At 29.4% G+C, this 72,089-nt stretch overlaps 3 protein-coding genes and 2 long non-coding RNA genes across 12 annotated transcripts in view; all 5 read right to left on the bottom strand.

Annotated features, from left to right (window-relative positions):
* Positions 1-5,831, bottom strand: part of LOC111690707 (protein SCAI) — a 13,848-nt gene extending 8,017 nt beyond the window's left edge. For both annotated transcript variants that reach the window (XM_023453245.2, XM_046951839.1), the window contains exon 1: positions 5,377-5,831. The gene's annotated coding sequence lies outside the window, so the exon portion shown is untranslated. The remainder of the gene's footprint in view (positions 1-5,376) is intronic.
* A 1,401-nt stretch (positions 5,832-7,232) lies between these two features.
* On the bottom strand, positions 7,233-16,141 carry LOC111690698 (myb-like protein Q). The gene is made up of 3 exons (XM_023453236.2): positions 14,819-16,141; positions 11,204-11,566; positions 7,233-11,147 (listed from the first exon to the last, which is right to left on the bottom strand). Exons 1-3 carry the CDS (start codon positions 15,041-15,043, stop codon positions 9,078-9,080), a joined length of 2,658 nt encoding a protein of 885 aa, XP_023309004.2. The 5' UTR covers positions 15,044-16,141; the 3' UTR covers positions 7,233-9,077.
* A 3,435-nt stretch (positions 16,142-19,576) lies between these two features.
* LOC111690704 (CAR1 transcription factor) lies at positions 19,577-57,125 on the bottom strand. 6 transcript variants are annotated; one of them, XM_046951838.1, is made up of 7 exons: positions 56,936-57,125; positions 50,961-53,591; positions 26,599-26,770; positions 25,137-25,261; positions 24,858-24,978; positions 24,633-24,694; positions 19,577-21,099 (listed from the first exon to the last, which is right to left on the bottom strand). In XM_046951838.1, exons 2-7 carry the CDS (start codon positions 52,834-52,836, stop codon positions 21,053-21,055), a joined length of 2,403 nt encoding a protein of 800 aa, XP_046807794.1. In that variant the 5' UTR covers positions 52,837-53,591; positions 56,936-57,125; the 3' UTR covers positions 19,577-21,052. The 6 variants fall into 6 exon arrangements, with proteins under 6 accessions (XP_046807794.1, XP_046807789.1, XP_046807791.1 ...); XM_046951833.1 differs by lacking the exon at positions 19,577-21,099 and having other exon boundaries at positions 21,884-24,694; positions 56,162-57,125; XM_046951835.1 differs by lacking the exon at positions 19,577-21,099 and having other exon boundaries at positions 21,884-24,694; positions 56,693-57,125.
* Positions 57,126-67,091: 9,966 nt separating this feature from the next.
* LOC124419916 lies at positions 67,092-68,205 on the bottom strand. The gene is made up of 3 exons (XR_006940912.1): positions 68,045-68,205; positions 67,619-67,780; positions 67,092-67,335 (listed from the first exon to the last, which is right to left on the bottom strand). It is a non-coding gene; the product is annotated as an uncharacterized LOC124419916 (long non-coding RNA).
* A 182-nt stretch (positions 68,206-68,387) lies between these two features.
* Positions 68,388-70,840, bottom strand: LOC124420356. Of its 2 annotated transcripts, none has more exons than XR_006941142.1 (3): positions 70,573-70,840; positions 70,095-70,471; positions 68,388-70,019 (listed from the first exon to the last, which is right to left on the bottom strand). It is a non-coding gene; the product is annotated as an uncharacterized LOC124420356 (long non-coding RNA). The 2 variants fall into 2 exon arrangements; XR_006941141.1 differs by having other exon boundaries at positions 70,095-70,496; positions 70,576-70,840.
* Positions 70,841-72,089: the final 1,249 nt, after the last annotated feature.

Here is a 72,089-nt window from a genome sequence, read left to right as displayed (position 1 = left end):
TAGTATCTTTATGCATTTTTTTTCTTTTTTACTTTGTTCACAATTTTTTATCCAATAATTAGTTGCTCTTATAAACTTTAGCCTTAAGTAATCGATATTACATACAATATTTCAATAAGTATGAATTTTATAAGAATTATATATTTATATATATATTTTTTTGGCATAAAAAGTGTAATCAAAAAGAAATAAGATGAAATACTAAAGTAAATATTTATGTCAGAGTTTAGTTTGGCAATAGGTTTACTATATACACATACATATTTGGAATACATATTAAAGTTTCGAAAATATGTCAGATATTCCCCTACGAGTGTAAAGAAATCTACTGAGATCCTTTGCAAATAGACGAATCATTCATGGTAATTATAATTGGCTAAAAACTTTAAATAACACAGTCCGACAAAATTTGAAAAACTCAAAGAAGACTGACGATTTTTCAAAAATTATGACATTATTTTAAAGTTAACTAAAGAGATTTTCAGTTTTTTTTATATAAAATGGTCTTGACGCTTTTATAAGGTCTCAGAAATCAGACTTGGAGGGTAATGATTACACAATATAATTACTACCACGTTTTAGTGAAGTAAAGGATACAATATCCCAGAATCACAGATTTGATGGAGAAATTCTGAGGCCAGATTCGGATTGGGAGCAGATCAATTTTTTAGAAAAGTAAAGAAAGATATCTGCGAAAAAATGTATATGTACTTACCTTAACATATACCAATCGACTTAGAATCATTTTCGATTTAGCTTTTTCCGTCCGTCTATGTAAAACTTGCAATCAAACTACAGGTCGCAGACTTGCTAGGGGCAGACTTGTCACATTAGCAATAAGGTAAAACTCCTTTCACATTTACATTTCGTAAGCTTAAAATAAGCTTTTAAAATAATTTTTAGATCTTTAGATACCAGCTTAATCTTTGTAGTGAGTTAAATAACAACTTACTTTTCATTGACTACTACATACCACCTGCATTAAAATAGACTTATTTGTCTGAAAAGTACTTGACGCCAATGACATATTCGTGTTAAAATAATGAGTTGTGGTGATGAAATAATTTTGTGGGGATAATGGAAAGAAAATTGCTAGTTTCTTAAAAAGTACTATGTTATTGTCCAAAAATTCGTTAACTTCAAAGCTTTTCAACTACACACAGTAGGTACTTATATATCAACCAACATGACAGAGATAAAAGTTTTTCTTCTTTTTTACTTTTAATGGCAAATTGATGAAGAATATATTTTAATAACATAAATCACATGGACTCGTTAAAGTGAAAAACTGTTGGCGCCTTTGTATAAAATAATTGTTGGTTTTTATATCAAACTATAAAACGATAGGTCTAGTATTTATAGTATTTTATATATGCGTATGTTGGCTTAAGTGTGTATGTGTGTGTATAAAGTTTGTATGTGCACGTGTAAAGTTCATAGTGGTGGACACATTGATTTTCATTCTATAGAGAAACTGGGTCACAATAAAACCCATCATTGTTATTAACATCAGATCCGAATTTAGCATCACGCAATAATAAAACTGTTTATAGTATTTGCATGAAACAAAAAAAAAAAGAAGGAAAAAATTAATAGAAAATAAACTAGCCGCTTGTTTTACTTTATTTTTACTTTTAACTTTACAAACATTTAAGGACAAACTCGGTGTAGCAGACATATTTACGCATACATATTCATACAATTTAATATATAAAATAAACATACTATGTAGATTAGTAACAGTATAGTATTGTGCGAAACCTAAGCAATTTGCTCAAAAGACCACAAGCAAGATGTAAAGTTGGTACTTTTGTTAAAATAAAAACAGAGAAGGATTTTTTATTTTAGAAAAATTTAACAAAAACTTTCTTTAGATTATGTCTAGATTTAGTAATCTGCTAATAAGTTCATGAGTTGCTTAAATTTTGAACAACACTGTAAGTTAGTATTGTCAAGCGTTTTATGCATATTTCTAGTAGAGCTTAAAGCAATTTCCTATTTTTAGAAGTTTGGATGAATGTTGTTTTAATTTTCTTTTTTTTTTAAACATATAGCAGATGGATTTAGTAATTGGCTTGTCAATCCTGTTGTAACACGTTCAAATATTTATATCTCCTTAAGAATTTCGAAACGTAAAGCTCATTAAAGAGGTTTAAATTTATCAACAAATTAAGGAGTCTACATATATTTAATGCATGTAAGCTTTTCATTACCAGCAGCTCAACACGATCACTAGTTAAATTATATAGTTGATCATCTGGCCTAAGTATGTGTGCTAATATTATCGCAGTTTGTGTAGTTGCTAGACTTTTTGACTCCTTTACATCTGGGCTGTATCTATCCCATCCACTCGTACTTATGATGTTGATTTCTAAATGAGCTCTTTCTTGGCTCTTGAAAAAAGATGAAATAGTTCCACACAAAATACCAAAATTCACGTGTGTGTGTGTGTGTGCGTGTATATGTGAAAGTGTGTGTTTGAATCTATGTTGGCAGACACATTCATCCATCCATCTTATTCGTTCGTAGTCGTACGTATAGTTTGTATATTTTTCTTGTTTCCTGTTCTGTTCTGGTTTTAGACGTTATTTTTTTCTTTTCATCTACACTACCGCCGTATGACAAGTAGTTAACTTTGGACGAGCTGTTGTTTTGTTGTTGTTGTTGGGGTGTTATTCAGTGGCATCTTAAATGTCAGACAGTTGGGAGTCTTGTTAAAATTGGGTCAAAATTTTGCTAACAACACACATGTTAAGAATCTTTGAAAATACACATTAAAAAACAAATTGGTACAACTTGAATAACGCGTCTAATGTAAGAAATACTTACTAGTTACGAATAATATAGGCTCGTAAAACAAAAGGGATTTAAGAAAAACTGACTGTTTGTAAAAACCAATTTCATATGATTTGGCTTTGTTTTCTTATTGTATATGTTTGATATTAGAATTCAATTTGCATGCAATATACAAAGAAAAAAAGCATTTGATGTTTTTATTTAATCATCATTGATTTGACCTATTTGTCGATTTGTTGAGATTGAGAAAAATTCAAGAATACTAATTCGTTTCATTGTTTAAGGATTTTTTTATATAAATGAATATATTTTCTAGTTAAAATTATGAAATTAAAATTTATAGGTTTTTAATTAATTAATAGGTTATATTACAAGCGTATAAAACAATATTGCGTGATATTTGATTTTAGTACTAACAGCTGTTAAGTCACTATAATTTGGTAAATGATATTATAAAACAATATGTATGTACGTAAGCAAAGCATATTTCTGCAGATACACGAATGTGGATCATATTATTGCGTGATCGTTATTTTTCTATATTTTATTATAGCAAAATTTCTACATAAAAAAATTGATAAAATTTTATTATTTTTATCACAGTGATAAGGACACAAAAAAGTTTATATTTTTTGGTATTTATAATTTTTGTTTCTTTTATAACATGACCTCATAAGGTCACGATGTACCGTCGTTCTATATAGTGTTAAAAATTAACATTCTACATATCGCAAATTTTGTGTCAACTTTTCAATACCTTCCAATTTATATGAAATTTGCGCCATACTATTGGATAGTCTCTCAACAACTGCCGGACTTAGATCAAAGTTGAACATTTTGGTCATACAACCAAAGGAGTTTAGATAGCAAAGGAGTTTAGATAGCAATTTTTTCACTGTATAGCTTTGAACCCCTCTAAGTTTCGCACTTCTTGAACCATAGAACTTAAAATTTGGTGCAAATTTCATCCGAATAGATTTTTTGAGTTGGGTTACTAGACCCGCAACTTCCCATACACAAAACTAAAGGATTTAATGGTTATAACTTCTGTTAAATTTCTTTCTGGATAATTACAAAGGTTAACAAAATTTTAAACCAGGGACTAAGTTATTCTTTTCTTAAGGATTGAGCTGAATCCTAATCTGATCTCAATTGTCTATAACATCTAGATTTCCAGGTTTCGTATCATTAAGTAAACTCATTTTTTTGCCATACTATATCTCCAAGAATAACAGTGGTAAATCTTTTTTTAGAAGTTGAGAAATTGGACTTCTAGAGTTATAAGTATATATCATCTCAAATTTGGCAAAAAAATAGAGTTTTTCTAAACGATATTGAAAAATTTGACGTCATGGTAAAAATTTTATGATAAGATTCTTATTCAGCTCTGCTCAAACATGATAAAATCGGATTCAGCTCAATCTATTAAACTATATTTTGGAGTTCAACTTTTTTTCCAAATTTTGTTGGCCCCTGTTATTATTTCTTTATCGAACTATACATAAACATGAACTGATCCCGTTGTTTTACTTAAATGCTGATCAAGACATATTTAGGGCAGGACTAAAGCATGCTGAGTCACGAAAAAATTATTTTTCATTGATATGAATTCCAAATAGATCTGTTAAGAACACAGTTCTAAAGGTGAAAAAACAACACAGAGATAATAAAGAGATCTTCCTGGGACTCATTGTAAGTTACTTCTACACTAGTCGTTATATAAATAATGCCAGTCCTTTGGTTAATGAGGGATATGACTCTCACATACGACCCTTCTAACTATTGTGACTATCATAAAGAGGCAAGTATTTAAATCGAGCAAGTGGTCAAAGATGAACATATGGTATGCGCAGACCTATCAAGTTGACGGTTAAAAAAATTAGTAGAATCTTGTTTGATATATATTTCATTACATTAACAATAAACAAGTACATTCATATAATTCAAAATGTACTGAGAATCAAATATTGATAAATAATACCAGGCAAACAGAAAAATATTATTTTATGTGTGTATAGGAAAATACTCATGTTAGTGTGTCCGTGTGTATAACTGTTCCAAATACATATTAAGTATGTATGTATTTGCTATAAAAATGATAGTAGTAAATGATAAAGAACATAAAACAGAACCGAATTATTGACTATATATTGCTCTTTTTTTGTTTTTGTTGCTGCTGCTGCTGCCACTGTCTTTCCTATGTCGTTATACTGTTGAAGCGATTTTGGGGTGGGGAAAATGATCCACAAATACTAGTGTTGGTTGTACTATTATTTATATGTATGTATGTATGTATGTATGTATGTATGTATGTATGTATGTATGTATGTATGTATGTATGTACATTTATGCAACCAGTAATGCGCACTCTAACGTAAAATAACTAAATATAAAATGTAATAAAATGAAATAAAAACTGAATATTTTTGTAGAGCAGGAACAGGAGCAGGAGACATGCATTAACACTATAATAATAACAACAAAAGTTTATACACAAATTGTAACTACTACATAAAAGTTTTTCAAAGAAAGAAAAAAGAATTGAGAAAATATTTTGTATACTTTTTGAAAGGAAATTACCTGTGTGTACAGCAGTAACTCATGGTTTAATGTTTCTTAAAGTTTCTTTTTAACGAAACTTTGCAAATGATCTTGTGTGGGTGTTGTTGTTGATTTTCTTATTGTTGTGCTGTGGTGTTTCTTGTTGTTGTTATAATTAGCTGCTTAAGTTAATTTAAATTTATTTTTATTTTAAAAACACATTGTTAGAAAATCTCCATTCATATAAGATGTCAGTAAGAGAAGTCAACTTTAGGCAATTTGACTGACTGTTGGCTGGTTAGTTGGTTCGATTACTCCAACTTCTTTCTTTGTTCTTTGTGTAGATGTGATTGACAATATAGTTTGTAAGTGTGTGTATGTGTGCGTGGCTTTTTGTGTGTGTGTCTATGTGTGAGTGTATATTGAAGAAAAAACGGGCAGTTTTATTGAGTTGTTTTTCATTTTTATTTCATATAAAAATCACAAAATTTTTTTTTTATTGTTGTAAAATTTTCTTTCTGCACTACTATTTTGTTGATATATTTTAATTTAAAAACTTTTTTTAATACACGAAACCAATGCGTTTTCTTAATAATTTTTGTATTTTTTTACTCGTTGTTGGGATAGAATAAAACATAAAATGTGAAAAAATCGAATTTATTCACAAAAATTGAAAGAATATCAATTTTTATTAGGGGCAACACTTTACTTTATTTTCTAACGCACTGCTCTGCACTTTACTCCAAACACCACTTTAATTTATTATTAATATTTATTTTTTTTTCTTATTAAATAAATAATATTTTTTTTCATTTCAACATAAACTTCTTCCCCTTTATGTGGCAACTAACTAAAGAATAACATGCAGCATATATACAATATTGTATATTCAACGGTCGTATGTGTATTTTTTTTTTGCCTTTTTCAACTTTTTCCTTCCTCGTTTTTTTTCTTGCTTTGCCTTTTTCTTCTTGTTTAACAAACTCACTGAGGTTGAATGGTGAAAACTGAAGCAGAAATTGGCATATGCTTATTGGAAATTATTTTGCCGGTTTTAAATTTTCGATTTTATCTGCTTGTAGCATGGATTTTCATAAGATTTTTATAATAAAAATATAAAATGGCACTTAAATAACACTTTGAGGGGATTTTCAAGTATTCTACACTAATTTTTCTAAGTGATATTTAATTTTTTAATGAATTTTTACGTTCTTACGTCTACGTGCAGTCAAATATATTGAGTTTTCCCTTAACATTTTCTAACGAAGGGTGGTTTATTGATTTTTTTACTTTCATCTGACATTTGACTAAATAATAATACAGATGGCGTGGTGCAAATATAATATGGCAACTTTGTTTTTCTCTCTTACGCTCTTTTAAGCAATTGACAGTTAGTTAACCGACTGTCACTGACAGCATATAACGTTAATTTTTGTTTATTTATTATAAATTTTAAACGTTTTGTTAAATAATTAAAACACTTGTTAATATTATTTTCAACTAATGAACACATTTATGTATTTTATTATATTAAATATTTATTTTATGTTTTTTTATCTAAATTTTTAATCTGCACAGCTTCAAAATATTTGGTTTAATTGTTATTATTATTTTAGTTTTTAGAAATATAATTAATTTAAATTAAATATTACATATATATATATGTTAGTATTTCTACTCTAAACTACCAAATGTTTTACTAATGATACGTTACTTTTTCAAAATTTGCCAATTTATTTAAATAAAATTTCTTAAAGATTTTTATTTATGTTATTAAGCTTTTGTAAAATATTTCTAAAGGGTTAATATTTGTCTAAAATTTTATTTAATTTTAAGTTACAAAATACTCTACTTTTATATTTTTTAAACCCTTTTTATGTTTAATAATATTAATGTGCTTTTTATATCACAATTGATGTTGTTGTTGTTTTTTTCTATTATTAAATGAAAAATAATTTAAATTTTAATTCTAACACTATATTATTATTAGTTTTAAATATTCATTATTAAAAGACTTTATCTTAAAAACCCTTCAGTCTTAACTGTAAAATAAAATTGTAAATTTTCTTTTCATTTTCAGATTTTCTAGACCTATTAGACCTACAAATATTTCAGCATTTTAAATTTTTAAAAGACTTGGTATGTTTTTTTAATTTATTTATCGTTAATCTTAATTTATTTTTTTATATAATTAAATTATTAGTTTTTTAGAAAAAATAAACACAACAATTAATTTATTTTAAAAAAGTAGTTTTTATAAGTTTGGCATAGTTGACAAGACTTTAGCGTTGTTACCTTAATACATTGAATATATTTGTTTGTGTTTTTATTATTATATGGACCTACTTCTTAATGAATCGATGTATAAGTTTATGATTATAGACGGTTATATTTAATATTTTGGTTTTTATGTTGTTCAAAATTTAAAAAAATCCTTTTTTTTTCAAATATCAAAAAAAAAAACTACAAAAAAATTTTTTCAATTTTGAAAAACTTTTCTAGTTTTAAAAAATAAATTCACTTGTCCTTATTTATAACAATTCTTGAATAATTTTAATTTCAACTATATTCCAGCCAAATCGGAATTTCAAAGAATGGAAATAAATTCAAAACTTTCGTATTCAATATATTCTGAAATAGTCTGAAAAGACCAGAGCTCAGCCCGTTCCAATTCAGACTATAGATGGTTAAATGGAGAATATTTCTAACATAAAATCTAGACCTCTACCGGGCTTGTTGTACGATCTATTACCAGTGCCTCAGATGGGAATCGATAGCACGATAGCATGGTCCATTATCTAGACTATAAACTAACTTCAAATCTAGACTATGATGCGTGAGCAGACTTAGTTCTGACTATATATATACACAGACTATGGTAAAAAATATAATCCAGAGTATAACCCAGACCAAATTAAGTCTAACTAAAGATCAGACTCTTGATCAGATTAGGTGCAGAAACTTGTTCAGAATACGTTCAAACCCTTGACAGGTTTAGTCAGGGCCCTTGACTATATTTAGTTTTGATGAAATGGCAGACCGCAGATCAAACTTTAGATCAGACAATAGCAGACTATAGACTAGAAAACTTAATAGAAAATTGGCCAGATAATATATCATACACAATTCCAGACAATAAACCTCATCCTTAATCAGATAAATATCATACTATGGTGCAATCTTTGGTCCGGACTATAGCGTGTACTTTAGACAAGAGTGTAGTTAAGAATGAGGATCACACAATAGTCCAAAATGTATACCAGACTATAGATTAGTCTAAAGTCACGACTATAGAGTAGACTATTATTTGGACCTAATACCAGACTACAAAACAAAGTACATATTTAGTTAAGGAATCTAAATTTGTTTTAATGCCAAAATAATTTCTTCAAATATTCGTAAAGTTATGAACTTTAAGTTCATAAAAGTTCACATAACTTTTGTTATGAAGTATGTTAAGCATGCAAATTTTGGAATATAATTGAATTAAAAAAAAATATTTTTTTCTAAAAATTTAGTACTTTAGCTTTCTACATTATTATTATTCTTATTCAAAAAATTAATTTAAGCACAGACTCTCTTTTTTGAGAGTTTTGGTCATAAATTCTTTGGCTAATTTTTGTTATCGTAATAATATTTGAGATCATTGTTAATGTAAATGCACTGCTCATAAAGTTTCGTATTCATATATTGTATTGTCATTTAGACCAATGGCAGTTACTGGTCTAAACAAGCGTTACCTACAAACGTGTTACTTCGGTAACAGTTGCTACATTCGAGCCACCACTAGCATTAACAGTGGAACTAGTGCCAACGTTAGAATTTGCAGTGGACGAGACATTAGCCGCAACACTGCTGGCATTATTGGCGGCATTTGGTGCCGATGTTGAAGTGGTGGCATCCATTTTCGGTTGAGCCAGATGGGAGTAGTAGCCCATTTGACAGTTGTTGTGCTGGGAAACTTGTTGATTTTGACTGAGTTGTAGTTGAGCAAGTTTAATGGCCTGTTGATGTTGTTTGGGTGTCATGCAGTCACAGCCACTCTGAGAAGTAGCTATAAGTTCCTCCGTGGATTTGGCCGTTATAGTGGTGGTTGTAGTTGTGACTTGTTCGACGAATTCCGTTGGTGGTGGCGCATAGTTCTCAACATCGGTATAAGTTGAATAACGTCCATAGGGATTTTTGCGTGGTATGGAATGACGCTGTTGAGCTATTTGTAAATTTACCACCGGTTTCATGGCCACCGTATCCAAATAGCCATAACCATAGCCATAGGCTCCTATATTGGCTGCTGTGAGATTATCCCACGACTTTGGCTTGTGCACATAAGCAGAGTTGGGATAAATTTGAGCTGGTTGTACCTGGGTTGCGGTAATATGATAACGTTGCTGATACATGGCTTGTTGCATATATTGCTGTTGTTGGTGCTGCTGAGTTGGCTGCTGATGATGTTGATGCTGATGGTGAGAATGATGATAAGTTTGTTGTTGTTGCTGCTGCTGAGCCTGTTGTTGCTGTGTCTGCTGTTGTTGACAGGATTGCCTTGATTTGGTGGAATGTTGACGAGAAGTTGCTGGATTTTCACTATTCGGATCATAGAAAAGAGTATCAGTACTAATAGAAGTAGTATATGAAGCGGAATCTGCTGGTGCAAATTCGCTTGATGTACACGAATGCAAACTACAACGACTAGCTAATCCAGAGGCAATATCAAAGTAACGGGATCGTATACTACCAGTATGAGAATCGCAGTGCGATTTTTGATGGTGATGATGCTGTGATTGCTGTTGTTGTTGCTGCTGTTGCTGCTGCTGATGTTCATAGTAGTGATGTTGATGTTGACCACCATCTGCTGTAACATGATGGTGATGATGATGTCTTGTTGCTCCCGAAGTTACGTGACTCTGAGACTTTGGTCTTGGTGGTCTTTCTTTAGTGTCATGCTCTCGTTCTCGATCACGATCTCGATGTTTATGTTTGTGTGTATGCTCTTTGTGATGATGACGAGTACGTCGCCGTGATGGCACACAATGAGTATCGCAACATGGACTGGCTAGATCATAAGCATCCAAACTAACATTATCACCATTGCCAGTGGCGGCTGCAGCAGCAGCTGCTGCTGATTTTTCAGCTGATTTCCATCTAAAGTCTATACAAGGATTACACGAATGACCATGACAATGCTTACCGGTCTTGGATGATTTGTGCGTATTATTTAAATCCTGTTTTTGTGATTGGTGCTGTTGACTTTGCTGCTGCGGTTGTTGCTGTTGCTGTTTGTTTGGTGGTTTATGTTTTTCACAAGTTCTTGGTGGTGGAGCTGGTGGCTGCGAATTACTGGCACGTCTTTGACTCGTAAAGTGGGTTGAAGTGGCTGGAGCAGTTGTAGTGTCTCCCGATTCTGCCCTCGTCAAAGGTTCACCGATTGTTACAAAACAATCTCCGCTACTATTTGTCGAAGTGGAGGGTTTCATCACATACCGATAATGTGGATCGAAATAGTGATACGACAGCATAAACTGAGCTGGTGGTGGTATTATTGTCTGCTGTGTTTGACGTGCTATATTTGTTACGTCTTCGGTGGAGAGTGTTGAACGGTAATATGGTAAATTAAGTTCAGCATCTGTGGGAGAATTTCCTGTATCTGTACCATCTGTAGGCGAAGTGGTGGCCTTTTTACGTGCTGGCAAACTGTGTGTCTTCCACTTTCCTTCCAAAAGCTCTCTTTCTCTTATGCAAATCTTTTCCAATTCGTTCATTTTGTTCTGCAACATATTTTGCAATTGTATATAACGCATATGCAGTTCAACCTGTTAAGGAAATTGTTAAAAAAATCAAAAATTATAATTCATTTAATTGAAAATACCTTGCGTACACAGTCCTCAAAAAGCACAACCATTCTCATGCGTGTATCACAACTCTTAATATAGTCCACCAATGTTTTATGATCGGCTTTCTCCATATCTCGTCCATTAATTGAGAGTATAACATCACCTTCTCTCATGCCAGCCCTATAAGCTGGTCCATCATATTCCACATAATCCACATAGGTGATCATTTCCACTTCTTGATCTTTTTTATAGTGTATGCCATAACTCTGCAGTGTAAAGCCAAATGAATCATTTTTCTTTTCTACAATAATGGTACGGCGACGGCGATCTTCATCTACTTTAGATGCTAAAAAGCGTTCGGACTTGACTCGGCCCAAAATATGGGTCGATTGTGACAACTATTAAATTAAAGAGAAACGGAAAAAATGACATCATTAGTCACTTGTGTTTATGTGTTTAAATAAGTTTTGCATTTAAATTGTTCTTATTTATGTTGTTTTACAAAATTCCTTAAGGCTTCTTTTGTGTACAATCCTCCTCTCATCTTCCTTAGGTCATGTTGTACTATTTAATATAACTTTGTTTGTTTTCAGTGTGCAGCATTTGTACTGGTGGTCATTAAGTATTTACAACTCATTATAAGTTTGTTTTATGTGTGTCTTTGAAAGCTATAGAATCTTAAAACAAATAACTGGAGGCTCTTGGCATATTATCCTTAAATTGTGTGCACTAAATACAAGAATATTTGTCTTTTTTATCATTTGCTCGGTGTGCTGGTAATTGTGAATTGTTATGTTGAATAATATTTTCTACTTATACTTTCATTGACAATTTTGAAAAAGTTTGCCTCAACAATGTTGAGCAAAGATTTTTAATTTACTTTTGGACATGACCACGAGCAAGACAATGGCAACATTTTGAGAAAAAATAATTAAATACTTCTACAAGAAATTAAAATTTTACACATAGTGTTTTATATGAAGTTCTTGATGATTCACTCTTATATATGAATACTTTTCGTAATGTTCAAATTATTTTTGTTTCATTTAATCTGAATGAAAAATATAAATCTGAATGTATGTGTTAGTTAATTGTAGTAAATATTCATGTTCATTGTACATTGGGTTTCAACAATGACGTTCTATAATCGCGTAGTTTAAGGGCAAATAGTACACCACAGTCACGGTCAAATGCATTTTAAATAATGAAGAGTAAAAGCGAAAACAAAAAAAGATTAATTCATTTTACTCATGAACATTAGAATCTAAAGTTAAAATGCGTTTTAAAACAGACTTTTTGAATGCACGCAATATTTTATCACTGAATTTTTCATTATACTTATATTACAGTTCCAATAGCAAATTAAGACCCAGGGGAAATCATGTAGTAATACCTCGTTTTAAAACAAATATTAATTATATGTATAACAATTTGATAACATTTTTAAAATATAAAAAGAAAATTCTATAGATATCATGGCTTTTAAGTCAGTAAATAAAATAACATCCTGATGGCCAATATGTTAATTTCATGATATCGAAATTTCTATGCAAAAAAATATTTGATCGCGGGTTTTAGGATTTCATTATAGTAATTAGACAATAGGCCATTCCTTAGCCAAAAATTTAATAGAAAATAGGATTTTACAAAATTTCAGATTTTTTGTGAAAATTTAGAATTATAGTAAAAATCTTATGAAGATTTTAAATTTTAGTAAAAATTTAAAATTTTAGTGAAAATTTAAAATTTTAGTGAAATTTTAAAATTTTAGTAATAATTTAAAATTTTAGTAAAAATTTAAAATTTTAGTAGACATTTTAAATTTTAGTGAAAATTTTAAATTTTAGTGAAAAATTAAAATTTTAGTTAAAGTTTAAGTAAAAATTTAAAATTTTTTAGTGACTTTTACAAAATTTCCGATTTTTAGTGAAAATTTAGAATTGTAGTAAAAATTTTAATGAACATTTGTAATTTTAGTTAAAATTGCGTATTTTAATGAAAATTTAAAATTTTAGTAAAAATTTAAAATGTGAGTAAAAATTTGAATTTTAGTGAAAATTTAAGTAAAAATTTAAATAAAAAATTTAAAATTTTAGTGATTTTTACAAAATTTAAGTATTTTTGTGAAAATTTAGAATTATAGTAAAAATTTAATTTTGGTGCAAATTGCGAATTTTAATGAATTTTTTAATTTTTTAATTTTATTAAAAATTTTGAATTTTAGAGAAAATTTAAAATTTTAATGAAAATTTAAAATATTAGAGAAAATTCGGATTTTTTGCAATTTTATTAAATTATTAGATTTTAATAAAAATGTTGTCAAGGAATATTGATTTTGATTAAAATCGTTTCATGATTTATCATGTCATCGAACAGCATCTTGCGATAGATCCCACAAGAATTTAACCTTAATTTCAAACAATTATATCGTAAAATATATAAAGATATACGTCGTATTACCTTTATATATCTACAAGTTTTATGGGACCGGTCTATAATAATATAGGGGATTATATTTAAAATTTCAATTGATAATCTTAAAATTTCTTAGTTTGGCGGAATTAAGATAATGTTGTGTTTACCCATAAGTGAGCTAAGCTACATAGAGATGTAGGTTGCAAAACCTTATTCGATTCTAATTTATCTGTCCATCTGTTTTCTTTTGGTATAGTTAAATCGATCGTCAGATATGATTTTAACGTTCACAATTGGCTTTAAAAATGAGCTCAAATTTTATATAAATAACAGTTTTATACCAAATGTTGTAATGATCGGTCCACAATTTACACTATTCTCCATATAACCTTTCATACGGTATATCAACATATTGTTATTAAATAGTTAAAAAATTAAGAAGAATTTAGATAAAGTCCCTATAAAAGAACATCTTCTGAAATCAACTAAATGTTTATATTAATATCGATTGAGGGCAAGGCCTTGAGGACGGTTATGTAAGAATCGACATAATCAAGTATAGCACTCTTACCTCCAGTTATCATTTAACTGTTAGTGATTTTCCTATTTTACACAATTTTTGTATGAAAACTGTCAATATATATCTTAAAGTTAAAAAATAACTAGACATTGTGAAAAAGTTACTCTCTTCCAATTTAATGACAATTAAAATCTTTAATATAATGTTTTGCAAAAGTATTAGTAAGAATAATATCAACTAATTAACACAATTATTATGATTCAATAACATCACATCTAATATAATTAAGATTAACTATCAATGCCGCTGAGCAGCTAATTAGATTATAAAGAGTTTACTAATAAGCACACAGTCATCAGTAATGTCATCATAAGTTAAAGCACATGCCACTGCTCTATTAACATATGTTGTTCTAATACATATGTTAATACATATATGGATATACATATGTATATGTGTTAGCATGTAGTATGAGACTTCTAAACTCTTTCTGTTCTAAGTGAGTCAAAATTAACATAAAATCATTGTTCAATCAGGTGTGACACCTCATAAGCAGTAGCAATATAATAAAACATGGAACATATGAGGAATAGAGGGAGGGGAAAAACCACCCTCAGAGCAAATGTCGTTGCTCTGTACGAATACAAAAAAAAAAATACAATTATTGAAATGAGTCCATATTAATGTGTTTAGTTATTGTGTCTGTATGTCTTACCTGGGAATATTCCAACTCTTCATCACTGGCGTCTAGACTTTTGTGTTTGTTGTGATATTTTAAACGTCCCAGACTGCCGGTGCCCATGACATAATGGGTGGTATTTCCGTTACCATTGCCCGAACGTAAACTTCCGCCTGTAGCACTAGTTGCAACCGCAACATTACCCAAACTAACGGTGGCAATGCTTTGGCAACTACTACTTATAGGATTGGCAGTGGCCATAGTTGACTGACTGACTAAATGACTGACTGAATGAATGAATGAATGAATGAATGAATGAATGAGTGATATGAAGTGATTATTACAGCAGACAAACAGCCAAAGAGATAGAAGGCAGAACAACCCACCAGGTAGGGATGAGTTACTTAGTTGGTTTGGTTAGGTTTGGTTGTGCGAAATTGCGGATTGACTTTGCTTAGTAGTTGGTATAAAAATTAACACTGTTGATTTGACATTTGCTTTTGTATGTAAGTACATATATTAATGTGTATATAGCTACACATACATATGTACTTAAGTATATAACTTAACAAGTATATACATATGTATGTATTATATTTTGTATATAAAGCGACAGTTTTTTGTCTTATATTCCTTTTAATGCGATATGAAAATTGTGTTTGAAACACATCTTCCATGTAGTTATTGATTTATCGCACATAATCCCACCGTGTATCTGTGTTAAGAAGATTTTTTCTTTTGTTGTTTTTTTTTCTAATTATATTATTATTATAATTGAACTTTTATTAATAATCCTACGATTTTCTGTTGCTGGCGTATTATATAATAATTTATTTAAATCGTGTTACCAAACTGAATATGTATTAATTTTGTTTCTTGTTGTTTTTTTTTTCTTTCTCCTTAATTAAAACGATTATTGTCTACAGATACCGACCGAAGTAGACGATGGAAATTTTCTTTTAAAATTTTATTATTAATATTAGAGATTTTTTTTTAAACTGTTATTTATTTTGTATAGAAATAAATATTGCACTTAATTATATGAAAATTTAATTTTAATATAATTTATCTAAATATGTGTATTTTTATGTAGAAAAAAAGTTGATATATTATTTTATTGTTTAAAAAAAACTTCCGCTTTATTAAATTTTTGTCGTTTATTTGAGAGAGCTTTATGTCCAACTGTTTTTTCGTTTGGCTAAATATATTTGCCTGCCGACCAGAAAACCCACCACCAAAAAATATTCGTACACTGTTGAACAGTTATTTGTGCATTTTAAAGCCGTTATCTACTCATTACATAGAACATTAGTGTGTAGAATATTCTCGCGCGCTCTCTTCTTTACTCTCTCTAAACGGAAAAGGAAATTTGTGTGCATGGCCATAACGTTATGGCCAATGTTGCGGAATATGCTAATACAACAGTTTTAATGGTGTTTAATTTTCAAAATATAATATTTAGACACAAACAAATTGTATTCCAACTTACTATATATCGAGTAGTATAATTATTATTAAAAAAGTTAATAGTGGGACTTGAACATGAAATTCATTTAGAATTATCGAACTAACATTAGAAAAACATTCTACCGTTAAATATAAAATAACCATAGAATGAGAAAATTTAACGATTTCGTTAAATTAAGAAATTTTGATTAACACCTTTATAGGACATAAACCAATTTGAGTGAGGGATCACTTTTATAGGAAGCGATAGAACTTGAATCAGTCGCTACCAACATAGAAACTGTCAAATCTAGATCTTAATGGAATCCAGATTTTCGATACTGATATCACCATGTTTGGATGAGGGATCAATTTAATAGAAAATCGTAAATAGTAATATTACCACGTTTAAATGAGGGACCTATTTAATAGAAAATCGTGGAACTTGACTTCATATCATAGAATCAAGAGATTTTTTAAGAAAGTGTACGATGTTTTGTTTAATAAATCTCAGAAAAATAAAATAATTGATGTTATACTTTACGGACGACATCTTAATCACTTCCAAAAATGCGATTACCTTTTTTACGCTTTTATAAGCTAAATATTTTCTTACAAATAAAAACCAAATTAAAAGTGATTAAAAAGATGTAGAAAAATCACTACAAATAATATTTTTAAAGGACATTAAACATTGGTGAAAAACATTGAAAGATTGTGGTTTATTTTTGACATTTAAATGTCGAATTTTCACTGCTTCTAAGAATAAGTATAGATGTAGTTTAAAGTTGAATTAAACATCCCTCTGATGTTTAATTCAAAGGGTTTTCACAAAAATTGAAAGTACTTAAAGTATGTTACTTGTGGTGAAAATTTTACTTCTTTTTTCTCACTTTTTTGCTGGGATAGTCCAGGGCCTGTCAAAATAAAAAGATTTAAAACAAATTAAACAAACTATCCTTTCTATATAATATTGTTTTTATTAAAAAAAAAAATCGGCAATCTAAAGTGATCGTTTTAAAGATATTATAAGGAATAGGTATATTTCAATAGATCTAATGTAACATACATTTATCTATCCCCTCTTTTCAAAGTAACTAACGAAAGATTTTCCTTTGTTGATTTTTATCAAAATTCGTTTTAAATACGTTACCTCAAATCGAAAACCTACGAACTTCAGAAGTAGCATTAGAAATGAAAATTTCTAATATTAATGACTCCGTTTAGGATCGGTTTCCTTCAGTGATTATAGATCCTTTAAAACTATAATAATTAAAATATCTCAAATAAAACTAGAAAAATCCTATATATTTTGCAACCTATTAAAGGTGAAATGGATATAGTAGGTATATAAAAAAGTTATTTACTTTAACATTATAAACTCTACAATTTAAAGTCCTGCGTATTCTTCAACCTTATTAAACCTTCTTGATAACATTAACATTAAATAAACATTGTTGGCAACGCAAACTGTAGGTATAGAAACAATTTTACAGCATAAAGCTTTTGTATACATTAGCCATTACGTCTTAGGGGTTGCAAATTACAACCGTTACATTTTGAATTCACATGTTCTCCTATTAAACAACAAAATTAAACACATTTTTTTTATTTTTTTCAAGTGTTTTTTTAATCAAACAAAGTTCAGCAAATTTTTTTTAATATTTAGTTCATTTTGTTTCATTTCGTATTATTCTTTTCTTTTCATCATCTTCTCTTTAACATTATTTTTATTATTTTATAATTTTAATTATTTATTTCAGATTTTATTTGTGTTTTTCTTTTTTTCAAATATTTTACTTGTTCAGACAGGATTTTTATAATAAATACATATATGACATGCTTTTATTTTACCATTTAATGTTTTTCTTTTTATATAAAAATATGTTAAAAATATTATCGAATAATTTACATTTACAAACTTAAACAACTAGAAAAAAAGTAACTAACACTAACAAATAAAAAAGTGGGCATTTCGTGTGTATGTGTGTGTGACAAAGGGTGATGTTTTTTTGGGAGGATATTTTGTTTTTTTTTTTTTAATTGTGTTTAAAACTTAAAAAAGAATACAATACAAATATTAACAAATGTTAAGTAATTAATTAATTAGAAAATTAATAATAATTAAAATAAATATAAATCTCAATTTTTGAGATTCTCAATACAATCTTTAGATAAACAAATATTTTCAATTCAAAAATAAAAAAGCTTCTTTTTTTAATAACTATTGTTTGATTTTTTTAAATCATTTTTATTTTTTTTTTTAAATTTACAATTTAAAAAGTAACTAATTAATTATAATTACATTTTTGGTATGAATTGTGTGTGTATGTATGTATGTATGTATGTATGTATGTATGTATGTATGTATGTATGTATGTATGTATGTATGTATGTATGTATGTATGTATGTATGTGTTTATGTGTAATTTTATTTTCTTAATGCATAATGTTTGTTTTTAAATTTTAATTTCTTTTATTTTGTTCTTTAAAAAACTATAAATTAAATTTGATTTAAAATACATTTTCAAACATTTCTGTATTGAAGTTATTTATATGTAAGTGTGATTTAGTGAATGATGGTGTGTGTGTATGTATGTGTGTGTAAGAGAGTGAGTGAATAAGTGTTTCTATTTGGATATACTTAAGTACATACTTATAAAATAAAATTTAAATTTACAAACTTACAACTAAAACATCAAATGAAAATGTAAAAATTTAATTAAAAACAAAAAAAAAAACTAAAAACAAAACATTAACACTTTGTAATATTTATAATACTAACAAAATTGAAAATTCAAAAATAAAAATTAAATAAATAATTAGTGAAGTGATGCAATTTTAATTTCAAATAATTTTGTTTGGAAATTTTTTGGCTGGAATTACATGCGCAGTTTAAAAAAAAGAAAAATATAAATAAACTATTGTTGATGGATTTATATATTTATAAAATTTCCTCAGAATGAGGGAATTGTGTTCACAGGTATTTTGATAGACTTGTTGTTTTGTAAACCAATTAATAAATTAAATATGTTCTAATAAAATAATATTTAGGAAGATATTCGTTATTTTTCTTTAATTATCAAGAAGTAATTGATTTTCTTATTAAAAAGCAATAGAAATATGTTGTGAATAGAAATATGTTATGAAATAATTGACTTCTTATCACAATTATCTATTAATATATGATAAAACAAAAACCTGAAATCGAACAACTAAGCCCCTTACATTCTGTATATTTTATTTGCAGATTTTAAACATTTAAGTTCTTGAGCTAAATTTTATAAATATTAAGTTCTTGTTTCAAAAAAAAAATTGTTAAAAATTTATTTAAATGTCATATTTTTATACTTTTCATGTTGCATGACCGTAACAATTTTGAGCTAATCATGGCGATTTTTTGTAATTTGTTAAAAATTTCGTTTAATGTTTTATTACTTTTCATGTTGCATGATCGTATCAAATTTGAGCCGATCATGTCGATTTTTATCGATTTTGTTAAAAATTTCTTTTATTGACTTATTTTGATACTTTTCTTGTTGCATGATCGTACAAATTTGAGCTGATCATGGCGATTTTTGGGGATCTCTTGTTTTTCTCTCTTATTTTTCATTTATTTCAGAAACAGATACGGTTATAATGCTAGAATACATTGTTATTATTAATATTGAAAGATCATAAACGACTCACTCTCTGCTAGTGATCTCTTCCCTTGTGATCTCTTTCCCTAAAGGAAGTTCTTCATTGCGAGCTTAAACTCTCAAGCAAATCGAAAAACATAAAAAAACATATTTTAAAAAGTTTGAAAAAAGATCAGAATGTTTCTACCTCTGGCATCTTTTACAGTCTCAACTGGTTTATTTTGAAAAATAGAGAATTTTGATAACATTCCAATAATTTGAGAATTGTTTAAAAGTTTTTTTTGTTTCTTTATAAATTGATTAAAATATTTTGACAAATGTCTTTTAAATCTGTAACTAAAAGTTTGAAGTGAGTTCTCCTGTTTTCACAAAACCAGAGTGTATTTTTGAATCTTTATCGAAGTCTAGCCTTAAGTGATCGCTTAAAAATATTGGTTTCTTTATGTAGAAATAAGACTTACTAATTTGTTTCTCAGTTTCAAAAATCAAGCTTTGAAACGAAATTATTCAAGGTTCTTCTCAGAAAAAAAAAGTTGTCATATCATGAAGATATCGAAATCGAAACACAAATCGCAGATCAATTTGACGACGGTAACATAAACTTTCACAAATTGTTTAAATCAAACGTAAATTTATATTTGAATTAAGATTTTTGCAAACTTTGATAAACATTTCTCCTGCAAAAACGTTTCTTTTTAAGAAAAATTTAACTTTGAAATTTCAAAAATATGCTTCAGCTCAAAAGTAAATAAAAAATCTTGCAGAAAATTTGTTTGCTTCATGTGAAGATGCACTTAAAGATGCAAACTGTAATGCAATGAAAAGTTACATTAAAGGAATGATTCTTTACATTATAGTTATGAAAGTCATATTAATACAAGAATTAAAGCGGTATAATATTTTATGATCATTATAACGAGTTTTTTAATTTTTTTAAACTACCTAAGAATTCCAGCCAAAATTTTCAAAAATTTTGTATTTTTATAGCAAAATAGTATTATTTTATAAATTTCTATCGATATTTTTTTCAATTAAACAACTATAACAATCGCGGCATTATAAGAAAAAAACAAAACCCTACATAATTACAAAAATTAATGATAATAATAATTTGAAACCAATAATAAAAAAAAACAATTACAGTAAATAGTAGTGATAATAGGTAGTAGTACTAAGTAGTAGTTTAAATTATCAAAGGTGTGTATTTGGCCGTAGATTGCAACATAAAATCTGTGAATAAAAAAACAACATGTAAAATATTGTCATTAATTTGTGATAATTTCCATAAACTAAATTTAAATATTAAAAACTATTACTCTTTTATTTAAAAATCTTTAGCAGGAAAATGGGTTAAAAAAGCGTTTAATTTAAACGTTTCCCAAAAAATAAGTTGGTAAACAAACTCTAATTTCTACTACTACTTTATACGCCAGTTAATTTTATATAAAATGATTTGTTATATGTAAATATGAGTTTAATTTTTTTGTGAAATATTTAAAATACAAACACCATTAGTTTAGAATAGTTTTTTTTTTTGTTTAAACAAATGCAGAAATTTTTTGTTGCATTATCTACAGCCAGAAAAAAATCTAGAAAATGAAATTTGAAAACTACTACTACTATACTAAAATACTTACTACCACTACAAATACTTAGAAAATGTATGTATAATTGTCAAACTATACGCAGAGAATAAACCTGGTTCGACAGAGTTACTACAACTATACTATGTTCACTGTAACAATAGATTGTTTTCAAAAATATATAATAGTATTTAAATGATTTAGCAAAACATAATTTAATATCGATATACATTTTTTAACGATATTATGATGACATTGGACCAAAATATAATCATTTATAACGATATTATAATAAATAAACAAAAATTATGATAAAATATTTCAATTGTATTGAATCATAATATAATATTTTAAAATTGTTGTTATGGTTATTGATTTTAACCATAATATGTTTACTTTTAGAACATGATTTCCACAACCATGTTTTTTCTCTGCGTATACGAAGAAAAATTTCAGTTTTAATATGATTAATGGATGGATGGATTAAGTACAAAATAAATATAGAAAATAAATAAATTATTAAGTAAATATTTTTTTTTTTAAATTGACAGTAGAACTAAATAGTTAGCAGTTGGAGTTGAAGGAGTAGGTACAACGAATAGAAGTTATGTTTGAAAGAAATTAAACCATTTCCAAATACATATTTTGAATTTATTTTAAATGTTATTAAAATTAAGATTTTACAAACATTATTCGAGAGAGTTCAGAACATTATTAAGTTTTGTTTTTCTTTCTATTTTAGAAATTTTCATCTTTAGTCGTAAATTAAAATTAAAATCTAATTAAATAATGTTTAAATTAAATTAAATAATAAAATTAGATTAAATTAAATAATAAATTAACTTTGGATTTTTTCCATTTATACTACATGGTATGGATATTAGTATTTATGTATGTGTGTGTATGTGTTTAAGTTCAAATTTTCTGTTTTCATATATATTGGCCCATAAAAGCCTCTTTTCTTTTCCTATAATAAGCCTGGCAAATATTTTCATAAAATATGTATGTATGTACGTTTATATTAAAGTAAAAGTGTTTTAGTCCAAATTATACAAATTCTAAAATATTGTACATATTTTTTCAAAAATCTCTTTGTAAATTCAAACTTATGACAAGTAGTTATAAAAAAAGCATTTTTAAAAAAATGATCTCGATTTAAATAATATTTAAATTAATTTAATTTAAAATTACACTGTTAAATGTGTGTGTGTATGTGTGGTAAATAGTAAAAAAACTCTAAGGAACAAAAAAAATTGTTAGTGCCCGCTTAGCGGAAAGTAATTATATATTTAAACAAAAGCCTTTCTATAGCACCTTTAGTTTTGTAAATATCTATGTAGTTTTTAGTTTAATATAAATTTTTTTAATCTTTAGTTACAGACAGAGCCTAAAATATGTGTATTTTACGAGCAATTCAGTTTAAGTTTGAAAAAAAGTTCTAAGCGGTTATTATGGAATGTGGTGAATTTTTTGTTTTTCGGTGTAAAACCCTTCTTCTCCCTTTTTATAATTTCAAACAAAGGGTTTATACTGTTTGTTTTTTTAGCATTTTATGTAAAATATATAATTATATATAAAATAGAAAGAATATTTGTTAAAGATTTATTAACTAAAAAAAGTAAAAGAATTTGTACAATTTTTTTTTGTTTTTGGAAACATATAAACAGAGTTGCATTTTACGAAAAAACATTGCAATATTTATGAAATTCCAGCATGGGTACGAAAATAGCTTTCGTTCTGTATGTGTATATATTTATTGCTTCTATATAAGTATACAGAAGGAAAAAGAAGTATTCGCGACTGGTACTAAATTGTTACCAAAGTGTTTATAATTTTTCAATAGCTTTTATTAGTCGTATCTATGTACATAAATACATTGACAACGAATAATATTAAAAAACTATAAACACTTAGGTGTCAATTTAGTAGCAAACGTATATATTTCTTTTTCTTTCTGTGCATGAACAGGCTATTCTCTCATTTACTCTTATGTATCAACTTTTAAAATGAGACGGTTTAACTAGTAATTATGTTGCTTCTATATATTTATGTACAGGCTATTCTTTTCCCATTTACTCTTGTATATCAACTTTTGAATTGAGGCGTTTAAACTCATGGCATTTACTTGGAGTAGAAGTAGTTATATTGCTACTTACTTGCGGAAAACTTTGAGAAGTATGACTTTAGAAATATTTCTCTAATATAATACCCTATGTCGATTTGAAAGAAAGAGATTGGCATAATGTTAGGGCATTCTCTCTATCTCTCTCTTTATATATCTTTCGATATAAAAATCTTGGATTAAAAACCTAAACCTCACGTAACAACTATATATTGGTAATATAACAGAACATTAGACATTATCATATTTGCTTACAGCTAAGCCCCTATCTATGTTTTTGGTGTCTGACCTGTAATAATAATAATATAATTATTCCCAAAAATGCTTTCAATAAGTAAGCTGCGTTGTAGCTATCGCCAATCAATATTTCATGTGAAATATGTTCTTTTTCACTTTTTTCGTTCGATAACATTTTTGACATGAACAAAATTCTACTGTTGTGAACTTTTCTATTGTAAATAATGAACAGCATACAAAATCTACTATTGTGAATGAATTATTTACAATAAATTCACGATGGCAATTTTCCCTTTGAGGGAAATGAAAATTTCACTTCATGGGCGAAGGGGTGATTGATTTGAGAAAAATTACAATAATTTTGGGAGATTTAGAAATATTTATAGAAACGAACACTTAAGATAGCCCCGCAGAACGAACATTTGTAAGTTTTTCACACAACACGAAAACTAGTATGAATGTTTTAATCACATATTTTCTTAATAACTTATGAGAAAAATACAACTCTATTTATATGCTTATAAATTCGAAATTTGAAAGGTTATTAAACGTATAACGGTTTTTTTACAAAAGTTTTATTAAAACTAAAATTTTTATTTTAGTTTTAATAAATTAGTAATTTTTTTCTTGCTTGAAAAATAATGAACAAAAATTTACAAAATATAAAATTAAAAATTCTTTAACAAATTTGAGAGGTTAAAATAGTTTTGAAACAGAAAACAGAACCAAAAAACGTTTGATGCTATAGAAAAGCCTACTTTAGCAATAATAACTTCCTAAATATTTATTTTCGCCACATTCGTGTTCGTTGCTGTACGTACTAGGGGGCATATTGTTGACTTCTTTGCGGTCGCATCTTTCACCAATAAAGCCTTCGGGGCATCTGGAAAAAATATGCATAAAAACAGAAAACAAAAGAGTCATTGAAAATACTAAGAAAAAGCTTAACAAATCTAAATCTAAAATAAAGTGTTTCAACAGGTTTATTAACTTATAGAAGCTAAAATTATCTAAATAAAAACTTAAAAAAAAACTACAAAACTTACATGCAGGAATAGGAACCGATTTCTGAAAAGAATTTACAAGTTCCGCCATTAAAGCAGAACTCGGAGGCATCATCTGGACAATTATTGCCTGTACCTCGGGGATTGGGATCAAAACGTTGTACTAAAAAATAGCCAAGAAAAAAAAGAAGAAAAACAAAAATTATGATTATAATTAAATTTATTAATTCGTTCACACTTTAGTTCACACATTAGCAATTTTTAACATAAATTAAGAAAAAATAAATGCATTAAATAAAAAAATCATGAGACTATAAATACCTGGATACGCTTTAATTACGATTGCTCTGCGTTCTATATTACGATTAACCTTATTTTTTGCTCGACACTCATAACGACCAGCATCTGAGGTATTAAAAGAACGTATAATAAGTTCAGATCTTTTTCTGCGAAAAGATTTTTTTGTAATTAGGAAGAAAAGAAAATTTTTTAAATTAATAAGACATTTTTTTTAATTTAAATTAAATTAAAAAAACTGCACACACATAAATAAAATCTTAAAAAAATAAACTCTTGTGCTTTTTTACAAATATTAGGGTGTCCATTGTGATTTAAATAGTACAACTAAAATGTTTGCAAAATTGGTTATTAAAGTTGTTAAAGTCAAATATGACTCTAACGTGCAATACGACATTCGTTTTAGTCTATAGTCTAGTCTTTAAGCAAGTCTAAGTTCTAGTCAATAGTCTAGTCTATTATCTAGTCTATAGTCTAGTCTATTATGTAGTCTATAGTCTAGTCTATTATGTAGTCTATAGCCTAATCTATTATCTAGTCTGTAGTTTAGTCTATAGTCTAGTCTATAGTCTAGTTTATAGTCTAGTCTATAGTCTAGTCTATAGTCTAGTCTATAGTCTAGTCTATAGTCTAGTCTATAGTCTAGTCTATAGTCTAGTCTATAGTCTAGTCTATAGTCTAGTCTATAGTCTAGTCTATAGTCTAGTCTATAGTCTAGTCTATAGTCTAGTCTATAGTCTAGTCTATAGTCCAGTCTATAGTCTAGTCTATAGTCTAGTCTATAGTCTTGTCTATAATTTAGTTGATAGTCTAGGCTATAGTTTAGTCTATAATTTAGTCTATAGTATAGTATATAATCTAGAATTCTAACAATATTCTAAAGAAAGAGTTTCTAAAGTTATATTTCACTCATTAAAATTTATTCTTGAAGAAACTGACTCTTAGAAAAGAATTACTTTAGAATTCCAAAAATACTTTGAAGAAAGGGTTCTAAAAGTATTTTTCAAAAGTTCTTTCTAGAACTAGTTATTTTTTGAATGATATTTTAATTAATTTTTGTAAAAAATTCTTATCACATGTAGAATCGATCATTGGGACAAAGATCATAAACATATTTTTAATATTATAAAATTATAAACAATAAAACGTAATAATTTTATTGCTAATTAAAATTTATAGATTGAACATTGAACATTTTGATTTGTTTATACAATTAGATACAAATTTCAAGGGTAATTTGTATGGGAACGTGATTTCTAAAATGTGGACCCACTAATATCTGTTTCATTATACAATATGCTCATGATCATTGTATGTATGTGTGTGCAAGTGTGAATATGTTACGTTCAAAATCATCAATGACTGAGTAAATGAATGAATCATTTTGTGTTGGTCTTCTTCTACTTTTGTTCAACAGTGACAATGATGATAATGAAGATCATTTTGAAAAAAAAAATAAAACATAATAATGATGAATTTAACCTACTTATAGTGAGAAAACTGATACAGTTTACGATTGCGATTTATTGATCGATGATCTTTAAACCATGTCACTTTGGGTGGTGGTCGTCCAGTAACTTTACAAACAATTCTCAATTCTTGGCCATTTTCCACAGTACGATTACTGGCTGATATTGATTTTATAGAAGCAAGCTGTGCTGTAAAAAAAACAAAACAAATGACATTAGTAGCGTAAAACAAAAACAAATTCAACATAATGATCATTATGTTTGTCATAGGAAAAAAGGAAAAAATATCATTATGAATTTTCATCCAGTTCATAAATAATATTAATAGATTTATATATGTATTTATGTGTATCTTAAAGTAAAAACAAAGATTTATCTGTTAAAATATTTATATTTTTTAATATTTTTTTGTCGGTCTCAGGAGGGCAGTGAGGGAGTGTGTTGAATGATTGAGTAAATTCAGAAATAAGTATTTGTATCTTAATATGAATGTGTTCATATTTGTGTGTTAGAACATTAAGAAAAACATGAGTTTACTAGTGACGACTACAAAAAATGATTTATATGGACATTTAGTTGGAGAAAAAAAATAAACCAAAACATAATATTAAAAATATTGCGTTATAGTTTGGTATGCATGTCTGTCTGTCCTTAACCATACGTCCAAACATTCATCCATCTGTCGACGTTATCACTTCCCTAAAGTTTACTATTGCATGCATGTGCGTATTTGTATCTGTGTATGCTTATATGTGACGTCAGGGATATGATTAAATTGTCACTTTTTTGAATTGTTTCATTTCTTATCTAAATTGATATACAATTTTTTTTAAATACAACATCAACAACAACAAAATTTAGACAATTTTGAAATTCCTTTAGTTTGGGGGTTTATGTGTTTTTGTATTTTTTTTTTTTTTTTGTTTTTTTTTTCAATGGAATTTGAAAATTTTTCCTAAATGTACCAAATAATAACATCAGCAGTAGCAACAACAACAGAAACAATTCCATTCGGCAATAACAACTATACGACAACATCATTAAAAACTTCACTCTGCCACCATCAGCTCTTTAAGTATTCAACAGAACGTCAGTTCGGTAAACATGGACATCAAGACGCGACAATAAATACATCAAAAAGCGACATCCGAAAATAAGAGCAGCAGACAAATGAACTAAAGAAAATTCATCATTATCATCATCATGATGATGAAAACTAAAGTGAAAAAAAAGAAATACATTTAACAGCAGCATCAGGCAAAATAAGTTGTTAAAGACGAACAAAATGCACCCTAGGTTTTTATTTATGTTAAGTCTTGCTTAAACTGAAATGGTAAGTAAATGCAATAAATTTTAAAAGAGCTAGATCGTTTAATTTTGGTTATTGGAAAACCAATCGTGATAAACTATCAAAAGACTATACCTCTAACAAAATTCGAAAACAACATGTCAAGGCTGAAAAGTAAGTACTTTCGTATGATTTTATTTGTAAGCAATTATAAGACTCCTTCTAAGTAATGCAGACAAGTTGTTGAGTAAGTACAAGTCATTACCATGATTTTGCTGGGTAGCTTTATATACATGGCAGTTCTAAAAGAGCTAATTCCAATGGTTTTTATAACAAAATCCAGGGAACTATTTTGAACCATTTTCGTATTAAGTAAACAAAACTTCTTAAGTTCTTATTTTCCGGGAATTTAGGTAACTCTTCGATCAAAACGATGGATATAGAAGCGAAAAAACTTGAACAATGAATGTATGGCACATACCTAAATGATATATATTTTTGTAGTTGCTGAGATCCTACTGTTGTTTAATGTTATTGTTGTAGTTGTTGTCGATTTTGCTTTGTAAACGTACTACTTGAAGCACCTTCGGTTAAAACGAAATGTAAACATTTGCTGCTGTTGCCTGAACTGAAAAATCATGTGAAATTTCCTTTGCTTTCAGTCGCAGTCAGTCGCAAGGTGAGTTATGGGGGCGTGTGAACAAGCAACGTAAGAGAGATAAATATGTTGATAAGGTTGGTTGTACAAACTAAAAGAAAATAATATAAAAAAGCAACGACTTGCACAGTGGGGAAGTTGCAATAATAGTCAATTTAATCACAACAATATAGATCAATTTGGCGGATCATTTTATGACAAAATCAACTTTTTCGAAATTAACTAAAATCAACTTTTTTTCGAACCGTTTAGAAAAATATTAAAGGCGACGGATTTTCAATCGAATTTCTCTAATCAATGTTTCGTTGTTGCATCACTATTTACTAAAGGAGCAATTTACATAATAACAATTTTACCATAAACTTAATCATTTTCTTAAAAATGAAAATCAGCTCAAACCGAAAAATTCAAGTTTGTACTAAATTTCAATTTGAAACTAATTTTAAATTTGGTACTAAGTTTCAATTTTGCACTAAATTTCAATTTGGTAATAAATTTAAATTTGGAAGTAAATTTCAATTTGACACTAAATTTGAATTTTGTACTAAATTTCTATGTTTTATTAAATTTATATTTTGTACTAAAATGTATATTTTGTACTAAAATTTCAATTAATATTTAATAATATGATTTTGTACTAAAAATACAAATTGATTTGAATTTTTACTACGATTTTATACTAAAATTAAGATTTTTACCAAAAATTGAATTTTGTACTAAGAATTGAAATTTTTAATAAAAATCCAAATATGTTCTAAAAATGCAAATTTGAACAAAAATTTTATTCTGTACTTAAAACGTAATTAAAAACTAAAAACGCGATTTTTTATAAATATCTAATTCTGTACTAAAAATGCACTTTGTAATGAATATTTATTAAAATTCTATTCACTACTAAATTTTATACTAAAAATACTAAAAATTTTAACAAAAGATTTTGTACGAAAAATTCAATCCGATATCGAATTTTTATTGTGATTTACACAAAAATTGGAATCTTTTTTACTAGAAATGCTACTATGTACTAAAAATATAATATTGTACTAGAAAAATGAAGTTTTGTTCTAAAAAACTAGTTTGTATAAAAACCAAGTTTGATTGATTCAATGAATTAAAATTTTGTTATTGTCATAAAAGAGACAAGATCTTCCTAATTCTTCCTAACCTAATTAAGCAATTCAGACAATCATCTTAACTGACCTGCCCCACTGTGCAACGACAAACTATAAATACCAAAATCAAATAGAAAACTTAAAGCAGCAACAGTCAGCGGAGGAGACTAAAAGAAATGTGCGCCACCGACGACTACACAGAGATGGATGATTCACAAATTTAGATTATCATCTATCATAAAAAGCAAAACAAAATACAAACTTTATAAAAAAACACAACAAATTTGAAATATATTTTTTTTAACAAAACAAAAATGCATTTCTAAAGAGGCGCATAATGTGTCCGTCTATTAGAAAAACTAACAAACTGTTGCAAATTTTCTTAGAAAGACATTTGGTGATGAATAGGCGCCTGTTTAAAAAAATATAATTTTGTTTATCGCAAAATTTTGGGGAAATTATTTTGTTATATTCGGCGAAAATTAAGCAAAAAAAAAAACAAATAATGTGAATCACATTTTTGATTCACATGCAAAATTTTTAATATGCCACACACCTGTAAACCATAGAACATTCAGTTAAATTCCTAAAAATTATGAAAAAATACATATTTTTAAAATGTTTCAACTTCAATCAATTAATATTTATTGTCCACAGCAAACATGCTTGTGCTTGCTATGACTGCTGACTAAGTTTAAAGATCCTCTCAAACCCCCCAAAATTTTCACATTATTCCTGCGAAATGTTCATCCCACACTTAAGTGGATATAAATGTTTAAGTGTGTGTGTTTGTTTGTGTATGTAGATACTCGTACTAATATTGTGAGATGTTTGGTTGTTTTTTTTTTTTAATTTTGTTTTTATTTTTTTATTATTATTTTTCTTTTTTTGGGGACAACAAACACACACTTGTTTGCTTCATGTTAAATTTCTCTTATTTATTATTTCATTTTCATTGTCTTGTTTGTTGTTGCTGTATGTTGTATGTGGCATGGTAGTGAGTGAGTAAGTGTGTGTATCTGTGTGCCACAGTTATTTTACTTCTGTTTATATTTTTTCTCACGGTGATAACATTATTTGTGTGCGCAAAGCTGGTTTTGCAGCTTCTTAAAAAAGAAGCGACACTCACTCACTAAAAGTTGACATACTCTTTTTCGCCGGTCTCGTATATTATCTTTTTGAGCAATTGCCATACTACGAATACGTATAAAACTGACTACTGCTGCATGCTTGTTTGCTTGCTGGCTGGCTGGCTGGCAAACTGTCTTGCTGCATGTTGCTTATGCTTACTTTGGTGTTGCTGATGTTGTTGGGTTTAGTGCAGTATAGTGTTTTGCTTGACTGACTAACTAACGTATAGAATGACTGCCGGTTGAACGGACTGACTAACTGAATAAATGTCTTCATGGCTGTATGCAGTTTTACTTTTGGTTGCTTTGCTCGTTTGCCAACTTGGCCGTTTGTTCATCTGCCTAACTGACTGACTGCGTGTTTGACTGCCAGTAGTATTAACCTTTTGTAAATTAGTTTTGGTTTGTATACATTCTATTTGTGTTAACCGCATTCTATCACAACACGTACTTTGTGTGCGAAGATGACGATGAAAACGACAACAACAACAACAGCAACAGTATTTACTGCAGCAGCTAAAACACTACTACTACTACTACTAAAACGATATACTACTCTACTCGTCGTCGTACATTGCAATGTATAAATTTTCCTTTTTCAGATAACATCCGTGCTGTTCGCGATTCCCATTCTGGTCAACCTAGTGTGTAAAGTTGAAATTGTCTCAAGCATAAATCAAGTTGAATTTTAAATGTTTTGTTACGTTTTTGTTTTTATTATTCCCCCTCTGCTCACCACTCCTCAACTCCTAACTCCTACAACTGCTTCTGCTCTGTCTCGAACTCATCATCACTCTCACGGATTGCTTTTCATTTCATTTCTTTTAGTTTAATTTATTTTACATTCAAATAGGAATCATTTACAAAAAGGTGAAATTCTTAAGAGTTTTTTTTTCCACATTAAATAAATAAATAATTTCTTTAGCTAAAAATTCATTAGACCATAATGAAACAAATGCATTCACTCACTCATATACAGGGGTATAATACGTGCATACATATGTACATACAAATAAATCTGATTAGATTTGGAGTTAATTTTTATGGCAAGAATTTATATGTATGCGCGTGTGTGTGTAAGTGTAAACTTTTTTTAAGTGGGCGTTAATGCATTAATTTAAATTGAATTCCTTTGAAATTTATCAAAATCATTGATGCAGTTTTTATTTCTAAATTTATTTCGAATTCTGATGAAATCATTTATTTAGAATTTGTGTGCGTCTTAAGCTAATTTGACGTTAAGTTTTTCTAATTGTTTATAAATAATTTATGTATGTTGCTGCCTTTGCTCCGGTTGTCATCAATGATCATTTTACTTTTTTCCCTCCTTTTTGGATTTTTAGGTTTAGGTTAGTGTGACCCATTCATAATGTCCATCCAAAAGATAATCAATATTTGTTAAAATAAACATTGGATGATGCCTACACTTTTACCATTAAATCTGTTTTAAAAAATTTACAAAAAAATTCTTAGAAAAGCATTTGGTAGTAAGCACATCTGTTTTGAAAGAAAATTTTTGGGAAATTAATTTGTTGTTATTTTTGGCAACAAGTTAGCAACACTTTATAATACACATTTCGTCTAAAATGTTTTTAATAACGACTTCATGAAGCAATATTTACAAGTTATACAAAGACAACAGTATAGTCGGGCAAGACTGACTATATATTGAATTTTGTCTCAATTTCCTATGGGGTGATCCTGTTGAGCCCAAGACATTCTAGCCTCCTAGAAATGAGCAAGTTAAAGTCAGTATGATGATACGGGACTTCGGGCATAGTTATACAAACTTCGACCTGCGAATTCTGACTAAAGTAGAGCATGTGGAGACGACAGTAAAAGTCTGTAGCACTTTTTTACCACTGTCAGCTACTGATCTAAGTTATATTCAAGTATCTTTGGAGTGATATTATTCCGGACATAAAATTCTTAGAAATTATTTCCAGGAAGTTAAGTTTTTAACATTGAACTATAATACATTTATTGACCAATTTTTAACCAATAAACCTTTTTCTTCTAAGAAAAGGCGCGCACAACAGGACCGATAGGTGTATTTCGTTGGATTTGATGTAGTATAACAAACAGATTTTTAAAATGAATCGAATATCAACCGATATTCATGTAGAATTTTTTTAATAGACGTTAAATAATAATGACAATACAATTCCCGACGAAATTAATTAAATAACGAGTCAGTCAAAGGTAAACATTTTAAATTTTGACTTTTGAGTGTTTGGTTTTATAAAAATCAATTTATTTATAAATGTGTTATAACAAACTAAACAGTTTTAAGACCGTAATTATACCTAATCTTCCTTATAGGATGACTTTCAAATATAAACCAGATATTCACATAACTAGCGATGTAAATCAACAAATATATAGATATATATTGGGTCACCTTTTAAATTTTTTCTCCTAAATATATCTTAGTAACAGCAAAAGGTAATACAAATAATTATAAAGTGTATAATTACTTTTTTTTTTGTTAAATTCCCAGGGTTTTATTTTAAAACACTTTACTTAATCATTAATAAGTACTTAAGTTATTAATTACTTAATTACAATATTATTTCTTCAGTCATTTATTATATCTTTCAAATGAAATCCAATAAGGAAGAGTTTTCAATGAGGGGTAATAAGCAATTAGCCTAAAAACATATCGTTTTAATAAACACCCTCAACACAACACCAACAATAAATACTGAAAGTTTTGTCAAAATCGCCCCCTAAAAAAAATCGAAAATTCTTTCAAGTATCCGCTTATAATTTATGATATTTTATATAAATCAAGCGGCGTTTTGTAATTAAAACCAAAACGATTTTGTTGTTAATTTTTCGATTAGCCAAACAAGCAACCAACAAACATTGTTAATAAATTACAAATATATTAATTGATTTAATGAAAACCTAATAATAATGGGGCAACTTCAAACAACAAAGTAATAACGAAAATTGAGTACACACTATGAACCCGCTGTGCGACCACCACCATCAAATTTAACTCCAACATTTGCTTAATTTTTTGATCTTTAGATTAAAAACAAAATCTTTCTAATAAGCATCTAACAAAAAACGTATCTGTAACAGTTTGCTCACTAAACAAAAAATAATAATAAATATTGTGTTAAATATCATTTTGTTAACACTTCCATGGACTGCGTAAGAATCGAAGAAGGAATGATTGTTTAGCTGGCTGACTGTCTGGCTCTTCATTATTATTAGCCGTGAGATAAATTTATTTTGTTTCGAGTACAAATCTTCTGCTGCCGCCACTAAATGGTGGTGATGATGATGATGCTGTTGCTGCTGTGTTTGTGACTGCTATTGTATTTTGTATCTTTTTTTATTATGTTTCGTTATTTTTCGGTTTGAGTTCTTTTTCACCTTACGCGCTCACTCACAACAAGATTAAACTGTTTGTAAAACACTAAATTTAACGCTATTGTTATCATTGTTGTCTTCTCTAACTAATTAATAGGTGTAACACTCTGATAATTATAATGTATAGGTATATAATAAATATGGAGCTACCGTTGTTTATCACTTAAATACCCCAACGTCATCGTCATCATCATCATCAACAACATCAACATCATCTACTACTGCAACAACAACAACATCAAGAACCACTACTACTTTTTCATCTTAATCGTACTGCAGATAAAAACTGATTGAATTCCTAATGAATGTGGAGACTTTATTTCATTTAAAGTTTTGATATCATTTTTATAGTTGTTGCTCATTTTGTTTTGATTTGATTTATATGTATCTTTATAAATTAAATTAAAAACATTTTATTTAGGTTCCTTTTAAGTTTGTTTATATAGTTTTTTTTTATAATAAAGTTTTAACTTATTTTGTTAAGCGTATAAAAAATCGAAACATTGCAGATGTTTATTTGGGTTTGTTTATATTTATATATTAGGGTTATAACTAAATTTAAACAGAATATTAAAACTGTTAATAACTGTTTATTAAAATCAATTTTTGGAGACCCTGTATATTCTCAGAATCCATACCTTGGATTATTCTTTTAAGAATTTTGCTTTTTACAACCAGTAATATCGATCCATTAGTAATAGAGATATGATTGAGATTTTGAAAAAAAAAACAAATTTTAAGTTGTTTGAAACTGAAACGAACAATTAGAATTTTGTTTGGTTGTATTTTGGAAAAATCAAAAGTTATTACCCTAATATACATGTATATATGTATATAGGATATTTTTCAATCTTATGCATCTACATTGTATTTAGCGGATTTGTGACTTTTTAACCACGCTACTATTTATGAGTATTTTAGATGAATAATGTACGTGTTTGGGCAGTAGCTCTCGCCACAATGTCCATAATAGGTTTAAATAACAGATATGTGTAAATATAATTAATTTCTAAATAATTCTTATTTAATATTTTTTTTAAACATTTTGCAAATATATTTGAAAAATTGTTTCTATTCTCTAGATTTTAGGAGAATCCTACATAGACCACATAGACTCTACAGAAATGTTCTCTACGGTTTGAACAGTCATAAGTGTGTTTTTTATATAAAAATTTAAATAAAATTTTGCATACATCGAAAGTTCCTTAATATGCCCCTATAAGATCCCTTTAAAAATTAGCGCTTGGTTCAATAATGGTGTAAAATACCATTTTCTTTTAATACCGAAATCTTTCTTAATAATATTGTGAAGATCGGTGCATATATGGTTATTCCTACAGAAAATCAGTTCATTCCCCATAAATCATATTAAAAATCACGATAATAAATTAACTGTTTAAAAAGTCATAAATATTTTGATATTTCATTAATAGCGAGGTTAAGTTAGTTTTATTGTCCAAAACTTTATTCGGACCATGTTTAAACCTAGTCTCCACATAAGATCTGTTTAGGAATTTTATTTTACATGTCCTTTTCAGGGAACAATTATTTATATATGGCAATACAACCCTAAACTTTCCACCATTATTTTTCCCGAAAAAATTTTAATATTTAAAAATTGTACATTTGACAATGTTCATGGAAGGGTTCAAGTTTTGGAATCCTGTGAAATTATTTAAGAATTATATTCAAGAAGTTTCCTATTTTTAAAAAGTGTTTTGAATTGCAACTCTGTGAAATCAAAGGCAAGTTGTGCAAACTATGCTTTAACATATAAAAAATCTTTACAAAATCAGATCAAAACTTTAGCAGATACAAATCTTCTGACAAAAGATCTTAAAGTATAACAAACGTTTCTCAATCATTTTTTGAGTCTATTAAGCTATAATCGTCTTGACTGTGACCCACTTCTTAAGTCGAGAAATCACTTCTTAAGTCGAGAAAGCTATGTCCGTCTGTGTGTCCCCTTTTAGAGCCAATGTTTGTTCATATAATGTCATCATAAGAATCTGTTTAAATTTCGTAAAATATAAAGCATTAATCTAAAATTATTTGCAAGTAAACTAAAAACTAATTTCAGAATATGAAATCAGGAAAATTTTGCAACTGAACTAAATTTCTAAAAAATATTAAAAAATAACTATATGTACTTCATTCGAAAAAACCTACACTCATAGAAGATTTACACAGCTCTGATTAATAGTATCATGAGCGTATAAAAGCAATAGATAGTTTGGTGAATAATTGACAAAGTTGTCGTTGTGCTACCAGTTTAATGATGACGTTTCCGGGCATAATATCTAACTAGTTTGTGTTGTTATTGTTTTTGTTGACTGTTGCTGCTGCTGTTGTTTTATTATTGTTATTGCTGTTGTTGTTTTTAACTTAAATGTAACCTTGCCATATTGATAACGTATTTAATTATTATGCAAACAGGGGTGCACTATTTGACCAAACATGGAATTAATGACGATTTTAATGTTTACGACTATTTACAACGATATGCAAGTCTTAAAACAGCTAGCAAAGCCACTAAGCAAGTAGTAAGTTTGTATTAAGTAGTAAAATCACACGCACATACATATTTTAATAGGTAACCAATACAATGATATCTTTTGTTATGATTAAAATAAGTTTTTTATTTTAATATATATTTTCAAGTGATTTCAAAGATTTTTAGCCGCTGCATTAATGTTTGTCCTAATTTTAATGTAAACCACAACACTATAAAAATAAGTTTCTTTTATTTTGTCTTTTTATTTATTTATATTTTTTTTTTTTTGTACTAAATTATTTTTGCCACCCATGATGACATTTTTATGTGCGTTGTCGTTGATGTCATTGCAAGCCAGAGAAGCGTAGAAGAGATGGCTGTAGGTCAATCTTAGCAATGCGTAAAGGTTTTTTTTAACTTTATTTTTACTAAGATTTTTTTTTTGCAACTATTTCTCACACATAAATGTATATAAATGTGTGTTTCAATGTAGTGCATACATATCGAGATATGACATTTGAATGATCGCAAAAAAAGGGATTTGTTTGATAACGTATTCATTCGCATTCTTACTTGAGTTGATTGCATTCTGTATATACGCATCCATAGATACATTTGTATCTACATGTTTTATAAAATAGTTTATTTTATATTTATTTATTTTTTTTCACAACTTTTGCCAACACTAGCAACATAAACTTACAGCAAGCATACAATGACACTCAGAAGAACTTTGTGGTAATGACATTTAAATTGCGTCGAAAAGTATTGTTCGCACATGCTCGCTTGCTACATATAGCAAACCAATACACAAACATACAAACATATGTACATTTATACCTTTTTCTCATCTCTATAACTTCATTATGGTTTGCACTCGTTTTTGGTTGTAAGTATCTACATAAAACAGATAAAGAGCTACATTTGTGTCGTTATATATTTGTACCTATAGTTTTGCTTATTTGTGTGTATATAAGTATGTAAGTTTGCTAGCTGCATGTGTAAGTCACAACGTTGCACAGTTTGTGTTGTGTATATGCAACAACTTGGCCATTGTGTTTATATTATTGAGTAGAGTACAAAAAGCTTTAGTGAATAAAAAACAATAAAAATAATAAAAAAGTACGTGCAAATGCGTTTAAACAAAATAGTTCTTTTATTGATCGCATTCGACTAAAAATTCTTTTTTTTATTTTATTTCATTTTTGTTGTTGTTTTTTTATGGATTGTCAAGTTTCGATGAGAATTATTTATATTTTGTTGCCTGTGCGCACACATGTGATCATGAGAAAATTGCAACCAGTTACAAATATAAAAATATGTACCAAACAACAACAACAGCAGCAGCAGCAACAAACAGCGAACAGAAAATAAAACATTATAACAAACAAACAACAACTAGCACAGAGAGCAGTGGCTCCAACAGTTTTGGCAATTCTTACTAAATTTCAGAGTTGGTGAACTTAAAATGCAGCCGATGAAATTTTTGAAAAGAGAAACGAAAAGTAATGATTACACAGGAAAACAAAATTTTATGAAAAAAGTCTAAACCCAAACAAATTTCTAAAAGTTCTACTAGAATTAACTAGAAGCTCAAGCTCAAATCGCGTAAAACAAAGCGTCTTTAAATAGTCATTTGTAATATATTAAGGATTAGTTAATCTTTCCGATACGGCTTTAATGATTATAAAGTAATGTTTAAAGTTGCAACAGTTTGGTAGTCAATTCACTTCATATATAGACTAATCAAAGTCAGAGCAGCCATGCACTGTATAGTTTACTATCACCAGCTTAGAATCCAACACAAAAAAATTTGCTCAGAAAAATTTACTAACGACCCAAGTTATAACTAAAAGATCGGCAGATAAAAAACGTTTTACCATCAGTTCTGTGTTCTTGTGAACCCCTCTAATATAATACGTTAAAAAGCTTAATAACAAACTTTAAACTCTATTTAAATAATCCCAAAGCTAAATACCCATTTAAATAAATTCCCCTCGTGCTAATAAATAATTTAAAAAGCAGCTGCTAAAACGTTAAGAACTTAAAATAGTAACAAATACGAGTGCTAAAAGTGTCTGTCATTCTCAATAATGCTAAATGAGAAAAAAAATATATTTGATTAACAAAATATATTTACCATCTCTGTGGTATGTTTTCTATATAGCAAAGGTAACAACAACAATAGCAATAATAATAACAAACATCAAAAATACTGCCTTATACAACAACAACAATAACAATAACAGACTTGTTGTATTTTTATTATGTATAGGGAGTTTTTTAATTCGGCTTTAATGTAGCAGCAGCTGCTACTACTAAAACATGCTGTCGTCTCTTTGTGTGCGCTTAGGACTGACTGCTGATGATGCAGCAATCGCACAAGTAGCCTGTTGGAACTGCACTCTCATTCCTTGCATGGTAATCAATAATCGAATTGATAACGATCGTGTTTAATTTTAATTTTTTGGCGGATGGCTTGTGTTGTGGTTTTCGGTGTTATGTGCGACGGGTGCGCTTTAACCAGCAGTTGCAGAAGTGCTTTGCCATGTTACTTTTTTTGGTTGCTGGTGTTGTTTTTTTATAGTTCTTGTTGTTGTATTCTCTGATTGGTTGTGCACTCCAAGAAAGACGCGACATAAATTATTGCGAAGAGAAACAAAAATTGGAATTCCTACGTTTAGGTTTTTATTTATTTTTTTCATCGCTTATTTTTCATTTTTGTGTTTTTTTTTTTTGGGGTTTTTCACATAAAATGTACTCGCAGTAGTTGTAGTCGAGTAGAGTCGTACTGTTAAAGATTGATGGTTTTGAGCTGCTTTTAGTTTCACAGGTAGCATTATGAGGGGTGTTTAAATGCTCACTCAGGACGCCAGTTCATCTGCTTGACCGATTACTGCTTGAACATATACTACTTTTTGGTCTTTTACTAACTACTCTGGCAACAACAACAACGACGACAATTACAACTTCTGGTGCTGATGTTGCTGTTATTTTTGTTGTTGCTGCTGCTACGGCAGCCGTTAGTTTGGTGAGTAAATACTATGGCAAAGATTTTCGCATGCCACTTGAAAAGTCTGTTTGTCATTACGTTACGTCTTAGCGACTTTACAACTAAACGTGTATTAAGAAGAAATAACAACAATGACGACGGCAACGATGACGACGACAACAGTAACAACAACAACAACAACACAGCAACGAAAAGATCGAACAGTAACAACAAAGCAAGTAAATAACTTTTCGTCAACCATTTGGTCGGTCAATTGTCTGTGTTTTGGGTGTCTGTTTGGCCCAAACAGCCAGCCAGCCAGCAAACCAACCATCCAGCCAGTTAAGCTTATAGTCAGTGGCTGCCTTGCTGGTTGGTTGTTTGGTTGCTTGTGAGATCTGCAAAGCTGCACTATGCTAATTACGTCATGTGGTCTGCCGCTTATGGACATATTATATTGTGGGAACCAAAAACTGGTATCGAACTGAACCAAACTGAACTGTGTTGCTGTTGTTGTTTGTCGACGCCAGCAGTACTCGTCGCACAACAGAGTTTTTAAAGACACTTTTTTTCTTCTCGTTTTTGTCTTTTTTCGTTGTTGCAGTTTTTTTTGTTTGTTCAGTTAGTTACTCGTACCTCCTTTGCCCGTAGTTGAATGTGTTGCTACTGTCTTTGTTGTTGCAATTGTTTGTTATTATTGTTGCAGTCGTTGTTGTTAATATTATGGCTGTTGCAATAAAAAAAAGCTTTGTCTACTATTTGGCTGCTATCACTACCGTTGCCACCACTTCATATGCAGTTACTGTTGCTGCTTCAAAAACTGAAAACAAAAATGTTAAAAAAATAACACACAAAAACTTAAACAAAAAATTGTTGCCTTAGCTTTACAGCTGTTGTTGGTATCGTTGCTGCTGCTACTTATTGTTTTTGTTGTTGTCAAAGAACGTAGCAATATTCAAGTATGTTTATGTTGTTGTTTTTGTTATTTATGTTGTGGCTGTTATTTAAGCAATGTTACGCCGGCGAATAATGGGATTTTTACATTATGTTTTATGCGGTCAAGTACGGCATTTGTCGGTATTGGAATTGGTGCTACACAACTCAACTTAACTCCACACTTAATACTAAATATATACATATATATATATATGTATATATGTATGTATGTACAAACGATTTTACTACTTACTACCAGATGATATGAGAATTTATACTTGCTCAGACAGACACTCACATTTGAACATACAACACATTCACACACACTAAATATTTGGTGTCCCAGCTATGGGCATTTTAAATGAGCTGTTAAAGGAACTAATTCGTTTTTCATGACGTAGTCCTTTCGAATGAGCCGAAATTAGTTGATCATGTTCTCTATATTTGGATCATCTGTCTGCTTTTTGTCCTTATTTTAGTGGTTTTAGCATCTGCCTATAAAATAAAAATACATTCCAAGATTTTCGTACCGATTTCTAATCCAACGGACGATTTAGTGGTTGTGTATGAGTTTAAGTGGTTTAATCTTTAACTCTTAACTTTGATATTAGCAGAAAATTGTTCGGAAAATGACTAATAATCGTATGAGCTAACAAGTTTAGTTTTAAAATTTTATTATTATGTTGTCTGGTTGTTGGAAATTTTTAAAAATTACCATTTTTAGACTATGAACAAACAAAAGTTGTTGAAACTCTGGACGACATAATTGGGGACTTTGAGCAGAAAACTGAACGATTAAACCTATTGCACAGCGAGACAATAGTAAAGAAATTCATCTGTACTGATTCACTATCCAGGGGCCTATATTGTTAATAAAAAAACAACATTTAACAATTTTTTATTGGAAATTTTACAGAAAAAAGTTTTTTTGGATTCTATTTTTGAAATGAATTCCTTTCCAACTCTGTAAAATATTTCAAATGTTCGTTGGCTGTTTGTTTGTTGGTGGTATGTTTTTGGCTATAAATTGTATATAATAGTAAATAGCAGTAGTAAACAGTAGTGGTGGTTTTTATTGCTGTTGTTGTTATAGTAAATAGTAGGTAGTGACAGACATAGTCGTTGTAGTATTACTACAATATAGATTATGTGACACGAGGTTTAAGCTTTTGTGTGTGAAAATATTTTTGGAATGAGCACAAAGTCAATTAAATTTATTTTAAACACTTTACCATTCTAGGGACACATGACTATTACTACAACTACTTACTTACTTACTACGAGTAAGCAGCGGCAGCAGTAAAAAATAAAAAAAACTATCAACTACTACTCAAGCTAAACTTGTTTAAGTTCATTTTGTTGATATCGTTGACGTTGTTGTTGTGCTGCTGCTATTGCTACTAATATTGCTGTTGGTGCTGTTAATGTTGTTGTCGTTGTCGTTGTTGTTATTGTTGTCTTTTCTCTGATTCATTTTGTACCAGTATCAAATTATGGTGAGAATTTTACAAAGATGTTATTGACATCATCAAAATAATACCACTAATAATAATAATAATAAAAAATATTGTTTGTACAAATGTCTATAGTGAATTGTTTGTATTTGTCGTTTGTGTGACAAAAGAGAAAAAGAAATATATATACATATATATAAGAACAAATATATATTGTTAGAATCCCAAAGATTCAAAACTTTGGCAAATGTGAAATTATGTATGAAATGTGTTTTATGTTTGGGATATTTAAGAAAAAATAATAATCAAATAAAATAAAAAAAATAAAACAGCTCTTATTGTTGTCAATTAACTGAACGCAGAAGGCCTTTAAGTAAGAATGTGTAAATAATAAAAGGGGTTTCCGTCAATTTCATGTTGTTGTTGCTTGCTTTTTTTTGTTTCTGATGCGTTATTTTTGTAGCTGCTGTTGTTGGGTTTTTTTGTGTTTTTTTGTTGTTGTTGTATAGCATACGTCTGATAGTCACTAATAATAAGGTCGGAACGTGTGCCAGACAGCTGTACATTAATTAAGGCTCCAGCTGAAAAATAGAATTGTAATTTCCTCTCGTGCGATTATCATCACCATCATTCGCAAATAAATGCCATCATTGTTTTAGCAGTCACAATACGCAGCAAAAATTAACAAAAAATACAACACTAAACATAAAACGTAGCTTGCACTCATACACGAGTCCATAACAAACATAGATTTCTTATGATCTTGCTACAGTGAGATATAAAATTTAGGGGAACAAGCTGACATTCATGTTTTTTTTCAGAATATTTAAAAGAAATTTTTATTTTAAAAATAGGGTCATTGATCTAAATTATCCTTAATTGTATTAGACTAACAAGGTGTTGTTAATATGTCCTTTTCTTTCTTTTTTCCTCACGAATAAACGGATATAGATAGATCATTATAAAATTTAAACCTAACATTTCTATTCTTTAAAAAAATAGCAAAAATCATACATAAAATGCTGAAGAAATTATTTGACATAACGATCACTAATTGGATCTAAGTATATACATATATCAAAAACAGCTTTCCCCTCAACTAAACTATATTTGCGTCCAACACTGTAAAATCAATAGTGAGTAAGTAAGTACTTGTTGTCTATATACTTAAACGCTTATAAATCTTGAAATGTATGCCAAAGTATAAAAAATGCATCTCAACATGTTTATTCAATTATCCAACAGAACTTAAACAAAAGTGACCTCATTGATCTACTCTAGTCGGTCATTATCTGATTGTGTGTGTGTGTGTGTGTGTGAGTAAACATGTGTGTAAGTAAGTATGCGTATAAAATGTATATGACGTCAGAAATGTCAATTAATAATTTATAGCAAAATTTTAATACTACTAATATAAATACAATAACAGCAACAACAATAAGAACAAAAATCAAAGTAATTACTAGCAATTAGTTAATTTTATGTTTTATTTTTTAATGACAACATACACATACATACATATTATAAAGTTCTAATGTTTGTATTACGGTGTGTGTAAAGCAAATAAATCTTGTTTAATTTTATTTATTTTTTTATAAATAAAATATAATTTGAATATGTGACATAATAAATATATAGAATAATGCCAAAATGGGTGTGCAATGTTTTTGTTATTCTTTTGATTTGTTTTTGAAATTTGTCTGTCAAAATGTTGTCTTCAATGGAAATTATATAAAATTTATGATTTAAATAATTTAATCATTTTCGATGTGAATAAACATCGATAAGTAGAGTTTTTTATTAGTAACATCATTGAAAATAAGAAGTATGTGACGGAAATATCAAAAAATATCAGAAATTTTGTAAGCTTCTCATTAAAATGAAGTATAAATAGTTCATTGTGAGAATCAATCATATTATTATATCCTACACCACTAAAGTGGGTATAATGTGTTTGTGTTGTGGTTTATACAGCCAAAACTATTGGTCGTACATCCATCTTAAATCAAACCAATACACTCAGATTAAGCTATGTCCGTCTGTGTGTCTTAGTAAACCTTGTGCTAATGCTACAAGTTGCAATATGTTGATCCGAGAACAAAGCTTTTTGAAATTTGTTCATTATTTTAAGTCTCTTAAGCTTATAATTATGTTAAATATTCTAATATCTATAAAAAATCGGCACAACTTATTTTTGTATAAGTCTAATGATTGACTGATTTACTTCAATACAAAGCTCCTTTCAGACGATAACTTGAAAATCACAAATTTACTTATTATATTAACACTAGTATCACGATAAATTCTGCATAAAAACTTATATGTAAACGTAGGCCCTAGATTGAATATGCGGATTCTACATGCAAAGACCTATATACCCTTCAAAATTTTAAAATAATCGGTTTAGCGGTTTAGGTGATATTGACTAACAACTAAAGCGAGCACGACATCTGTCGGACAACTTAAAAAACTTTACAGGAACACTTCTCACCATGCCTGAAACATATGTGTATTAAAAATCGTGTACTATCAGTTGCCTTAGTTCCAGAGTTTATCGATTACGAACAAACAATTCTCTCTTATAAATCTAAATTGACGTAGGGTTTTATATGGTCGGCTTAAGTTAAAAGCTTAATTTTGATCCTTTTCGGTTATATTTGATTAAGGTTAAGGTCTATAGATAGTTTTTACAATTAGTGATCAATACGATTAATTACTGAATATTCCAAGAAAGAATTTGTGTAATGTTTCTTATTAAAGATTTTTTTCTCTCAATGCATTAGAAGACAATTTTCTTTTTGTAACTGCCTTAAACAATTTTTGCCGTTCCTCTTAAAATTATACAATCAATGATGAAGAAGATCATAACACATTTAAGTACAAACTCTAGATTCAATGAATAGTTTGATTTAAAAAAAATTCTTATTTTTCTACTGCACATTATTAACAATATTAACAATATTATAAATGTTTATAAACAATTAGATTGACTTGTATTGATTCATAGTTATTTCCCTTAAAATAGAGAAATGTAATTAAAATATTTGTTCGAATTAAACAAAATATTAGTAATCATTAGAGTGAAAAACCACAATACACAAGATAAGTTTAAGTGTAAGTGTAAGTGTATAAGTGATGTCAATTCTCTCGAAATTAAGTGAAAAATTAACATAAATATAAAAATGATGGAAAAACTATAAACATATTCAAAATATGAAATTTTTTCAAAAGCTAAGCAATATTTTACTTATTAACTTAGAAGATGGGAATAATATTTTTTCTATAAAGCTTTGACATTTTTTAGCAATTATTTTTTCTAATTTCTAACGATACAATTACATTTATTGTTTAAAACGAAATATTTATTATGAAAAATCATCAAGTTGCCTACACTGGCGCTGGCCCGGTGTTGTGCTGTAAATAAAGACGCATACTCAAGGCTACTAAATTTCTAAATTACAACATTGAAGTAGTATGTACTCTGTATTGTGAAAAACTACAAATGTTTACAATTTTTTCTTAATTTATTTATTAACAATGACAACTAGTGTGTATATGTCTGTCTGTCTGTCTGTCATACAGCTGACATTTGTATTGTAAACAATATGAAATAAAATGTTTAACACTTTGACACTACACACCATACTAAAAATAGTTACATACTACTAACTCGATAACCTTGTTACACCAAAAAATAAAATGAAATATATTTTATGTTAAAATATATATATATATATATATATATATATATATATATATATATATATATATATATATATTATATATATATATATATATATATATATATATATATATATATATATATATATATATATATATATATATATATATATATATATATATATTTTTTCTTGACCAGACATTGTGACATTTTAAGAAAATCAGTCTAGTTGGTTTTAAAATAAAAACTACTACATACATAACAACGTTAGTACATAAAATTAGTTTGTTAATGTGTGAATTATAGTCTATTGTAAGCACTACATTTACACTTATGTGATCTTGTCCACCATAGGATCCATTTTGCACATTCTGGTGTCTTGATAGATTTTTCTACGAAAATGCTATATTTCTATGAACATTTGATTTTTTTGTACAACTGTGTCCGTAATGCTTGGTGATTAATCAGAATACATAGGTACCATCATAGTATCTTTTAGGTTGTACGCACCCTTTAATTGCTGCAAGAGGCGTTGTGGGATTCTTCCATATTTAAAGTTGCGTCGAATTGTTTTGCGTTTATTGGATTAACTAGTTTCCTTCCAATTAATGCTAACATCGCCATAGTTGTCTTTTATTATATTCTTTAATATATAACCCTAGGCCCATCTGTGTATTTGTTGTTTGACAATGGCATTATAATAGGAATCAGTGCTCCTGAGATTTTCTATAATATAGAACACCAGGCCCATCTGTATATCAACGGATTCCTACACAGAGGGGGAAAACCGTGAGAAAAGAACCGAAAAGAACGTTTATTAACATTATGACATCGGATGTGTATAAAATATAGCTTTCGACAACGAATTGTTACCATTTTAATAACGTTGTGTTGTCTGACAATATAGTGATGTCGTACGTATGTATATACTTTGACATCGGATGTTATTAAAAAATTATAAACACTTTGGAGTCAATTTAAAAAAAGACGTGTATAATTCTAAAACGTCTTTTTTCCTTTGCGTCTTTCTTTAATCTAATGTTCCGTTGGACCATGACATTCTGGAATCAGAATTCTATGTTTGGTATGATATCCTGTACTTCTGATGACTGTGTATAACCTTCCAAAGGATTGACAGAAAGCACAATTTGTCACATTTGTCATAATTTTTTCGTAAAAATACTTTTTGAATTGTATTTCCTGATATATCGTTCTTTGACTTAAACACTTTACAAAAAGAGGTCTTGAAAGGGAAGATTTTTTGTAATCATGACTTTATTTTTGCTCGATATAGAAGCATATAAAAACTTTAAGAATTTTGAAGCTTTTTCACAAAGTAATACATAGAAAAACATATATGTAGATGTTTTTCTATGTATTACGCTTAAAAAAATAATATTTCATCTGTATGAGTTAAAAAAATATTCCCATTAACGAATTATTACTGTATAATTTAAATATTATTGTTTAATGCTTATAAATTTTAAATAGTTTATTAATCTAGATTAAAAACTCTATACATAGGTGTACTCAGTTGTACATAATATGTATGTATATTTAATGTAAATACAGTAGTATATAAGTACATATGTATAGACAAAATAATCTTACAGTGTATGAAATGTAATAATTATATTCATGTCACATTATATTCTCTTCATTTTGAAATGTCTACGAGTTGGAATGAACAATTTATTGTGGTAATTCCGCATTTAAAATACTTATAATTTATAAGAAAAATACAAAAAAAAATAAAACTTAAAATTTCATGTTCAAAATATGATGGCCCTTTACAACAAAGTTTCTTTAAAGAAGTAAATAAATACATAAATTTAAAAGAACAGAAGAAAAAGTGCAAATTTTAAAATAAAAAGAAATTAATAATGTAGCTCATTGTAAGAACTATATTTCTATTTATAACTTAGTTTGAGAAACATTTTAATTATAACACACATAGCAACACATACACACACTTACAGACCCGGCAGTCAGTGGGGGAATGTCACGAATTTTAATAGAAGTTTATTTTGTAGCTTTTTGCCAATATTTTTTCTATTGTCCACCAGAGTCTAGGTGAAGTTGAACTCAGGACCTTGGTACTGACAGACTGGATCACTTCTTAGGGACACTGAATGGCAATAGGATACTTATTGAAATAAAGCAACTTTTGTCCACTAAATACATAGTTAGAAAAATAGAGAAAATGTCTATCTACTAGAAATACATTGACTCCTTGTTGAACCGTTGGGTTTTCTATGACTATATGTGTTTATCTGTGTGTATGTTAGGGTAATAAAATAATGAATTTGGTGTTTGTTGTTAACGAATTAACTTCATTGATCCACCACAGTTGAGGAACATGAGAAGTCATAAAAAAATAACAACGAGAGAAAAAAAGCAACGAAATAAAGATACATAAAATTAAACGCTGTGAACCGCAACGTTAAATATTTCGACAACAATAATAGCAGCAGCAACAAACACATCTAATAACAAAACCAACAAAAAAAATTTTTTAAATAAAAAACATTAAATAAAACTTTAAAAACAAAGATAAATAAATACAAAACAGAAGAAAAAAGAAAGAAACGTTGCAACAACACTAGTATTTAACAACAATGAGTAGACAAACTGTTGTCAACTGAAAATTGTGGCTTTGACTTTGATTGCAGCTGCTGCTGCTGTTGTTGTATTAGTTGCTATTATTGTTGTTGATGGCACTGACAAAGGCCGGGGATATGTAAAACCAACAAACAGCAACGAAAACTAAGCCGCACAAGAGTACAAGAAAATATATAAAATTCAAAATTAATTAATAAAAGCACTGATTAGAGAACAGAAATAAACATAAGAAAATGTAACTAACAAAAAAATGAAATAAAACAAAACACGAAGAAGGCAAAAAAAAAACTACAAAAAATGATAATAAAACAAAAACATAGTTGCCCTTCCGCCGTACTCATCACAGACACATACACACATTTATAGTGCTTTTTTCTTGTTATTGTCAAAGTATTAGTGTAAATTTACCTCAAGTGTTATTTGTATATTTTACTCGATTTGCGGGTGTGTTGTGCTTGCTGCATAAAATTATTTCGGTCTGGTGAATACTACCAGAGCGTGAAGTTGGCAAAAACAAAAAAGTAATGAAATACACACATACACATAGATATAACGATCAACAAACAGACAAATAAACAAAAAAAAAAAAACGAGGCAAAAACAAAAGCAATTTAAAATTAAGGAAAATCATTAAAAAATGAATTACAAATGAGTGCTTTTATTTGCGATTTTTATCAAACTCGTCGTAATGCAACAATCATTAAAATAAAACTACTAATACCTTAACAATACTCCCAACATAACATATACACACATATACACTCACATGTGTATGTTACCTGTCCAATAAAAGAGTCACACACAGCTGGCAAATCACAGATGTTATTTAAGTAATTCACGCACACATGCAATCTTCAAACACAAATGCAACAATCCATTAGATATAAATGCAAGAAAAAAAAACAAGTAAAATGTATGACACTACACTCAGAGAAAGAGTATGACTTTACTAATAGTATTACAAGAAATTCAACTATATTAAGATTACTGTAAACATATATTTCGTTAAATTAAACTAGAAAATCGTATATAATAGTTTTCTATAAGTAGCATTTGTTTGCTAGAATTATTCTATGATTGGAATAACTAAAATGTTATTCCACTGTATAAAATACAATTGAATTTAGTGTAATGAATTTCCTTTACCTGTACTAAAATTAGTTTTTCTATCAGTGTAAGATTGTTTAGCTTTTCACACTACCCTGCATATATCTATTATTTTATGATTTTGTTTTACATAGTTCTTTTTTACGTGTAAGATTATTTAGCTTTTCATACGTCCGTCTGTCTGTCCCTCTTTCCCTTAACGTGTCTGATTATCATTATCAACGACAACAATTCTCTCAAGTCTCTCGTTAAATGTTCATTATAGTTTTTTATTTTTGTATTTTATAATTTTTCGTTTATTTTTTTCTTAATTTTTTAAATTTGTTTGTTTTATTTCTTTTTATATTTCACACACTCATGCACTCACCAAAAATAAGAGAAAAATTCACACGTTACACACTACTGCAAGGCACACATAGACACACACACACACACACAAAATAAGTGTATAAGTTGAGTTTATGTTCGTATCCGTATCCGCTTTGCCAACCAAACTTTATTGCAAGTTATTTACTTCAGCTTGCAGGTCTGTTTGTCTAAGTATATATGTATGTTTGTATATATGTTCGGTTTGTTTGCTTGTTGCAACTATCTATTATCATTAATATTGTTATTACGATGATGATTATTATTACAAATGCTAATTCGCGTGGCATTTGCGTGCACCAAGACCCCAACATTTAAGAAAAATTCATGGTTTTTTATTCATTATTATTTATTTTCTTTTCATTTGAATGATTTATTCAACTCGTAAAAAATAAATGGAAAAAAACCCAACATGAGCTTCATTTGCTCTGCAATTTAGTATGTAAAAATTAAAAAATGTTGCATCATTTACACTCTTTTTTCCATTAATGTTATGTATGCAATTTCTTAACTCGAGTATTCCACGAATACTTCTCTAATGGACACGAACATATTAGGCTGCAGTACATACATATATGTATAATGTTTTGCACAGCTCTATAGAAATGCATACTCAGTTACACACTCACACACACTCTCACATTGTCTGTAGACAGTGTAGTGCGCAGACATTGTTTATTGTAGGAAAGTTGTTAATTTGCTAAATAATTTTAAGTGAGAGGACGTGAAAGCAAAAAACAAAATTGTCACATAGGACAAGTGAAATTAAAATTGTATAGAAATTTATTTATGTTGCTTGTAATTGCATTAGAGTACTGAGAAAAAAGAAAACGAATTAATGAACACTTAACTCCCCTTAGGAATACGTATAAAAGAGAACATGCATTTTTTCAAGGAATTTAAACCGATTCTGAAATATTTATGGAAAATTCCGGTATACTAACAACATTCTTTTAATATTTCTTATTAATCATTCCCAAAAACATAAAGTAAGTCCCAGATATCGTTAGTATAATCGGAAAATTCTCTTATAAAAGTAGACTAACACGATAATGCTAATGGTTCTTTTTGGAACCGGAATTATATTGGGGCAAATATTTTATATAATTCCAAAAATACATAAAATTAGAAATATTTGATCACTTTACACTCACCATAGTTTCCACTCACTGCGTAACGTACTGCTTCTACGACACGTTTTGTCTTTCTTATAGGTTGACCAAGTATTGTAAAGTTGCCAATATCTATTTGCTGGACAAACAGCAAGTACATGCGTCCCGGTTCTATAGTATCACCTCGTACTAGACCTCTCGATCTCAGCTGTTCACGATAAATATCGCATTCACCACTATTATTACGATAAGCAAATTGCAAACGTAAATATTTTTGCAAACGATAACCGATTTGCTGTTTAAACACCTCCCTTACTTCGACAGTAGCCGAAAAGTTTTGTCTACGATCGGGTGTCATTGACACAATTTTACCCTCAAACACCGTGGGCGCTTCAAATGCCAATTGGGCGGGATCTCTTGCAGAGCAATAGCGCCGCGAATGTTTGCGCATGCGTTGTTGTTGTTGTTGGTGCTGATGATGATGCTGGTGCTGATGTTGTCTCAAGTTGTGAGGAGAGGGAGACTTACGAAAGCTTGACGAAGAGGATGCCGTTAGCAGGTCGTTTTCATATTTCTTATAACGACCACGTAGAGAATCACGTCTACTACGGGCCGCCTGCTGTTGCATTGTACGCAATTGCTTTAGATGTTGTTCGTGTATCAGCATGCGACGCTGCTGTTCTGTTAGTTCTTTTGCCAATGGCAATGAGGCAGGCACCTCATAGGATTCTATAATGAAGCGAAGCGGCAAGCCTGACGATGACGATGATGGCGATGTCTTAATTTTGTTTACATTTGAGTTATCAATGCCGAAAACATTATCTTCTCCTCCTGGCTGCAGCGATTTATTGTGTGTTGTTGAAAAGATGTTTTTTACGTTTTTATTAAGATTATTAATATTACTATGTATCAGTTCTGGTTGCTTTAGATGATGGGCTAATGTTGATGCTGTTCGTGATGTTCGTTGTAGTTGCAAGAGTGTTTTTGTTGGTGTTGTTATGCTATGTAGTGTTAGAGGAGATGGCGCAACATGATGCGCGCCATCCTCCTGCATTCTTCTAACATTATAATATTGCTGTTGATGTTGTTGCAATGGAAAGTTAAGATTTGGTGTTGTTGCATAGCTGCTTCTTAAGTTGCTTGGTATTTGTTGTGGACCATTTCCATTTCTCACATACAACACCTTTCTATCAGAGGCAACTTTAGCATCCTCTTCTACATACTCATCATCACCAACAACTTTGTCAGTGTACGATGGTTTGATGTCATCGTTATACGAGTCATCACCATCATCGACTGTAGCCTGTTGTGTAGGTGTGTGGTGTCTAGGCCACCCTCTTAGTTGGAGCATGAAGCCTAGATTGTCATTATTGCTGTATAACTGCTGTTTATTATCAATGAATGCGTGTCTACTTCTACTATTGGCAGACAACACACCTCTATTATGTTCGCTGCTGCTGCTCACACCAACGCCACCACTACTGCCGGGTTGTGGTGGCCATTGCCGCGTGTCATCTGCAGGGTAATTCCTGTAATAGCCCGGAAATGGCTCTCTGTTGATGTCTGCAGTTTTGACAACTTCCACAGCACTGGAAGATGACGCCAGTCTGTGATTTCTGTTTGGTAATGATGACAATAACGATGTTATTAATGTTGACGACGACGGTGATGATGATGAGGATGTGGATGATAATGATGACGACGACGACAATGTTGCCTCCTTGATTACATTTTTTGGCATATGTGGTGGATTTGCAGCAGCAAATGATGCGTCTGAACGAAAGTTCATTGTTGCCAATATTAGGGATGGTGCACATGTGACAAGTAGCAGCAGTACAACGACCACAAGTGAGCACACCGAGCAAGACATTAGATTTTTCGTATGTATACTCCATTTGCGCAATATTCGCGCATTCATGGCGTTTCCGCAATTGGTGTAGAATTTTTACAAAAGTGTTTGATGTGTTTATGAAACTTAAAAGTTATATTTGTTATACTTTCTCTGTTTTTTTTTATAAATAATTATTTAATTTAACTTGTTGATTTTATTTTTTATAGGTATTTTTTACTATATAATATACGAGTATTTAAAAATAATTATTATTTTATTGAAAATTCTTTTCGAATGCATTTACTTAATGTTTTTTGTGTTTCTTTTTTTAATTATTTGTATTTTATTTTAACATTTTATTTTTGAACACTTGCACTTGTAGTTTTACTGCATTTTGCTTATTTTATTAAATTCTTAATTTGATTTTATTTTGGGAGGGGAGGAATTTTTGTTTTTTTTTCTTTTAAAATTCTCGTTGCCAATTGATCATTTATCGATTGCGTTCATACATTTTTGGAATTTTTCTTAGAAATTGATTGCAATAGAGCCACTTTTTTATATGAAACACTACCGTCATTGTATCAATTTGTTTTATTCTTACAATATTGAATTTTGTTTATTTTTTTTAATTCGATTTTCAAATCGTTTTATGTGGGGGAGGGGCAAGGAGTTTTTGTATTTATCTTTATCGTTTGATTTTTTGTTGATTTTGAGTGGAAAAAATTCGTTTGATTCGTAGAAAATCTTTTCTTTTTTTTCAATATTTAATGTTAATATATTTTGATTTGATTTTAGATTTCTTCATGTCTTAATTTTTACTATTTCAACTAGAACATATCTGTCTAAAAATGAAATGAAAATTAAATTACTATACACAACAAATTAGTAAACAGAGTGATTTTAAAAAAGATTTCTAAAAAATATACAAATGTATTAATGCCCTATACCAGGCAGTGATAGTAGAAGACAATTAATAGAGGTATTTTTCTGTAAAAGTTTTTCCTTTCAGTAAAAGTTTTAAAATAGAATCGGTTCATATATTCAAAATATAAGAACTTGATTCTTTTGTGTCAATCTCCTTTTCATTTAGTTTATGTTTAGGTGTCTAATGAAATACAAAATCTAAACAATCAAGGTCAGTTTGCTGGTATTATTTACTTTATATATTACTTATAAACGAAAGATTTACATTTTGCAATTACTATAGGTGTAGAGCATTAATATGTTCGGCCTTGACCAAACAATATTATTTAATTTTAGTTTTATCGATTTTTTCTTTAGTATTTTAATGGGAAATTTGTTTAACAACCAGCTTGGCAGCCAACCAGCCAGACAGGCAGATCGTAAAGCACACGTGCCATACGGACAGTAAGTCATTCAGTCAATCAGTTTTGTTATACTTTATACTATATTTAGTTAGTCAGCCCAACATCGAACAAGTTTTAGACACCCTCGTTTTTCACAAGTTTCACAAAAAAAAAAAATAATAATAAAACTTTTTGCTCCTCAAGTCATTTGCCGCTCGCCAAAATATCACAAGAATATTATGCGAGTACAAGCAGAGATATAGTCCGAAAATACTCTGAAAACATCAAGAACAGACGTCGACGGATGGCAGGCAGGCATGTTTGGATGGATGGCTGTTTTTCGGTCTCTGTTTTGTTTGAGTTTATTTCTTAATGTTTTTGTAATCCATTTGAAAGAAGATGCGCCGATGTTGTTATTGTATATATACTGTTCAACCATATATCCAAACCAAATATATTACGTTTACGACGGACACAGACGAGGACAGATATGGAGAAGTAGTTGGTGGAGAGAGCGAGTTATTGGCGAGAGTTGTTTGCTTCTTGTTGTTGCTGTTTTAAATTTTACTTAAAATTTATTTAGTTCCCCCCGTTTCAGTGCCGTATGGCCATTTGGCTGTGGTGTTGGTTGGTTGGTGGTGTATCCCTAACAAACATAGACGATGTTGCGATATAGGCAAATATCTACGTCTGTTTGTGTTAATGTTTATTTGAGTGTGTGTGTGTGTGTTAGTGTCTGTCTATGTGTATACTTTGTGTAAAATGTTCTTCTTTAAACATTAACATGCGGGTATATTTTTATTTTTCTGTATGATTCACAACGATTTTCACGAGTTCAATTTTCTGGCGCAAGCTGTTTTGACTCTAGAGTGGCCGTCGTCGTAACCGAGAATGACGATCATGCTGACGATGATAATCATGCTGCTGCTGATTATGATGATGATCAAGATGAGTTTATATTGCTTGTTTTTACTTCTTGATCATGATGATGACGCTGGTGATGATGATGAAGAGGGAAAGACTCTTCTTTTTTTCCACTGGTACTATGCTCGACATACGTTTAAACTTACATACAGACGTACGAGTTTTGTGCGATATGCCAGACACACACTTTTCTAATTTTAGACAAAGTAATTAAATGAAAAAAAACACACTCACACAGATACTCACATACACACATATATATATGAAATTTTAAAGAAAAACACATAAACAACAACAACTCAAAAACAGAAAAAAATGTATCGAGACATCGTATCGAGAGTCTACGACGAGTGCGAAGTTAAGTTGGAAAATTGATGTACAATTTTAATGCCCGTTTTTCTATATTTTATTATTGAGGAAAAAATTTTGCGTTCGTTCGTATTTATGTATCTTTCAATTTCGAAAAGCAATTTTGAAATCATTTTGAAATTGCAGTATTTTTTTCACTTTTTTTCTACTTCAACTTGGAGGTTCAAATGAGTATGAAAATTTTGTATACGTTTATGATTTGGTGCCGTTGGCTTTTTTTATAAGAGAAACATTTTCAATTTCATTTGGTTTGGTTGGGATGGGATTGTATTTTTGTAGTTGTTATTATTATAATTATTTGTTGTTTTATTGCAGACATATTAATCCTTTGATGTCAAATTGAAAATTACGAAGGTATAGATAGACATGGGTCTCGGAACACTGGGGTATGGTATACACATTATTCATATTTAACAGCAACTAGACATTAATATAAGACCATGAATGATAATAATGATGAAAAAGAAAATCTATTTAAACAACATGATTACGATGATCATGATGCTGATAATGATGACGAAGAAATGAAAATACAAATACAATACATATGAAGATGGATATAGAATGTATATAAATAAAATATATGTGATGATTTGTATCTGTATGTATGTGTTAATCTGTGTGTGTGTGTTTGTACATCTATATGTATGTTTATTGTATTTAATTTTATTTAAATTTATTTATTGTATTTTATTTTATTTTTCTTTTAGTTTTATTGTTGTGTTTTATTTATTTAGTGATTTTTCTCGTGTATGCGGAACAATGCCAAATTTTCACTGAAATAATATTTATAATATATTTTGCTACGTAACTGTTAAATATTGCATTTCATTAATCATCTGCTTAAGTATTATAAAATTAATTTTATTTCTTATTTATTTATATTTTTTTTTCATTCGCTGTATTTGATTTGTCATACAATTGTTGATGTTTCATTTAAATTGTTAAATGAATTTGAATAAATTTTCGAATTTCAGACAAATGACATTAACGATGGTAGCGATGATGATGATTATGATATTGTTGTTGTTAATGTTGATCCTCGCGAAATAATGATGATCTGTCAGAATGATATTGATAGACATATTTATACGTTGATGATTGCTGTGGCTGCTGTTTCATATGGTTGCATACATTTTAATACACTTGTAGGCGTGCGTGTTTTTGTTTTTGTATGAGTGTTTGTGTGTGTGTGTGTAATGGCGCTACTTTGTTATTTTTAAAATATGTAATTAAATGTGAAATTTCAAATTTATGTTCGTTCCTCATTTATAGTTGAAATAACAATATATTCCCTTATTATTATACTATTTCTTTTTTGAGGTCTGTAGCAGGGTTCATACGTTTTGGAGATATTGCAAAATGTTGTTGTGAGATTTATATTGTTGTAATTATTATTTAATTTTAGTCACAACACTACACTTTATTTTACCTAATATTTTGTTTTCATTAATTATTTTACACTCTTTAAAGTTTTCTTTTTTTTGTTTGTTATTCAACATATATTTTCAAAATAAAAAAAATTATTTTAATTTTGGTTTATTTTTTTTTGTATTTTCAAGTATGCCAAACATACAGATACGTACGTATAAATACTACAAACTGTGTGTATAGAATACACATTTATTTATATGTATCACTTTTATTTTTTATATATATTTTGTATATTCTTGTCGAAAGAAAAAAGAACTTTTTGATTAATTTATTCCACCGCCTTTGTGCTTAAAATTTTGCCACCCGGTACGTTTTCGGAAGACGTACGAACTCCACAATTGACGATATTTAACTGAACAAACCTCTTAGGAAACGAACATCTACGCACTTGTGTTGCACATTAAACTCAAATAAACATCCAACATGTTCGACTGAATCGCACACAACCAACAGAGAGCAGAGCAAACCGAAAATATAAATTAAAAAATAAAAAATAAAACTTAAAAAATATTACTACATTTAAGTAACAAAGTGTAGACAGAAGACGATGCTCAATCACACAAGACGTCTAAATTGTGTCTGTCGAAATGTCTGTTTGTCTGTTGATTATTTGTTTGTTTGTGTTTTGTGGTTATGCCCCTCCGCCCATAACAACCCCCTTTCAGATTTATCTTTATCGTGTTGTAAATTGTAAACAAAACATATGACTTGTCAAAATTTTTATAAACACAACTCAATAACGGATCAGTAGTGGGTGCCGCACTTGAAATGTTTAAAGATCGAACCTCTTCTTTGTGTTAATTCCTTTATTTTTTTTTTTTTTTTGACAAAAACTTCCCTTCTCTTGACAGTGTTTACTTCAGAAGTTAATGAATTAAAAATTAATTTCTTAAAAACTACAAACATATACACACATACATACTACATACATATGTATATATTCAACTTGCCTCCTAAGATATCTATCTACTATAATGTAGTTTAAGAAATACATAAATAAACCCCAACTAATAATAACAATAATAATCTTCATCATACTACTCATTCTCAAAAGAGTGAGTGGTGTATCGGAGGCAAATCGTGTGACTTTATTTTTACTACATCGGCATTTTGTTTGCAACATACAACATGTTGTGTTTACGTTTGGTTCAAACATAAATAAGCAAAATTGTGTTGAATGTTTTTGTCGTTACTCGTACTAGTATTTTGCTATATTCACATTTTTTGACTTGTTGTAGTCGCTGCTGCTGCTACTATTCACTTGTTATAACCGATTTGTATTGTTATTGTTGTTGTAGTATCTTTATTTTCATTACTTTTTTATTTTTTTGGTCGTTCGAGTACGTTATGAAAGAATGTGGTTGTATGTGATGGAGCCACACATGGATAATGTATCTACCAGACATAAACTACCGAGATCAATTCACATACAGAATAGAAAACAATGATTTAAAGTAAACAATTTCAGTGACATTACAGACATTTAAAGTTGTAACACCAGCCAGCCAGCCTGCTTGCCTGCCAGCTTGCCCGCCAGTCAGCCCCACAGCAATATACGATCATTTTGATCGTTGTACAATTGCAGACAACAAACAAAACGAGGGAAAATCATTTTGTTTTTTTTTTAAGATATTAAATATGGTAAATTTTAATTAAATGCGTTTTTTTTTTGCAAAACTAATTAATGTTAGTAAAGAAATTAGTTGATTTGTCAAAAATTTGATGTTATTGAAATTGAGGACATTTTAGAAATTTGTTTTTTACTAAATTTTTTCTTTTATTTATAAAATCCTTTAAAATTTCACATTGTACATAATTGGGGCATATTTTATAGACTATTTTGGATCCTGTATTGTTTGAATATTTTCAGAGCAGAAACTGCAGAATTGTTTGGAAATCATTTTGGATCTTTGATTTTATAAGAAAAATCAAGAATAATAAGCTTAATTTCAATCTTTAATTATAAAAGTATATACTAATACTCATATTTGTTTTTAACCATTTATTCGAATTCAGCGCTGAAATGTAAGGGATTATCTAACCACTGCAATGGTATCACATATATAATGTGAACATTTTTCTACAAATGATTATGGTTATCCTGTATAATTGAGCCCATTATATACATATGTATGTCAGGCGGATATTTGGATGGAGGGGGAAGGAGATATATATTCAACATCAGGTTCATCAGGATAACTGCTATGAGCTTCCTTCTCTTTAAAGCCATTACATTCGCCCTTTCATTGCCTACTACTCCCGAGTGACCTGCTACCCATATGATGTAAACCTTTACCCTCGTTTATTGCCTTCAGGCCGTCGGTAAATATATTAAGCCTAGGGTGCGTCATATTTATTCTAATCTAATTTACGCATTCCGTTATCTCTCGGACTTCAGCCTAGAAGCTTGTGTTATGATTAGGTAAATGGTGGTATATTTATGTTTCTGGGTCTTCAATATAGAACCCCAGGATCAGTTTTAAAGTTAGTTTTGTTAAAAATGATGGTTTAAAATTTTTTTTGATCCATTTTGGTCACTGACCAATCGAATAAGTCTTTTAAGCACATACTTACGTTTAACAACCAAGTTTTACGGTGGCCCTAATAACCCTGCCGAATTTTGTGATGATCATGCCTCTCTTGACAATTTATTCTCCTAACTAATGTGGGGTATTATGTGGTCTGCTACGCAGAATTATTATCTTTCAAAATTTCAACAACTTGTTCTAGATTTCAAAAATAAAAATTATTTTGATGAATATCGTCACAGTGTAATTTTTGATAATATTTTCACTCATCTAATGTTGATTTAAATAGTTAAAGTAACTAAATATGAATTTTCACACAAGACATTTTTTTCTTTTTTTCTGTTTTAATTCTTAAAACACTTCTAATTATAAAATTCACCTAGAGGCACCTTAAAACGAAAAAACTCAGGTCTTGGGTAATGGCAAAAATATTTTCTTAATTTATAAACTAAATTTTTTTGAAGAATTGAATATATAAATATAGTCTTTCGATATTCGCAGAATGAGTTAAAAAAAACAAGAAAACACAGCAAAAGAAAGTAAAGGGTTTAGGGTATTTTAAATCATAATTAAATCGAATGAGAAATTTGCATCGCGCGGTAGATAACTAATGAATAATAATGTATTTATATATCACATAACAAATAAGGCATTATTAAACTACTTTTACGTAATCATGAAAATATGTAATAGTGATTGAATGATACGTTATAAGTTATACAAATACAATAGAAAGCAATAGCTAGTTCCGACTGAGAACTACATAATACTTATTATGGCTCAAGAAAGTTTATAATTTCTTAAAAAATTAATACGTAAATACTTACTTTTTCCCTTACCTTCTGAAAAGATACGTATACGTATGTAATTGTATATTGAAAAGTTTCTTTTTTTTTTGCTTTTCTCATAATATATAATTTGTTGATGACAAAATATTAACATTAAAACTTATACAATTATTTTTTGTATTTTCTGTTTATGTTTTTCATCATATTTATACATAAATACTAAAGTTTTTTAGGGTCTTTGTCTTTCCTTCCGCAGTTTTTACTAGAACAATATTGTGAGTACAATTTTTTTAAGTTTTTGGTTTATTTTTGTTTTATTTTCTTTCTTACCTAAATCAAACAATTACATTCAAATTATCTAAAGATGCGAAACATTGTATTGGTCATGAACCATTGTTGGGATCACTACACTTTATAAATCGCCGTCAGGAGAGTCGGAAAGAAAATAACAGGTAGACTAAATAAGTGCATGGTAATAGTTAGGAAGTTGCAGTTCAGTTGGCTTTGTTTATGTATATAAAAAAACATACAATATCTTTTGTCAATAAACAAATTATGTGTTTGTAAGTATTAAAGTCTGTCTGTGTATGTTCAATGTACATTCATACCTTTTTCCTTAAGAAAATTATATTCGGAAGTCTTCTTGAATGACTGCCGCGCCTGCGCAAATGCCACTACTACTACAACAATGACAATGAATAAGTAAAAGACGATTACGATTACTCCAGAGTACTCTACAGAGAAAATAATTATGAATGGGCTCGATGACGTAGTTCTTGACAGCTGTTGTTAGTTGGAAATAAACATTTGTTTGTAATTTCGTATGCTGATGTAGATGTTGTTGATTTTATAGTATTTACACTCTGACTCTGGCAAACAGAACAGTACAGAACAGAGGTATACAATACTATTTAGACTCAACATTGGTGAGTCAGTCAAAGTGTCAAAGACAGACTAAACGACCGAACGATTGACAGAAAACCTAAGAGATCTTCAGGTTTATGGCTTAATACAAGTGACGAAGTACAAAAGCAACAACATCAACCAACAAACTAACCGGAGACGACAAAAAATTAAATTTTTATTAGTATTTCTCATACAAAAACAAACATATCTAACTCTGATATAACTAGCACCATAATAACGTTAATATAAATAATTATTGTTGTTGTAACTGTTGCTGCTGTTGGCATCGCTGCTGTTAGCTCTTCTACTGCCTCTGTTTGTATTTATTTTGTCAATAGATAGTGAAGCTTTATTTGGTCTAAAATATTATCTGAAATTTCTCCCACGCTTACCCAAAGAACCCATAAACTCACACAAGCAAATAGAGATGGATGATCAAGAGAGAGAGTGTGTGTGGTATGAGGTACGAAAAGTGTTTTTATTGTTTTTTTATACGCTGGTGGCAGAGAATGAGTATAAATAAGTAAGTAGTAAACAGAAGCTTATTGTTAGCTATTATACCTTAATATATAGGAATATACGAGGGCGATTTAGAGATTACTTTAGCAGATACTGAAAACCAATTTACAACATTTAACTATGTTGCGCCTATCTTTTGAATGATTTGTAATTATGTATCAATCTATTTTTCTTGCCACAACATTTTCGGTATTTTCGTTTAAGATTGACACCAGAAAGAAATTTGAAAAAGTTTTCTCATTTAAAAAGTTTAGTATTCCTTTTTAATGAGTAAGCTAATTAAATTATGGGATCTACTTTTAATTTTTAAATTTCTTAAAAATTACAATGCAATTATCACTATCGATCAAGAACACTAGACGGATAAGTCCAATAGTCGTTTTAAGCAAATACAATCACGCAAACAGCGATTAGTTAGTTTAGTATATAATTTTGGCAGATTATCATGATCGTGATCACAAATGTTTTAAAAGAACTGTTGCGATTGCTCTCTTATTTATATTATAACTATGATTTTTTTCGTTTTCTCGTAAAATGCTCCGACTTGTAAATAAATTTTGTATGTAAGTATCTGTGTGAAGTCTATATTGGTATGTTTGTTGATAAAGTGTGGTAGTTTTTTTGGTCACAACCTCATTTATCAGGTTGTTGTGTTTGAAGGTGAAAAATAACCTTCAAGTTGTAAGTAAGTATTCGTTTGTTTGGTGGCCACAATCAAAGAAATAGTACATACAAGTAATCCAAATAAATAAACAAACCGTTTGAATGAATGGCTGGGAACCAACTGAAATATGTATTTATACGTTAACTAGCTTTTTTTTTTTTTAAATTGGTTTTAGTTTTAATTTCGATTATTAAAGACATTTTACATACTTTGGAATAGGATTTATTTGATTATTTCTTAAAGAAGCAACTATATTTCGGCTCTGGAATTAAAACTTAAGTGGCGTTCTGCATTTATATTGTTCAAATTACGAACTAACTTTAAACACTTGAAATTGACGTGTGATAATGTGACAATCCAGCTTTCATTGACATCGAAAATGTATATAGTCGTCATATAACTCTAGTTTTCTATTTATACCCAACACCACTTTAGTGGGAAGGGTATATTAGGTTTGTGCTGATGTTTGTAACATACAAAAATATATGTCCTATATAAAGTATACCAATCGGCTTATAATCGTTTTTTGTGTCGATTTAGCTATGTCCGTCAGTCTAGCCGGCTGGCTGTCCATGTAAATCTTGTGCGCAAGGTACAGGTCGCAATTTTCAAGATAATTGGATGAAATTTGGCACACACGCTTTTTTTTGACCCAAGGACGAAGCCTATTGAAAATGAATAAAACCGTTCATTATAAAATTATATTAATTTTTTTTATTTGAAAATTATGGATTACTAATGAAAAATGTGTCCCATAGTGTAAGAAATTCAAAAAAAAGATACACCTACAAAATTCGCAAATTTTCGTAAAAATTTACATGTATTTTAAAAACACTTCCGTTTTTTTGTCACGTATGATATCGCCATATTTTGGAAAACAAGGTTCGAATAAAACTATACCACTCTGAAGGCGTGCGAATGTCACATACAATCGTACGGAATTGCCCATATGTTGAAAATAAGAACATATTTCTTTAGTTTTAAGATTTCCGACAGAATTCACTCCACATAGGATCTAATTGTGCATCTTACGCAGAATTGGTATTGCTGGTACAATTGTACTACAATTCGATATTCAAAAGTGCATTGGTATAATTTTGCGTCATTTCCATGATAACTAACTAGTCTATATATTAGACTTTGGAATAGTAGATAAATTATATAGACCACACAATAAACTAATCGAATGTCTCTTATATATGGACTAATCCACTCTCATGTTATTAGACTACTTTATTCTATTTACTAGTGTATTGTACATTTCCTAGTCCATTAACTAGTCTTTACATTAGTTTTTTTATAGTATGCGGATCATATAGACTGCAAATGAACTAACCGAGTGTCTTATATATAGAAATCAAATCTATTGTCTAGTTTGGACTAACCTAGTCTATAGAATAGTTAAAAGTGTAATACCGAAATATGTAGTTTCGGAACTATCGTGTATACATATGCAGTATTTTTTGTTAGAAAAATCGCTCGATTTTTGATCAAAAGCTTTATTGTTTTTCAGTGTTGTTTGATCATATATATTGTATGATCACCTTGAAATAAACATTGCAATATTTGCGACATCATTTTTTCAAAATTTTACTTTAAATCTCTTTGGCAGATTTTGTTTAAAGTAGTATTTTCTCTATTATTTTTTTTGTCAAATTTGGTGGTTAGTCTTAAGTAACCGACAGAGCAACCGAATAACCCAACCTTTATTTTAATAGATCGTCACGCGTGGGCGCCTTTAAGACAATTTTCAGCTGCAATTAGAATCCAGAACACATTGTTTTTATATCTTCTTTAACATCAACCAGCAACGTCTTCGTTTTCGTTTCTTTCTTTTTTTGGTTGCAGGGTAATAATGAATGAGTTTCTATATACATATCTACATATAAATGTTTGTATGTTTGTTTGTTTTTCGCTTTTTAATTTCCTACGGTCACACATTCTACAATGATAGTTGAAAATAAGATTGTCGGTTTGGTTAAGTATAGTATTTGTGGAATGGAGTGGAGTGGAGTAAGTATTTAATGTATCTATGTAAATATTTCTTACTTAGCAAAAGCAACAGAGCGTTGTATAGAAGATTGCACTTACACTTGTCTACACTAAATTCTTATCAGAGATAGTCATTCGGTGGTGGTGGAAGTGGTTGTTGTTGTTATTGTTTTTAAGCAGTAGTTCTGGGTTTTACTGTTTCCTACCTCTTCCTTTACTTACTTTATGAAGGTGTGTGTGTTTAAGCGAGAATTAAAATTAAGGCGATTTTTAATTTGATCATGTCGTTATTGTGTGTGAATATATGTATGTTTTTTGTGCATTTTGTTATTATTGTTGTTGTTTGTTTGTTTGTTTTGTTTTATCTGCGCTCTTGAAGCGTACAGTTAAAATGTCTTTTTAATATTGGTAAAAGTATTTGTAACACCTTGATGCAGACGTACATTTCTGTTCAATGCCTAAATATTTGTGACTTTTGGGATTTAAAAAAAGGCATTGTTCTCCACAAATTAATGCAAAAATCAGATTATGTGTTCACTTGATACACTTTTCGGTACATTTTGGTTTATTTTATTAAATTTTTTTCCTGCTTCACTTTTTTTGTGCAGATCCCTATGATGATGACGGCGACAACGTTGACGATGACTACCGTCCTTATTGGAATAGGCTGGCTTTTGGTTCAAACCAAAAAATAAGACCAATAACAACAATTTTAAATGAAATAACAAAGGTGACGCTGATTGCTTCAAAGCGGCGCTACAATATAATCCCTGCAAAAAATGCTAAAAAGCACAAAACTAAAGGAAGAAAAAAAAAACGATGAAAAAAAAACTTCAACCAAATAAACTAAAATAAAAACACAGGCGACTTTTTTCAGGTAAGTGTTTAAAATATGTGTTTTAGTCGATGGGTATTGTTGACTTTACCGAAACGACATGTCTAAAATGCCAAACTTTGTGGTGCATTCAATCGAATTCGATTGGTAATGGCACTCACCAAATCTTTGCACAATAAGGGCAGCAAACAGCCAAACAAGGCAGCAAGCAGCCTTTGATCATATAAAAGATAACCTACATAGTACATGTTATTTCGCCGAAGAGGTGCGAGAACGATAAAGTTTTCTTTACTTTTTTTCTTTGGTGTTTTTTTATATATATTTCTTTTACTGTTTTATTAAGGATTTGGCAGGCTTTTGGTGCACCATTAATGACTTTGTCATCTAATATTCTTTAGTAAATACTTAATACATATAAAGCGTTTAAAGGACAAATATTAGAAATTTATTGAATAGCAAATTTCTTAATTTCTTTTAATATAAAATAATTTGTGGTTCTTGATGCACAAATCTCTCCGAGTGGCAGGTATTGTCCATGATTGTTCTAGGACCGAAGGCTATATGTCTGAATTCATCAAATGCAAAATATGACTTTTGTAGTTTCAGCTTATACAGAAAATGTGTTAGAGAAATTTTAAGTGTTTTAATGTTTCAGAGTTGAAGTCTACTAAGGCTCAATTCTGAAAGTGTTCTTTTTATATATTTTATATAATGGGTCAAAAATGTTGGGTTTTTGTGCAGGTGGATTCGTTATCTTAATACCTTTCTGCCATCAATACATTCTCTTGTTTTTGTAGAGGGTATTGTCATAGTACATTCTATCTGATTTAGGCTAACATCTTTCCACATAGTTGTCTCTAAATGGGTTTTCGTCACAAACACTACTTGTAATAGAGAGTGAAGACTTTCATCATTTTAGTGCCTCTATCTTGTAAGCGAAAGCTTAGACAGTCATCACTTTACTATTCCCAAGTAATCTAAATGATGGATACTTCAAAAAATTTAAGCGAAAAGGTTCATTTTCATGTCACTAGTCTTTTGACAACCTCTTTGTACGATTGACTTTCTTCAAGGACAATAACTTGGATAGTCGGATGGCTATTAAACTTACCTAAGTGGTAAGATGGGTTGTCTCAAAGAGTATGAATTAACTGACAATATAAATTATTGTCAGTATTATCTGTGAGTGTTTGACAATCAAATTTGTTCTCTCTTAGTTCATCAAAATCAGGGCAATGCTAGAGAGAAAGTTCTGTGGTTTCGGCTTCTTCATCGTGATATCAACTGGCCAATGGCTTATAAGGTTTCTGAGATGGAGCTTTTTAGGTTTAATGTATAGGTGTGTTCCTTCTCCCACTATCTCACCGCTATCAAGTGATACCAAAAAGTAGATTTGTATCCTTCTTGTCATAGAGAATACCTCTGGAATTATTAACGCTTACGTTTACCAACTTGATACGCTCCCGCCTACCTCTTGTAGGCGGGAGCGTAGACAGAAGTCACTTTACTATTCCTAAGTAAGTGGTCACTTTACTATCCCTAGGTAGACACATAACGAAATCATAAGCCAAAAGGTTAATTGTCATGTTTTGACTTGACGACAGACTTCACTTTAGAACAATTAGTCGGGTGGCCCCCCAAATTGCATATCTATATATCTTTAAAGTATATGGATTAACTGACAATGATCTGCCTAAATCCTCTTATTTTCTATTGTTTCATCTATAACTAACTTAATAGTTTAACATATTATCAATTTATTAATTAAAAAAATTATAAATTCTCACACCTTTAAAAGGATTTTCTCAGCGTATAATTGAAATAAATAAATTTAATCCGATTTAGGGCTACAACTAAATTAGTCTACTTAAAACAAAATACACATATGTATATATACATACATATTTATATTGACACGTATTGAAGAAAAATTATTAAGAAGATTAAGATTTTTGAAAAACTTGGAAGTTGTTAAAAATCAAAATATTGTTAACCTAGTAATTCCTGAGGAGTATAATAAAAAAATACATAGAATAAATATAAATACACATATTCCTTTATAGAAGTATCATGGATAGCAACTAAGACAGAACAGGACATACGAGACATACAAACTAAACAGAAGAACAGCTGAAAAACTCATCTGCTATTCGATTATTGTTGGTTTTCATTGTCCTTGTACCGAAATGCAATCGTTAACGTTGAATGAATGTACAATGACACAATGGTACGAGCGAGCACATCATCCAAGTGTTTGCACAGGCGCAGCAGGTTATAATATCCGATTATACGCACACGTCTTCCTCATTTATTTGCTGAACTACAAATTAAAAAAAACAAAAACGAAGGAGCTGAAAAAATAACAAGGAGTGGAAATATTGAAAGAAAAATGTTAAACGTGTTTTACTTTCTTCCTTCTTCCTTTATTTTCAGTTTTTATTTCTTTTTTTTTTGATAATTGTATTATCCTACCGTAAAGGACTAAAGGAATTAACGCTTGGTATGATGGCATAGAATTCTTTTTTTGTTTTATTTTAAAACACGACTATGAATGAATAAGGGGATTTAAAGGAAATATTGAACACGTTGCATTGTATGGTTACCTTTGGTACAACAACCACAATGTTGGTTGTTAAGTCTTCAGCCAGTCAGCCGTTGTTGCCATGTCACATTTAGCCAATTCATTAAGTATTTGACTCTATGCTCGTTACAGTGATTGCCTAGCAGCAGGTGATCAATTTGTCTGTTTGTACTAATTTCCAATCCTATTAGAAACAAATTGTCGTTAAATAATCGTAGCAGAGAGATAAATAGATGTTGGTATCTATGTTTTGTTTTTGTGTGTGTGTGTGTGTGCGTGTGTTTGGAAGGGAGACTGTATGTGTATTGTTTGTTGCACTTCCGTCTTACCCAGCACATCAACAAGCAAACAAATGTTAACGTAACAATAACAACTATTTCATTGTTAGTTAATTTTTTGTAAACTGTTATTTGTTTATGCCACCAACCTTGAATCTCTTGCAACTTACCTTTAATGAATTAAAATCCGTGAATGTGTTTGTATTTAGTTTTTTCTTAATCTCTAGGAAAAAGAGAAACTCAATTTTATGGTTTTGTTTGACGAAAATGTGTAAATAAGAAATTACTCTCAAAAGGATCATTTATGTAATTTGTTGGTGATGGTATTATAAATTCTAGTTAAATTAAAGATATAACCATATGTCGCCACCTGAAATAATGTTTTTTTATTGGAAAGTCATGTGCCAAAAAAAAACAAAAGAAATGCAATTTTATTTTAAACATAACATTTTCAAATATTTAAAACAAAAAACAGAAATAAATTTAAACAAAAACAAAATTACCGCCAAAAGAATCGTTAATTAATGACCTCATTAGACAGATACATAACACTCACAATACATCATTAATCTTTGACTGCAACCAGAACCAGTGTTGAAAACCTTTTCCGACAGGTATGTATGAATATTTATAACGATTCTTTTATTCATACTTTACAAACAGTTTGCCAGTTAGTTTTATGTATCTGTACATATGTATATATGTTGAAAATGCAAATTATCACAGACACAAAAGATCTTTTTTTTATTGTAGGTGTTTCACAAACAAAATAAAAATATTCTTAAGAAGTGTATTTATTCGCATTATGTTTATTTTCTATGTGTCGCTGTTTATTCCCAGAGACATTTTTAACTTGCGGTTTATTGCTAAAGAAGCAGCAATTCTTATATGATTAAATGTTTATACAATTTTATTAAGGCTCGTTGCAAGATCTATTGAAAAATATTTTAATCCAATTTTATAATGCCAATCGATGACTCTGAACATTGTCTAAAGGTTAATAGAGTTGCCAAGTTAATAAAAAGATATGTTTCATATCAAGTGATCCTTTTTAACTAAAAGTAAATAGTACTTTTGAATTCGCCATTAACTTCTTTCATATTATTGAGTAATTTAATACAGGGTTTTAGCAAAGTTCTTATTAACATGATCTCATTAATCGAATTTAAAATAATTTTTGGGAGCCCTTCAAGACCTTGTTATATGTTAATCTTTTTCTTCAAATTTCCAAATATTTCATCAAAGGTTAAGTAAATTAGTCATTCAGTTATAGGAAGGGATTTTCCATGATCCTGTGACAATTTCTATACCCTACATCGGAATAGTGGGTGATGTGCAGATATTTGTAATGAACAATTGTATTGGTCCCATATAATAATTTTTCTTTGAATAATTTTCTTCGTCCGACAATGTAAATCTTGTAATCGAAACAATACAATTTGGTACATCATTTTATATTATCGCAGGGACGAAATCTATCTGAAAATTGCTTAATTACTTCACCTTTATACAACTAAACTTCCGAATTTGACCTGTTAACGTTTATCTTTAAAAGTCAAAATTTTAAAATAATTCAATTAAATTTTTACAAAATCTATTATCCAAATGATCTTTTGGAAACGGAACAAAGATTTGGACTTATAATATTTAACATAATTTTTATATCGGCTTTGAACGACTATAATTTCTCACTTGTTTAAACGTATGTATGGATGATGGAACGTATGTATGATGGATGAAAAGAGAGAGGGAGAGAGGAAGGGAGTTTGTGCTTCAGACAAGTGGAGTATTTCGGACGATGAGCTCTCATTGTACTATCAGGAGATTGATTGCATCGATAGAATGTGTTAAATATCGCAACTAACAAGACCTTCAACTGCAACGTAAGATGTAATAATTCCTATCCCAACTCAGAAAACACGGCCAAATTTTATAAGATACCGAAAATTAACACATACTGGTAAATATAATTACCGACATATAAGCAGGTCGTTCTTAACCAATTTGTTACACAGGAAATTCTTATCGATTTACTTTTTTTATAAATTACCAAAATAACACCGTTGACTTTTGGCATTGCTCATTAAACTTTCTGATAGCAGCAAGGATATTCACAATCCATTCAAATGCCTGCACATATGTTAACTATCGATTTATACAAAATAGTTTAACTAAATCGATTGAGATCAATTGGTAACCCATGTGAAAATATCTACTTACATACATCCATATTCGCTGTCGCATTAACAAAAAACGAATTCAAATAAATGGCGGTTAGCTGTACACATATCATCCAGACGACCGAACAATTCAAATCTACAATATACTTCTACTAAGTATGTAAGGATAGAGGTACATACTCGTATATTCATAGTGTGTAGAGTATGTGTTATTTTTTTGGGGTTTTTTGTTTTTGCACACAAAAAGGACACTACTTCCAATTGGACCGCAATTTATTGACACCAATAAATAATGACTGTACACATAATACACATTCAATCTGCTGACATTGTTCCTTGCAGGTGCGCAGGCTGAATAAAACTGCTGCTGCTGCTACTACTAACACTACTGCTGCTACTTTCAGCCACCGCTGCATGCTTTTAATAAAATATGTGAATTTAACTAAAAGAATTCAAAAAGGCAAGAGAAAAAAATGGAAACAAAAAAAGCATAAAAAAAGGTTAAACTAAACACTCACTACCTTCAACCAGACACCACAAAAGACTAAAATGCAAATATGTATGTACGAGTTCATACTTATGAACATACAAACACATTCGTATAGAATGCAGGCAGGCAGGAAAACATCCGCACCACAGTCAAATGCTCCCAACCAACAACCGAAAAAATGTGCGAAAATTCAAAAACACAAAAATTTCGCTCCTACTTTATCACGGTTTGAATGCTGCTCATCTCACATGTACGAGCACTCGCATGCAACCAACCAGCCAGCAAGTCAGCCAGCCAGCGAGCCAAGCGGGCAGGCAGGCTAGTTTGGGAATCAGGCAGTCAAGCAGTCAGGAATAAAATAAAATTATAATAAAAAATATATTTATATGTACACCTAGAGAAAAAAAAAATAGAAAACATTCCAAGATTTCTATATAAAGTGGTTGTCATAACTATTTTATGTTAAATTTACCACTTAAAATAACATATGATCACAACTGTTTATAGGTTTACGTATATAACACCTCCTTAGTTGGGAAGATTTAATGGATTTGTGCTGATGTTTATCACAAACATCTTATTTTAATTAAAAAACAATTCATTAAAATGGACAAGTAATATATATACAAAAATTCCCTTCACAGTACGTTATGAGGAACGGTCCATTTTTTACTTTGTTTGATTGTCGATGACATTGATATGATGTATTATGAAAATGACTGTGATAAACATATTCTAGTTTGCTGCAATCATATATGTATTATATACACACATTATCATTTGAATGATGAGTTTAACATAATATTATTGTGACAACAAAATATATCATTAAAGTGACAATAATATTGTAAACTTGATGCAGTAATTCTCAAATGATTTACTCTAACCATATTATATCTCTATGTGTATATATATTTAAACCTTTAACATACTCATTGTACACCTATGGAACGATAAATGGATGATGTGGTTGTAAATATGTATGTTCGTACACATGAATGTTTTGGACAATATCAATGTTTGTATGTATGTATGTATGGCGGGATGTATAGGTATTTGGGTACACAATGTATTTGTGGCGTATGAATACGATGAATGCGACAGATTCAGTGGCAGGCTTCCCACAAACAGCTCGGCTGTGTGGCGTCAAGATTACAGCGATAAGATCAATGGCATGTCGCATAAATGCCCAATAAAATTGCTCCAATATAAAATAGCAATCGATGCCGCCAACTTTAACGTTTATTAGGTGTGAGAGACTTTTTGGTACAAAGTCAAAGCACAAAGAATTTTACAATTTACTTTTTTCACCCCATTTTTTGGTTATTTTATTTATTTATTTGTTTGTTTCTTTCATTTTTTTATTCACTTAATTTTATTTTTTTGAGTTTTTTTTTAAGTTTTTTGTGAATACGCAAAGAAAGGAATACAAGAAATTTTTGACCAACTAAAGTAATAATAAGGCTCGTTGTTATACGATTCACATGAGATTTTTATTATAAAAATTTTTGATACCAAATTTAATGTTTGTCCGTCCCAACATCT

This window comes from Lucilia cuprina, chromosome 5, assembly GCF_022045245.1.
Source record: "Lucilia cuprina isolate Lc7/37 chromosome 5, ASM2204524v1, whole genome shotgun sequence".
Lineage (NCBI taxonomy): Eukaryota > Metazoa > Arthropoda > Insecta > Diptera > Calliphoridae > Lucilia > Lucilia cuprina.
Note: the sequence above shows the minus strand (reverse complement) of the source record. Positions and strands in the feature narration are given on the sequence as shown.

Coding starts and splice junctions, on each gene's coding strand:
- LOC111690698 (XM_023453236.2), bottom strand. CDS start 15,043: ATGGCCACTGCCAATCCTATAAGTAGTAGTTGCCAAAGCATTGCCACC. Junction 11,567..14,818: donor AAGAGTTGGAATATTCCCAG/GTAAGACATACA, acceptor TTAATTTAATAG/TTGTCACAATCGACCCATAT. Junction 11,148..11,203: donor TTGAGGACTGTGTACGCAAG/GTATTTTCAATT, acceptor TTTCCTTAACAG/GTTGAACTGCATATGCGTTA.
- LOC111690704 (XM_046951833.1), bottom strand. CDS start 52,836: ATGAATGCGCGAATATTGCGCAAATGGAGTATACATACGAAAAATCTA. Junction 25,262..26,598: donor TATCAGTTTTCTCACTATAA/GTAGGTTAAATT, acceptor ATCTTTTCGCAG/AAAAAGATCTGAACTTATTA. Junction 24,695..24,857: donor ATCGGTTCCTATTCCTGCAT/GTAAGTTTTGTA, acceptor TATTTTTTCCAG/ATGCCCCGAAGGCTTTATTG.